This window comes from Lutra lutra, chromosome 7 (genome assembly GCF_902655055.1).
Source record: "Lutra lutra chromosome 7, mLutLut1.2, whole genome shotgun sequence".
Classification (NCBI taxonomy): Eukaryota; Metazoa; Chordata; class Mammalia; order Carnivora; family Mustelidae; genus Lutra; species Lutra lutra.
The window spans coordinates 132241757-132310657 of NC_062284.1; the positions used below are offsets into that span (position 1 = coordinate 132241757).

The 68901-nt window shown below is 52.0% G+C and overlaps 3 protein-coding genes across 6 annotated transcripts in view; 2 read left to right on the forward strand and 1 right to left on the reverse strand.

Moving 5' to 3' along the window:
• The first annotated feature begins 2659 nt into the window (after positions 1 to 2659).
• PGF (placental growth factor) lies at positions 2660 to 15292 on the forward strand. Of its 2 annotated transcripts, XM_047738943.1 has the most exons (7): positions 2660 to 3055; positions 4286 to 4328; positions 8393 to 8589; positions 9188 to 9264; positions 11412 to 11441; positions 11549 to 11611; positions 14631 to 15292. In XM_047738943.1, exons 1-7 carry the CDS (start codon positions 2981 to 2983, stop codon positions 14656 to 14658), a joined length of 513 nt encoding a protein of 170 aa, XP_047594899.1. In that variant the 5' UTR covers positions 2660 to 2980; the 3' UTR covers positions 14659 to 15292. The 2 variants fall into 2 exon arrangements, with proteins under 2 accessions (XP_047594899.1, XP_047594900.1); XM_047738944.1 differs by lacking the exon at positions 11549 to 11611 and having other exon boundaries at positions 2664 to 3055.
• A 16067-nt stretch (positions 15293 to 31359) lies between these two features.
• Positions 31360 to 46691, forward strand: RPS6KL1 (ribosomal protein S6 kinase like 1). 3 transcript variants are annotated; one of them, XM_047737019.1, is made up of 11 exons: positions 31360 to 31471; positions 32819 to 33106; positions 33938 to 34062; positions 34874 to 34966; positions 41610 to 41657; positions 42025 to 42157; positions 43135 to 43743; positions 44118 to 44207; positions 44372 to 44454; positions 45598 to 45693; positions 45974 to 46691. In XM_047737019.1, exons 2-11 carry the CDS (start codon positions 32842 to 32844, stop codon positions 46082 to 46084), a joined length of 1653 nt encoding a protein of 550 aa, XP_047592975.1. In that variant the 5' UTR covers positions 31360 to 31471; positions 32819 to 32841; the 3' UTR covers positions 46085 to 46691. The 3 variants fall into 3 exon arrangements, with proteins under 3 accessions (XP_047592975.1, XP_047592976.1, XP_047592977.1); XM_047737021.1 differs by having other exon boundaries at positions 31362 to 31471; positions 32938 to 33106; XM_047737020.1 differs by lacking the exon at positions 41610 to 41657.
• A 2025-nt stretch (positions 46692 to 48716) lies between these two features.
• Positions 48717 to 68901, reverse strand: part of DLST (dihydrolipoamide S-succinyltransferase) — a 20628-nt gene continuing 443 nt past the window's right edge. Inside the window, exons 2-15 of the mRNA XM_047737022.1 lie at positions 68607 to 68640; positions 65894 to 65942; positions 62789 to 62844; positions 62582 to 62656; positions 62301 to 62356; positions 61673 to 61784; positions 59144 to 59299; positions 58588 to 58664; positions 57629 to 57726; positions 54030 to 54160; positions 52618 to 52691; positions 52242 to 52325; positions 51624 to 51791; positions 48717 to 50246 (exon numbers count right to left, since the gene is read on the reverse strand). Coding sequence (XP_047592978.1) covers positions 50112 to 50246; positions 51624 to 51791; positions 52242 to 52325; positions 52618 to 52691; positions 54030 to 54160; positions 57629 to 57726; positions 58588 to 58664; positions 59144 to 59299; positions 61673 to 61784; positions 62301 to 62356; positions 62582 to 62656; positions 62789 to 62844; positions 65894 to 65942; positions 68607 to 68640 — 1305 coding nt within the window. The 3' untranslated portion in view covers positions 48717 to 50111. The remainder of the gene's footprint in view (positions 50247 to 51623; positions 51792 to 52241; positions 52326 to 52617; positions 52692 to 54029; positions 54161 to 57628; positions 57727 to 58587; positions 58665 to 59143; positions 59300 to 61672; positions 61785 to 62300; positions 62357 to 62581; positions 62657 to 62788; positions 62845 to 65893; positions 65943 to 68606; positions 68641 to 68901) is intronic.

The window sequence follows — 68901 nt, forward strand, 5'->3', positions numbered from 1 at the left end:
CAGCATTGACTTTGCTAGTGGATCTACTCAGAAGCCCCTGATGACAGCTGCGACCTGATCGCCTGGATGGTGATGGCGAGACTGTGCGGGGTGGGAGGCGGAGGACCGTTCGCACATACGCAAATCCCTCCATCGCTTTGCTCCCTGCAATTAGCAGAAGCATACAATTCTTTATTTTTCTATCTGTCTCATGTCCATGATGGCAAGGACCCTGTTTTTGTATGTCTAATAAGAATCAAAAGTTGAATCAGAAGTCAGGCTATCAATGAGAGGAGTGTTAGTAGTCCCACTCTGGATGGCTCTGACAAGTCGAGGAAGTTACTTTAGGTTATACAGCCAGTAGGACTGGGCTCGCAGCTCAGGAGAGCAGAGGACAGGAGGTGAGCAAGGGTAGACTTCTATCAACCCCATGGAAATGCTGGGTCTCATTGCTTGCGGCCCCTCGCCTACCCTAGCTAATTCATCTCACAACCTAAGAAGCCAGGTTTAGAAGCATATGGTCCCAGGTTAGTGACAGAACAAGCTCATTTGTGGGAACCGCAGACATCGGCTGGGTATGGAGCTCGCTCAGGGGTGTAGAAAGAGAGGAGACGCCTCAGCCATCTGTGGCAGCTCCCCGCGGACGGACGGAAACTTTGAGGGAAACTCTGCACCGCAATCCCGGCCCCCGGGGCGGTGCCTGAGGCACAGCAGGACTGAAACAGTTTTTGACGGATGAAAGCATGAGTGAATACAAACACACACGCAAAAACAGCATATGCACGCCTCGACACACACAGTCACGGGCAAACATGCCCAGTGCGGAGGTGCTCAAAACCTTCAGTTACAGACCGGCAGATACAACACAGATATTTCAATACACACACTCACGCACAACACACACCTGTGCCCACATACACAGATCCAAATCCAAAAGAAAGACACACCTCAACGCATGTCCTACACATACACAGATGTTACGGGCAAACATACGCAATCTGATATGCACAGACACACATCTACTCACCCCCATCCACATCCACAGTGATGCCTAGACCACCCTCCACCATGACCCCGGGCCCAGGGAGGAGTCTGTCTGCTCCACGAGCCCTAGCATGTGGGAGCTTGTCGGAAGGTTCTTTGCAGCCCCCGCTTAGCTGGCGGAAGACTGGCCCCTGGCTCTTGGACCTCCGGGCTTGGCCAGGCAGGGAGGCAGTGTCTCTGACAGGCCCGCGTGGGTGGGCAGGCAGGTCACTGGGGTGAGAGCTGGGGCTGGCCTGGCCTCTTTGGTCCCGGCTGGAATGTGAGAGGTAGGGGCTGCCTCTGAGCTCCTTGCCTCCCCTCCGCCCCCGTCTCCCACAGCACCCACCGGCCCCAGGCCCAGGCCAATCCCTGATTCCTGCAGGGCTCTTGCAGCCAGGGGACTGTGCGTGCAGGGCAGTGGGGCTGACGTGTGCTCAAGGACCGTGGGAGGGCACACAGGAACGCCCAGAGATGCACAGTCTTACAGGGAAGCCAGTCCAAATGCTCACCCACACAGAAAAACACACACACAAAGACACAGACAGGCATACAAATTCACAATCCCACTCAAATGCACATTCAGGCACACTTGCAAACACACCTAGAGATACAGCACACACACACACACACACACACACATAATCACACAAACATACAGAGATATGTGGCCAGATCCACACACAAGCCTCGCTTGAACATACAGCAGACACACACAGACGTCCACAGCACAGAGACTCCTGGCACATGTGGACCTCCACAGTCACACACAAATGCCCATACACAGACTCCTAGAGGCAGACCCCTGCCCAGTTAGAGCATTTCCTCCTTCTCCTGGGACAGGGAGGAAATGCTGCACTAGGCCACTCTCCAAACCACACGTGGCAGCCTGAGAAAACTGCTTCCCACGGGAGGAAATAGTGCTAGATCCTCAGCCAGGTGCCCACTATGGGGGTGCCCTGCTGTCTGAGTGCTTGGCCAGAAGCATGGTGCCTGGGGTGGAGAGACAGCTCTGGCGTCCCACACTTGTGTGTTGTCTCTGTCAGTTCCTGAAAAACACAAAGACACATGCACACACTTCTCAAGAGGGCATATGTATGTTCAACATACACGGGCAGGGGCACTCTGGGAACCTCGGTTTCTTCATCTATAAAATGGGTTTACTAATCCTTTCACCCCTGAGCCCTGTGGAGATGGCACAGGTGGCACCCTAAAGGGCCAGACCAAACGGCTGCCCTCCTAGGGATCCGGAGCTGCGGTTTCTTCCAGACCGGTCAAGTCTGGAGCCTCGTGGCGAACACTGGGCTCCACCACCTGGCTGCCCGCACCCACGCCGGCCTAGAGGAGCGGGAGCGTCCTCGCCCTAGGTCACGGGCGCCCCGCGGGGCACCAGGCTCCGAGCGGCCCCGGGGGCAGCTGCGGGCTGGGGTGGCGGCGGCGGCGGGGCGAGAGCTGCCGGGGCTGGGGGGAGGGGGGCGTCCCTTCCCGCTGCAGGCCGAGAGCGCTCCGGTCCGCGCCGCCGCCGCCGCCGCCGCCACCCCAGCCCCGCGAGGCGCTCGGCCGCTCCCAGGCCTCGTCGACGGTGGGCGGGGCGGGTCTCCGGCCCCGCCCCACTCACGGCCCTTGAAACCCGGTCGCCAACGGGCTGCAGTCCCAGAAGGGAGCCGCAGTGTGCGAGGAGACTGCGTCTCCACTGGCCAGCCAAGAGAGGCCCTGGGGTCGCGCTGGGCGCCCGACGGGCCCTCCCCAGGGACCCGCCTGCCCTATACCGCCCCGCCCCGCCGGGCGCTCCGCATCAGGTGCCCCGGCCCCAGCCCTACCTGCGGGCTCCAGGCTCCTGGGGCTTCCAGAGGATGCTCGGGCCACCTGCGGGGACCTCGGGGCAGCAGTGAGGTCCTCTCCTCCTGTGCCGGGGGCTCCCCCAGGGGGCCGAGCATGGTGGTTTTCCCTTGGAACCTCCTGGCTTGGGACGTCTGAGAAGATGCCTGCCGTGAGGCTGTTCACTTGCTTCCTGCAGCTGCTGGCTGGGCTGGCACTGCCCGCTGTGCCCCCCCAGGTAAGACCTATCCCAACCCCAGCCTGCCCCCTCCCCCAATCTTCCCAGCCCCAGCAGCCCTCGGGGCTGGGGTTCTGAAATCACAGACCCACTCGGGGGAGTGGCATCTCCATGGATGCCCACACTCTTCCCAGGAGCCAGGCTGGACCACGTCTTCTGGGAGGAGACCTCGGTCAGGCTGGGCTGTCCCAGACTCCAGCTCCAGGCTCTGTCTTGGCGGGGGCAGGGAAGCCACAGGGAAGGAGGGAGGGTTCCTCTCTGGCCCCTGGAGCCCTGGTGGCTTTGCTAAAAGCATCTTTCCACTAATCCCAGGCGGGTTCCTGGCCTTGTGGTCAGGGTCGAGGCCCCATGACCAGGCAGGCGCCCCCGGGACCTCTGACCTGGCCTGGTGGAGGGGAAGCCAGCTGAAGAGGCCATTGGTGGGGAGGCTGGGCCCTGCCCCCACCAGGGCTCTGGGTGAACCCAGGGCTTCTGGTGGGCTAGGGGTGAGACAAGAGGTCCTGCTGTGCCCTCTTTCCTGGGTGGGCAGTCGGAGTTCCTGCGTGCAGGGCCTGGGGAAGTGATCAGGGCCCTTTTCCCAGGAGCCGGGTGAATCTGGCTGGGAGCCAGCTTGGGCAGTGAGATCCTGACAAAGCCAATGAGATCCCTTCCCACTGCACTGTCCTGCTGCCCCAGGAGTCTCCAGCTCCAACCGAGGAGCGGGTGGGCTGGGCAGCCCTGCAGGGCGGAAGAGCCTCACTGCCTTCCACTGCCTGTCTGCTGCGGGGCTGGCCAGAGGTGTAACCTTACGGCAGCACCAGCTCATGGCGCCACCGGCTCCAGCCCCTCAGCTCCCACCAGCTGATCACCTCCCCCCACCCCCCAACCCCGGGCTCTGGCGCCCAGCCAAGGCTGCTGCATAGGGCCCAGCTGGGCTGGCCTGGGGCTGGGGAGAAGGGAGACCCCGAAGGACTGCAAGATCTTTGAGACCCAGAAGGCAAAGGGTCTCCCAAATCCTCTAGCCTCCCACCCTTTCCAATTGAGGAAACAGAGGCCAGAGAGAGGGGTGAGATCCATCCAGGGTCCAGTGAAGTTTTAGTTGCATTCGGAAAGGGGCAGATCTGAGACAGAGCAGAGTGTGTGCAGCGGGTGACAAGGAGCTCAGAGGGGCCCCTACGCTCTTGCCAACTTGGCCACGGAGTGTAGAGGCCCGAGGTGGACCCCCTCATCTTTGACCCTTTCTGTCCACAGCAGTGGGCCTTGTCTGCTGGGAATGGCTCATCGGAGGTGGAAGGTAAGCACACTGGGCTGGGCGTGCACGTGCTCACCGAGACCGCTCCGCCCCGTCCTCTGCAGGGGATAAGAAGGGATCGGCATCAAGGATGGGCACAGGCTGATAGGAAGTTCGGGAGAGTCTGCAAGCCGGCTGACATCCTGGCTGACAAAGTTGGCAGGACCTGAGAGATCCTTCTTTTGGGACCTAGAGGCCTAGCGAGGTGTACTCCTGGGTCGGGATCACCCCTCACACAGAGAGTGAGGCTGGGGCCCGTATACCCGGGGTTCGTCCGGTTGGCTCAGAGCCCCTTCCCAATATGATGTAAGGAGACAGGCAGGGTCTCAGAGGGCAGCGCAGGCAGGGAGAGCCAGGGGCCGCACTAGGGGTCCAGGAGCTGGTTGCGGCGGCCAGCAATCAAGAGGGAGGCGTGAGGAGACCTTCCTAGAGGCCCAGCCCTGGTGGGGCTGTGGGGATCTGACCAGACCTTTCCATTGATTACAAACAGACAGAACATGAGCTGTGCCCTCCCAGGCCCCTCCACTCCCCACCCTGGGTTGCATCAAGAGGGAATCTTCAAAGGGTGTGTCGTTTGCCAAAGAGACATACGTGCAGAAGACAGGAGTCGCATGCCAGGCCCCCTGCCTCGCCCCTCCCTCCCTGCCTCTCTGGGACGTGCAGCAAAGCCACACACCATTACCGAGGCTTCCTATCGTGCTGTGGGAGAGGGAGCGTGTAGGGGCGTGTGCACGCACACTAGTGATAGCCTCGGAGGACGGGCACACCCTCCCTCTGCTGCACAGCCCGCCTGGTGGCCATCCTCTCGTGGGCCTGGCTGTGCTTCTGGGCCCCTCAGGCACTGAGAAGGTAGGGGAGGTAGCAGCCCTGAACTTCATGGACACTCTCTCCCTCTCCCTGCTGTGCCCCCTGGGACTGGCACAGTGTCGTGCTCTTGGGATTTGGGGATGGGCCCAGCAGCCATCTCCACCCCGTGGCCCCTTTGATGCTTTTTAGCGTATTTCAGGCAACAGTTACGGAAGAAGTCTGAGCCACTGTTTCCTCATCTGTAAGATGGGAACATTAGATTACATGATATCCAAGGTTCTTTTTCTAAGACAGTGGGCTTCTCTGACTCCGTGGAGGAGACACAGGAGTACATATCTCCCAGGGACAGGGGCGAGGAGGCTCAGACGTGTCAGTTCGTTAGGGCAGCTCACCTGTCATCCCCATCAGTCAGGGAGGCTGTACTGTGGTCAGCGGCAGTACCGTGAGTTTTGGAGCCCAGTCGCCACAATCTGAAAATACCATCATCCCCTCTTGCTAACACCAGACAAGAGACAGCATGTTCTGTACTTTGCAGCCGTGGACATTGATTTTTACTCTTACTCTTCGTGGTACTAGGATTGGGCATTTCCTGTGATTCTGCCTGCCCGCAGGCTGTGAACTGGGAAGGCATTCACAGTCTCTACATTTTGAGGAACCTGAGGCTCAGAGGAGCCCTCGGGGTCTCCTAAAGCCTCAGACGCGACTCAGTGTATGTGGTGAAGTCAGCATGCCTAGCCCCAGGCCCCCTGGAGCTGGCGAGAGGTTTCGGTGAGCCCGTCTGAGGCCCTGCAGCAGCCCCATGGGACTGTCCAGCCCTGGGCAGGTGCCTGAAGGAGCCACGGCCTCCAGTTCCTCTTACCCCTCTGCCTCCGGAGCAGGTCCGGGGCCAGAGGAAGCGCTCTCAGGAGCCTCTGAGCAAGATTCTCTCCTGAGGGGCTCAGCCCCCATTTGAGGGCTGTCCCCATGCTCCTGGAGCCAGCCCCTCACACGGCCCCCCTCTGCTTCTCCCACTGTCTCCCAGACAGTGGCCTCCAAGGGTGAATGGCCCTCTTTCCTGGTGGCTGCCAGGTAAACTGGGCCCAGCCCGCCTCCTGCTTAGCCCTCGAGCCCTCCTCCTTCGCACACGCTCTGGCCATGTGGCCCAGAAAGGGGCAGATTTCGGGGCTCTGGGGCATGGCGGGGTGTGGGGTGAGGGAAGGAGAGCCCTTCTGCCTCCGAACCCAGGCAGCTCTACTTAATCTGGCCGTGGGCCTGTCCGTCCAGCCGGGTGGGGTTCCGTGTGGAGAATGGGAGGGAGTTGAGTCGTGCCTTCTCTGCTGCTGACCCTGCCCCCCCACCATGGCTGGTCCCAGAACAGGAGCCTGGGCTGTCTCTGGCGCTTTGGCAACTGGCTGTTCCTCTGCTGTTATTGACGTTGTCCGTGGCGGAGGTTAAACACTCAGAGTTATGGAGCGCTTATGGGTTTCAGACTAAACAGGTGCTCATGGAGTTCCACGAGGGTGGCGGTTCTCTGGCCTCACACCGCACAGGCCAGCTTCCCTGGGGCATGACGGCTGCTTACAGGGAGAGGGGCTTGTTTCCCCCTTGGGTCCTGGGAGAGTATCCCTGTGGCCTGGAGAGGTGGGATCAGGGGAGGCATCTGGTCCTCTGCCTGTCCCCAGGCCCAGCCCCTAGGACACCCTAAGCAGACAGGACGGAGTGGAGCTTCAGACACCCAGATAAGCATGGCTTATTGCCTCTGTGGCCGCCTTGGCCAGCTCCACAGGGACACACGGCCTCTTGGGTATTTTCCTCCAGCTTGCGGCCCTTTCCAGAAGGCCTCTGCTAGGGCTGAAGTTTATTTTTCCTCTGAGATTACCCTGAGACCAGGCCTCGCAGGCTCAGTGGAATGGACTTTGGCCCCTTCTGCCTCCAAAGAAAGGCCACAGGGAAGAAGTGAGGGGCTGTTGGGAGAGGCCACAGCTCCAGGGCAGAGGCTGCGGGGTCCCCAGGGGATCCAGCTGTCCTAGCCTCCTCCCTCAGCTATGGATAACTGTCAGGTATAGGGCAGGATGACCCAGAGTGGGAGAGGTCTCTCTGCCCACAGTCTCAAGGCTGGGCTGGGTTGCACGCACTGAATCCCAGACCGTCTGCCAGAGCCGAGGGAGACCTTAGCAACCATCTAGCCCCAACCTTTTTGTTTTCCCCTGGGGGAGGAAACTGATACACCCAGAAAGGTTAAGTGACCTCCCCAAGGTCACACAGCCTGGACAGGGCCAGGACTAGAAGCCAGGTCTCCTAGCCCTAGCTGCTCACTTCCTTTGAGCTTCTTTTAGGGACCAGGCCCCAGGCCTTTCCCCGAAGGAGCAGCATCTTTTGAGAGATTCTAGATCAGCCCACACAGGCTCCTTGTCATGACCACACCAGGACCTGGAAGGGGTCAGGGATGTCCCTGATAATTCTCAGTGAACCATCATCTAACCAATCAGTCATTACTCAGCCTGTGTTTCCCAGGTGTTTCCTGTCCTCACAGAGCCTTGACTTGGTTGTGAAGGAGATAAGATCTACTAGTGGCCGAGACAGGGCAAGGCCTAGTGGCCAAATTCTGCTCCAAGGAGGAGCATCTGGTCAGACTGGAGAAGCTGGAGAAGGCTTCAGAGAGGAGGTTGGGTGGTGGGATTTATTTGATTAGAAACACGAAGGGGACGTGGAGCATATCCCCCAAGGTGGGAGTTACAGTGACGCAGCTGGCCATGGTGTGAGGGCTAGTCTGATGGTTGCAGAGAGTAGGTTCTGGGCACATTGTTGGCCGTGGCCTTGGCTGCCAGGTGGAGGAGCTGGCTCAGAGCGGGGCGGGAAATAAGGACTAAGGGGAAGGCTAACCCTCCCTGTGGGGCTCTACAAGCCAGTCATGCAGAACGGACTGCTTTCTGCAAATTCCCCATGATCGAGAAAGCACTCGATTGGGCCTGAGAAAGACCCAGAGGACATGAGGAGCTGCCAAGATACGCTCCTCTAAGCTCCAAGGGCACCGAAGCCGATGTGCTTGCCTGCGTTGAGAACAGAGCATAGAGCCCAGCCACTGAGAAACTCCCATCGCACTAGGATTTCTGTCTGGCAGATGGGCTGCGGGTCCAGCCATCACCCCAGAGGCCTCATGTCAGGGATTCAGAGCCCAGGGAGCTCACAGAGGCTGGGGGCTTCCTGGAGGAGCCTGCAGGGCCGGGGAGCAGGGAAGGGGGCTGGGCCTGACCCGGCCGGCCGTGTGTGTCTCCTCCTAGTGGTGCCCTTCCAGGAAGTGTGGGGCCGCAGCTACTGCCGGGCACTGGAGAAGCTGGTGGACATTGTGTCGGAGTACCCCAGCGAGGTGGAGTACATCTTCAGCCCGTCCTGCGTCTCCCTGATGCGCTGCACGGGCTGCTGCGGCGACGAGAACCTGCACTGTGTGCCCATAGAGACCGTCAATGTCACCATGCAGGTGGGCGCCCGGGAGGGAGGAGAGCGGGCCGGGGTCGCAGTCGTGGGAACTGGAACTGACTCCCAGGCACGAGCTCTCCCCACCCACCCCTGCGCCAGCTTGGAGCCCACTCGCTTCCTCCATTACCAGTGCTCTGGGCCTCGAGCTTCGTCCTACCCCAAGATCTCAGGGTATCTGGTTGCGCTTGGAAGAGAAGTGTGTTCAGATTCAGGAAGTCCCTGTGTACACCGGGAGCATTTGGCACTCTGAGCTTTACGCTCATGTACACACACACACACACACACACACCCATACACACACTGGTTTATTGAGCACTTGCTAGTGAGGCCCAGCCCTGTGCAAGGCACCTCATAAATGCAACTTCTGTTACCTCAACATTCAGTCCCTCGAGACAAGGCTGAGGAGGGCCAGGGTCTCCCTCCACCCACACACAGGTGCGGGGCTGTTTGCCTCCCACTCAGAGCAGAACGAGAGTACATCACGCAAAGGCTGGTGGGAAGCAAGGAGTCTGGCCCTCCTCATGAGGAGAGGGTGGAGAGGATATTGCAAGCCCACAGCCACCTCCCAATCCAGGCATCCAACCCTTCTCTCCCCGAAGGTCCTGAAGATCCGCGCTAAGGCCCGGCCCTCCTACGTAGAGCTGACATTCTCACAGCACATCCGCTGCGAGTGCAGGTAGGTCCTCAGGAGCGGCTGGGACAGGCCCTTCGTACTCGCCAGCCTCAGCCAAGTGGCTGCCCAGCCCCCCTGCACCTTCCTCATGGCTGAGGGAGGCCAAGGAAATTGGGGGCCAGTGGCAGCTTTTTATCCCCCTTTTATCCCTCTCATCAGCCTGGTTGGCCTGGGAAGGGGTCCCATCCGCTGGAGCACAGCGGCCCGAGACACCGTGGGGGCAACGGAAGCCTCGGTCCCTCCTAGACGTGCAGGGCAGGGGGCACGCTGTCCTGCTCCCTGAGATGGGAGGAAGCTGCCACAGCCCTGGAAGAGAAGTGTGGGGCAAAGACATTGCTGGCCTAGACATTGTCCCGGGTCTGGCTGGTTCGCTGGGGAAGGGGACACTGGACTGAGGGGCAGAGGGGGATGAGCTTGGCAGGAGAAAGGCAGCAGAAAGTAGGAGTGGTGGGCTTTCTTTAAAGTCATGCCTCCACCTGGCGGACACTCTGCCCAGCACCTGTCTTGCTGCCTTTGCCCAGGGCACCTTGACACGAGTGACCAGGAGCAGCAGGCCCGGCACGTCCACCAGGCTCGGGAGGAGAGAGACGGGCTGCAACCTGGTACTCTCCTGGTATCCCTGAGCCGTGGATGGAGGCGCCGGACTGGAGGTCCTGAGCCCTGTCTGGGGGCCAGGAGGTAGAGGGGACCACCATTTCTCATGTGCACCTCTTCTGTGCCTAGCCCCACACTAGGCCCTTGAATGTTTTCTCAGTTATTCAACAAACATTTATTGACTGCCTACTGTATGCCAGGCACTGTCCTAGATGCTTGGGATACAGTAGTGAGCAAGGCAGACAAGGTCCCTCCTCTCGTGACAACCCTGGGAGGTAGTAGGTACTGTTGTCGTCCCCTTTTATAGAGGAGGAAACTGAGGCTTGGAACAGTTACGTTATTTGCCACGACTAGTGAGTGAACCCTCGCCCGTCTAACACCTGAGCTTGCCCTTTCTCGTGCTACCTCGCCTGGCCATGACCACATTCTTCAGGAGCCCCAGCACTGCCCTAGGCTTGCCCTGCCTACTGCTCAGGGCTCTGGCCACCCCTTTTGGACCCAAGCCCAGGCTCCAGGCCCTCTTCTCTGTACCTCTGTTGGAGGCCCTGTTTCAGTCCGTTTCCTCCCTTCCGTCCTGGCCTGGGCTTAGCCACATAACAATAGTTGAGTAGTGAGCCCTCCCGGGCACAGTGCCACCGATGACCTTTACCTTCTATGTCACCTTTGCCCTCACAGCTACTTTTTGGGGGCAGGCAGACTGGGAGACTGAGGCCCCAAGAGTGTCTCCTATGGGCCCAAGATGGCAGAGACGTGACCAGGCTGTCCAAGAGGCCCCGACTGGCTCAGGCAGGGCCCGGCGCTGGCTCCCAGGGGAGGTAGCTCCCCTAGGGCAGCATTCTGTGGAGCCAAAGTGGATGGTTACCACACTGCCCACACCCCCACCCCTGTTCCCAGGGGAGACTGAAGCCCTCTCCCCTTCCAGAGGTCTGGGCAACAGGGACACCTTTCTTCTCACTTCTGGGCCACCAGCCACAGCCCCGCCAGGGTGAGCCAGACCATGCCTGGTGACTGTGGGGCTCGGGCTCCCCTCCCTCCATTCCACCACCTCCTGCACTCCCCCTGCTGTTGCCTGCTGTGGCATGTGTCCCCAGGGTGGAGGTGGCAGTTGTGCCCTGACAGACAGAGCCTCAGCTGGGGGCAGCCATCCTCCCGTCCAGGGCCCTGCCCCTCATTCACTGTCCTTGCAGAAACTCCCTCAATGCACTCTGGGAGGAAGGGCAGGTACAAGGGAAGGAAGTGAACAGAGAAAGTCAGAAGAGAACAAGTCCACACGAGTCCACAGCTTGATACCAAGAGGCTGAGGAGTGCAGAAGGGTGTGGAAAGGGGCCCCGAGGAGGAGATTCCTATTTCTCTTCCTGGGGTCACAAGAGCCTAGAGTGGAAGCTGAAGTCCAGAGGCCTCTTCCCATCCCTCTCTCACCGGCTCATCCTGCCCCCTAGTGGCGCCAGTACTAACTGCAGGACCCAGGCTCTGGAGGTCTGAGAGATGTGGGGGTGGCGGGGAGCCCCACTTCTTGGTTTCCTGACTCTCCCCTGGTCTCTGTCTGTTTTCCTAGGCCTCTGTGGGAGAAGATGAAGCCAGAAAGGTAAGTGGCCTGGCCGGGGCTCTGGGCTATTCTCGGGCCTGCCAGTCCCTGTCCTAGCATGGGGGCCCCCCCAGCCACTTGGTCTTGACGCTTTTGGCTTATTGCAGGAGGAGACCCAAGGGCAGGGGGAAGAGGAAGAGAGAGAAGCAGAGACCCACAGACTGCCGCCTGTGAGTGTGCGGAGGCGGGGAGCAGGGATGGCAAGGAGGCCTGGCCAAAGGGGAGCCCCAGCCCTGCCGGCAGGGATCAGCGGTTGGGAAGGGGAAAAGCAAGGCCCAGGGCAGTCTTGTGGCAGAACAGGGAGCCAGCATCTCCTAGAGAACCTAGGCCCAGGAAGCATCAGGGGACCTTGATCCTCGATCCGGCTTAGCCCCGCGTCTCCTCATGGCCCTGGGCAAGTCATGTCATCGCTCTGAGCCCTGTTTGTCTCTGTGTGTAGAAGGAGGGGAGCCTAGCGGCACTGGGGAGGTGCAACCCCCCATCAGCTCCCAGGCCCGTGTTTTTGCCAGCCTTCTGCTTCCCACCCAAGCAGGGGACCTTGAGGGGCCACTAGCTTCCTCTTTCCCTCTCAGTGTTACCTGCCCATCTTGGCTTCACACCTGGAGGCCCAGGCTGCAGCCCAGGCCTGCATGTGGCTGGGAGAGGATTAGAGTGGGGGTTGGGGGGGCCCAAATCTGTGAGAGTAAATAGTAAAACAGTAAAAGTATAGTAATAGTAAAATAGTAAAAGTATTTTGCCTGCACAGAAATTCACATGGTGGTTCTGCTAGAGCCTGCCTCTTCCCAGTGCCAGATTCCAGGAAATCATTCATACCATGGGACTGGAGCTGACCCATGTCCTACCCCATGAACCCTCCCCTCCAAGACTTCCACCCCATTCCATCAAGACAGGGATTCTGGGGAGTTTGGTCCCCTGAAAGTGTGTGGCCCTCATTTGTTCCTTGGGCCCAGGCATGGACTGGAAGGAGAAGCTGGCAGTGTAGACAACGTGGGGTTCCCCCAACCCCACGGACCAACAGTGAGAGAGCCCTGGACCAACAGTGTCTCATTGCTCTGTCTTCCGGGACAGCAGTGCTCCAACACCTCATTTGGGGAATCTCCTGAAGGAAATTTTTTTTTTAAGATTATGTATTTATTTAGTTAACAGACAGAGATCACAAGTAGGCAGAGAGGCAGGCAGAGAGAGACAGAGAGGTGGAAGCAGGCTCCCCGCTGAGCAGAGAGCCTGATGTGGGGCTCCATCCCAGGACCATGAGATCATGACCTGAGCTGAAGGCAGAGGTTTTAACCCACTGAGCCACCCAGGCGCCCCTCCTGAAGGAATTTTAAAAACTCATGTACTCCCTCACTTATTTTTAAGTTGACATTGAACTTTTTCACCAAAATTATAAATAGTTGCAAAGGGTATCGTTTCTGGTGTGTTATAGATGTTAGTATTTTAGCAAAGTCATTATATGTCCTCCAGGTTACCCCACAGGATCAGCTATCCTGATAGTCACCATCATTCACTTTTTTCACAAAAAGATTTTATTTATTTACTTGATAGAGAGAGCACACAAGCGTGGGGAACAGCAGAGGGAGAGGGAGAAGCAGGCTCCCTGCTGGGCGAGGAGCCCGATGTGGGGCTTGGGACTCGATCCCACGACTCTGGGATCATGATCTGAGCCAAAGGCAGATGCTTAACCAGCTGAGCCACCCAGGCACCCCTGCCCATCATTTCACTTTAAAAATGAGATGTGAACACTCTGCTTTAGTGGTCGTGTGTTTACATTGCTTCTTTTCCCCTTGGCCTTGTATATCCTTCCACTTCCCCCACAGAGTGGCCTAACTTAATATGCTTTAATGTTCAAAGTCCTTGATGTAGCGCCTTGTCTTATTTATCGGCCATGACAATGGTATATACATCGAAATGATTTTCATTTTCCTATGAACAGAAAACTCTAAATTAAGTTCTCCCCTGGAATAAGTCATTGCAATAATTATTAGTAGTACCACTTGATCAAAACAGCACAAATACATCATTATTTTAATAAATGCAAAACACAGAATTATCATCAATGTTACCAGGAGTGCATCTCAGTGAGATGGCAGTGGCTACCTCTTTTTAATTAGTTAATGAATCCATTAATGAATGTTACCTCCGGCCAGACCGAGGCAGGATTCAGAATTAATTCCATTCTCATTTTTTAATAGATGGAAAGGTTGAGAAACCACACTCACATAAATAAATGGGACTAGATGTAATGCAGTCATTTGAACTCCTTCCAAGTTATTTGCCAAGGCCTCAAGGTGATCTCACAAAAATCACTCCTCTTGACATAGTAGCTGACAATTCGGTTAAACCATTCTTCAATTTTGTTGAAAGAGGAAGACGGAAACCACTTGACTTGCAAAAGGCTTGGTGGCCCGGTTGTAGGCCCTTTCTCCTTTCCTAACACTCACCTCAACATCTCAAGTTCTCTTTTTGTTCACCGTCCCCACCCCAGTACTTTTACCCTGGGGCAAAGGACTGACCCAGTTTAGGAAGGGACAAGATGCTCCTTTCTTTCCCAGAGGGAGCGGGACAGTTGTGGGCAAGGCCATGGGGAAGCAGACCTCGGGTACTTCTCATGCAGATGGCTTTCAGGCAGAGGATATGGGCAGGCTGAAAACCCAGTCTCTGAGCACCATCAGTACTCACACACCCCTCAGACAACCTCCATGCACGTCTGGGGTTGCCTGTCCCCCTCCTAGGGGACTGCTGTCCGAGAATAACCAGAGGCATTATTGTGTGGAGCCAGACTGGGTTCAGAGTTGGCTCTGTCACTGAGTAGCTGTGTGACTTCCAGCAAGTTTCTTAACCTCTCTGAGCCTTAAGTTAGTCTGCGGATTTTTGTTTCTGTTTTCATTTTTGTTTTGTTTTGTCTTGGAAAGGGAAGTGGCAACAGGGCCTTCCTCACAGGAAGTTGTTAAAGGGCAATGAAAAAGTGCTTCGCACCGGGCTGGGCACCGGGCTGGGCACCGGGCTAAGTGCTTGGTGCAAAGTAACTCCCAGCTTCTCGGCCCCGGTGCGAGCAGAGACCCAGGAAGGCTGAAATCTCCCTGTGCTCCCTGTCCAAACTTTCCCTCCAGGTTTGCCCCCCCTCCCGTAGGAGGGCCCCCCATCCTCCCAGGGTGCTGATACCCGCTTTCTGTGTTTGGTCTCTGGCAGGTGCGGCCATACTGTTCCCCGGAGGTAACCGGCCCCTCGGAGGAGAGTCGCCTCCGCCCGGCTCCTGTATTTATTATTACGGCCACACTCAGTCCCCTCCCTGCTGACGCCTCTATTTATTAGCCAGTTGTATCCCTGCTGAATGACTTGCTCCCTCCGCGATGAGGGGCAGGGAGGGACAGGACCCTCAGGAATTCAGTGCCTTAAACAGAACGTGAGAGAAAGAAGGCAGCCCCGGAGCCACGTGTGCTGCAGCTGGAGAAGAAACAAGACCTGAGCCCGGTGAGGGGCCGGCCAGGACCCAGCGGGCTTCCTTGGAGCGGGAAAGAGAGCAGGGACGGCGGCAGGGCCCGGCCCGGGGCTCCGAGTGGACAAGCAGCCCCGACTTCTGGGAGGAGGCAGGCAGCGGCCGGAGCAGCAGCAGCTCCGGAGACAGGCCATGGCCTGGGGGCCTCTGCCACGGCTTGTCCCCTAGGTCTCTCCTTACATCTTGTCACTGCTCGCGCTGGGATGTTGTTCTTTACGGTCATGGCGTCCCCCCACGCACCGCCCCTCTCAGGGACACAGGCAAAGAGGGGGCCCTAGGCTGGCCGTGGAGCTAGCTGCCCCTGAGTGGCTGTGTGACTGCCAAGCCAGATTCTCTTGAATAAAGTATTCTAGTCTGGAAACAGCTTTTCCAGGGGTGTGTGTCTGTGGAGCCGGGGACCACAGCAGCAGAACGCGGAAGTGGGACAGGAAGAGGGACGATGGGCTCAGGGCCACCCCCCACCCCCACCCCCGGTGGCCCTAGCCACTCCCGCAGCACCCCACGGTGCTACCTTCCCAGTTGCTTCAGGCAAAAACCTGGGGTCCGCTTCTCCCGTGCTGAGGTGTTCCCAAGATGTAGTCTTGGCCTCAAAGTGGGGGCCCCTGGCTCCAGCCGCCCTGAATAACCTCAAATTCAAGAGCACATTCCTCTTCCCCTCCCCCCCGCCCCGGGGCCCGGCCACACTCAACTCCAGTGCCTGGCCCTCGGGGCCCTGAAAGAAGGGGGCCTCCAGGGTTTCTCCCAGCCTTTGGAGGAGATGTCCCAGCTGCCATACCCCCAGCCTGCTCAGGCTGCTGAATGCATGGATCTGCAGATGCCTGATTTCTTCTTCTTCTTACCTCCCATCTTCCTCTGCCTTCCTCCTGAACCCCTTGGCATGACATGAGAGAAAGTTCTCTTTTCTCAGTCCAAACCACATACTGTCACATTCCCACCTGCCTGTGACCTGCCAGGCACACATGTGGGTTTATGTTGTCTGAGTGGTGAGGGTGGGGGGAATGCCCCATTTCTGTCATCTGAGGCTGCTCAGGACAAACCCGCAGGGACGCAGGGGGCAGGGGCTGGCCTTGGGCTCTGGAGGGAAGCCAGGGCTGATGGGGCACCGTGGGGTGGGATGGGGTGGGGTGGAGAAGCCCTGCCGAGGCAGCTGCCCTTGGCAGTGTGTTCACGGAGGCCCGGGCTCCCCAGACAGAGGACGCTCTCATCAGAATGTGCTTCTGGCGTGGTCGCAGAGGAGGTGTGGGCCAGCCTCAGGGAACATGTTTGCAGGAGAATGCACTTCTCTCTTACATCTCCATGTTGCAGCTGCAGCCATCCTGAGCCACTGCCTTTGACAGACCGAAAGCTGAGAAGAGCGCCCCTTCCCCTTGGTCAGGCCTCTGGCTTGGCTCCGGGGACCCCAGCCCAGCCCCTGTAGCGTGTCCAAGGCCCTCAGCCTCCCAGGGCCGCTCACTTGGACATCAGCAAGCCCTCTAGGATGCTAAACCGAGACCAGAGAAGCTTCTGGAGGCCCGAAGTGAAAATCGGCATTGGTGGCTGGGAGCCTCATGGCAGGAACGAGCAGGAAGGGAACTGACTGGCCCATTTGACTGTGTTGGGTGTCCTTTAGGTCTCAGAGGGCCCTCTTCCTTTGCTCATGATATGTTTGCGGAGCAAAAGTCACTGCACCTGACACCGTCCAAGCACCACGGACTCAGTGGGGGAATAGAGCACGCAAAGCCCCATTCCCACGGATCTTAGATTTGAGGAGAGAGACAGACCATGACCATATGTTGCCGGATACTGGGTGGACTTTTCCATTGTTCAGACTGATGACTGGACTCAGGGCTAAGGAAAAGGGTCTTGAGCATCTCACACTCTAAAACAGAGGGAAATAATTTGGGGTGGGACACCTCTGCCTACAGGATTTGTCACAAGATGGCTGGTGTTTACGAGCCCCAGACACCACCCCCCACCACCTTCCTCAGTCTTCGCAGTCTTTACAAGCAGAACTCCGGGAGGGGGAAGGGAGAGGGGGAGAGGCGAGGTTAGCAGAGACCCGGGTTGCTGGCCCTTCCCCTCCTCTCCCCAGGGCTGGATGTGCTGTACCGATGAGCCCATGTGCTAGCTGGACTGCAGCTGTGGGGAGTGGAGAGCTGAAGCAGGATGGAACGGAGAGAGGCGCAGCCAGCAGGAGCTTCCCTGGGGTCAGGGTGTGTAGGGTGGAAGGTGGACAGCCCTAGGCAGCCCTCCCCTTCTCCCAAGAGGAAAACCTGTGAGGAGGCTGTGGGCTCTGGGTGGAGGGTTGGAGCAACCGCTGAGTGGGGCTGGCGGACCTAGAGCTGGGAGGGGAACAGTGTTGTGGGGGCCTGGCACTGTTGCCCCACAACGGAGCTGGCCTCCAGAGGCCCATCCGACAGCTGCCTTCACAGACAGAGAAGACATGGCCACAGCTAAGTAGTCCTTTCCCCTAGCCACTCCTTCTCGACCCTGTGCGAAGGAACAGAAGGGAGCCATAGAGAACACAAGACGGGGAACAAGGGGAAACTGTGCCCACTCTGCTCCCTTGGGCCCAATCCAGGCCAGTCCAGGAAAAGGGGTGGGTCTTCGGTTGGACAGACCAGCCTAGATGGTGCTGGACTTTTCCTAAATTAAAGTGACAGGAACATTAGAAAGTCTCCCCAAAATGCTATTAAGAGACAGGAAAAGGACAATGAACACAGTTCATCTAGAAACCTTGATGACAGAAAAAAACTAGTTTGTTTTAAACCCACTGTTTGCTCAACAAGCAAGTTTCCCATGTAAACAAAGAAATTAATAAGAAAATGTCTTTTCACCAAAATGTGGCTCTGGCACATTTAGAGATGGCCTTGAATTCTTTGACCTTATAGTCCTTGAGAGGTCAGGTCTCTGTTCCCTCCCTCTGAATCTGAGTTGACCTGGGTCTTCTCCTTAAGGTGGAAGAGACCCAGAATGGTTCCTTCTGAGCGGCCTGGCAGCTTCTGTCTTGGTCTCTTGGGAGACGGAGCTGCCACATAAGGAGGTCCATTATCGTGAGGCCACCATGCTGGAAGGAAGCCCAAGCTGCCACAGAAAGGTGGAGAGAGAGAGCCTGTGTGAGCAGGAGCAAGTGAGCTCAGCCGGCCTCCAGCTTTTCCAGCTCCCAGCCTCACCTCCCCTCCCCTCTCACCTCAGCTGAGGCCCCAGACCCCATAGAGCAGAGGAGCTCGTACCTGTAATGCCCTGTTGGGTTTCCTGGCCCACAGAACTGTGAGATTCATTAATAATAAATTGTGTGGGGCCAGTTTGTCGTGCGGCAGTAGAGGCTGAATGGAATATAAGGAAAATAAGGAAAGGGGATGAGATGGTGTTTGGAGGAAGGTGCTCCAGACCAGGAGGCCATGGGGGGGCCTCAGAGGAGGTGACATGTATGGGAAGTTTTAAAGGACAGGAAGGAGTTGGTCCTGTCAAGATCATGAGGAAAAGCACTCAGCCAGAGGACACAGCAGTGTCACGGCACGGGAGGAATTCCAGACCACAGGAGCATGACGAGAAAGGGGGAAAGGGCACAGGATGGGATGTCAGGGGGAGGCAGGGGTCGGGTCATGGGGTCACGAAGGGCTTTACAAGACAGCGTGAGGGGCAGGAATTCGGTTATAACGTGGAGGGAAACCATTGGAGGATTGCAAGCAGGGGAGTGAAGTGATATTAAGTACATTTTTGAAAGATCTAGAGATTCTAGGGACACCAGCCTAGAGGTACAAGAACCACTTCAAAGACTGTAGCAAATCCAGGCAACAAATTACCACAGCTTGGCCTAGGAGAAACTGGGAAGCAAGAGAAGTAAGTTTCGCCTTAATTATGCATGCGAGCTGGTTGTCTCCATCATTCCTTCACTCAGGAGCACTCTCTGAGGCTCCTAGAAGCAGGCATTTTGTAGTAGATACACGTGTGAGGGGCCAACTTTATCACCACATGAAAGCCTTCCCAGTTTCCCGCTTAATAAAGAAAATCCCAGTCTGCGAGGCGGAAGAAGGCTAAGGAGAGAGGTCTTGGCTGGAGAGGCTAAGCTGATCTACCTAAGAACTAGGAGAGAGCACTCAGGGAAGCTGGGGAAGGGAGTAAAAGGCCCCGGGGACTAGATCTAGAAAAGAGCTTAGGGTTTTGTCATAGAGCTCTTGAGGCTTCGGGTCATTTGGGAAGTGAGGCAAGTGTTTGTAGGAGTGTCCCTCCTGTTGAAGACCGTAATGTTCTTTGAGAGAGGCTCGCTCAGAGAGACACCCGGCGAAGACCAAGCCCAGTGGAATACCAGACTCGCCAGGGTTGCACAGAGAGGGGGTAAGACCTTGCTTCTGATCTTACCAAGTTGGTCAAAGGAATCAGATGTGAGCAGGTGATTATAATAGAAGGAAAGAAGGCCACGTGGCTTGAGCAAATGCAGGTAAAGAAAGGGCTACTAGAGAAATCCAAGATGCCAGGGCCAGCTTCGCAAAGCCAGTGGTGCTTGAACTACTTGAGGAAAGGCAAGCCAGTGAGGGGAGATGACTGGGGAAGGCGTCTACTGGGAGGCAACCCGTTAACAAAGGACCCGTCGTGCTTTGGGATTTTCGAGTGGTGCGGTTTGGCTGATGGTTAAAGTTTGTGAAAAGGAAGAGTCATGGAGAAGGCCAGAAGGTAGCCCGGGGCCCTGGATGCTATCCTAGGGAATTAGGGCTTTGCTAGGCAGTGGGAAGCACTGAGGTTTTTTTCATCAGGAGAGTGACACAATTTTGGAATTCAGGGCTGAAAGAAAATTTGCAAAAAATCTATTTCCACACAAACGAAGAACTTGAGGCCCACACTTGTCCAAAGCCCTGAAAGTGAGGTGAGCCCGAATTTTAAAATTTATCAGTGAGTGAGATGAAGGAGAGGGAAAGGGGAGGAGAACCGTGTCTGCTCCAAGCCTGAGAAGCAGGCCAGACATCTGCAAGGCGGGTCCGGTGGGTGGACAGAATAGGCCCCTCCACAAACTCTGGTGGGAAATCAAGGCTCCAGACAGGGCAGCGGCGGACAGAGCCTTGGTGGGGAAAGATGGCTGTCTGTCAGCACCAGAGCCCAGCAGCTGTTTTCCCAGAGAAAGTAGACCCTTCCCTTTCCTGAGGGAAGCCTGGAGCATTCCCCCTCCCCGTGACATTGGCTGCGACTGAGGCAGATGAGGGCCTGGCCCCCGCTAGCCATCTGCGGGCCCCACCTCAGAGGCCACGGGGCTCCAGGCCAAAAAGATGGTGTGTTTCTAGTCCCTGAGGTATAACTTCGTTACCATAGAGACCACCAGGCAGGAAGGTCAGGCAGGGAGGAGGTCGGCGTTGGGCCCCCTCCCTGTTCCTCCCACCAAGAGGGTATTAGCTGGGTGATGGGGACAGGGTCCCCTACTGGCCTCTCATGGAGGCACTCTGGAGAACCGGCCCTGACCTAGGTTGGACTCCCCGACCCCCATGCTGCAAGTGTTCCCCCCTCTCCTGTCCCCTCTAGGGCCCCTGCCCCGCCGTCAGCCAGGCCACCCATGTGGGCAACACGGTAACGGGAGCCTCTGTACTCACACAGCGCGGGCTGTTTATAGCCTTGTGACCGCCTGCCGCCAGGCTGGGGTCTGGAGTTTAGACTGTAATGGTGATATCCTCCCCTCGTTGAGCTCTTTATCCCGTTCCAAGCAGTCTCTGCCACAGTCCTCTTCCGAAGACTGTGAAGTCTTCTCACTTACCAGACAAGCTGGAAGGAAGTACGGAGAGGGCGAGAAATCTGCCCAGAGGATTTCAGCGCTGGCGTCTCTGGAGGGTCAGGGGAGCTGACAGCTGGCCACGGCTGCCTCGAGGCCAGCCAGGCAGGAAAGGCAGAAGCTGAGGCCTCCCAGGATCTGATTCCCGCGTGGACCCAGGGTGTGGACCCAGGGCCAGCCACGTGCGGTCGTGGAAGCCATCACCCGAAGGGAGGGCCCAGTCCGAACCTGGGGGTGCATCCTGGAGCTGTCCCCAGGCTGGCTGGAAATACAACTTTCAGCAGCCGTGGGGAGCATACAGGGCCTGGGGATTCTTCTCTCAGAGCCAAGTTCCAAGTCCAAATCCAGGAGACTCCAGGTGCCTTTGGGATCTGTGAGAATCCAGTCCTAGCCAGTCAAGATTAGCTCCAGCAACCAAGGCTCTGCATCTTTGTGTAGGTGTAGACTTCCCTGCCATCTGCCACCCTCTACCCTGCCCCTTTCCCCTGGGAATAAAATGTTCCCATCCTCTTGGGCAAAGACTAATTGTTCTGTGGCTATAACAAGCAACTCTCAGAACCAGTTATAAACCTGGTTTATTTGACCACTTGTTCCAGTAACTGTGTTCCCTAACCCGTGTGCTTCGTAATAGCACACCATGAAAATAACCAGTCAGCGACAGGCTTCCTCCAGGCTTCCGGGGCCAAGGTCAACCCTCTGAAAGCCGACCCACCCCTGTGCTTCCCGAAGCGGAGGTTAGCCTCAGACACAGCTCTCCCTTGGTTCCACAAGCAGTAAATTCGGTCTCTTGTTTCAGATACTGACTAGTGACTTCTTCCTTCCACACTTACCCCCGCCAAAGTCTTTCTTGTGATAAAGCACAGACTGAAATGAAGAACTTCAATGAAATGAAATTCTTCCAAAATCCAGAGAATGGGGAATACATTTTCTTTTTCAGCTTTGATATGAAGTTGGTCTAAGCTGGGGCCAGAAGCCCCTTCCTTCTCATCCCACTGCCCTCCTCCAACAGCCCAGCTCCATGCTGGGCCCGCGGGGAGCATCCACAAGAGAAATAAACCTCTCTTTTGATAAAGGGGATCGCTTCCTTTGGTGTCATTTGTATTGTGTTGCCGGAGGGCCCGAAGACCCCTTTTTCTACCATTAGACATGAAGGCAGGGAGAAAGAAAGTGATAAAGGAATCATCTCACTACATATACTCAATTTTTGATATCAAAATGAGATTGTGGGGATCCTGGGTGGCTCAGTCAGTTAAGCACCTGCCTTCAGCTCAGGTCATGATGATCCCAGAGTCCCAGGATCCAGCCCAAGTCAGGCTCCCTGCTCAGTGGGGAATCTGCTTCTCCCTCTCCCTCTGCCCCTTCCCCTGCTCCTCTGTCTCTCTCTCTCTCTCTCTCTCACTCACTCTCTGTTTCAGATAAATAAATGAAATTGTAATATACTCATTATTTTATAACTTGCTTTTTAAACTTAGTATATCCTAGACATTTCCCCATGACCGTAGATATTCTTCAACAATATGATTTTTTAAGGGCTGAATTGTACTCCATCATCTGGATATCCCATGATTTGATTAACTGATCTATTACTAGATTTTTGTGTTCTCTTTTTTGTTGTCCTATTAAACCGTGCTACAGTGAACATCTTTGTGGGTTTGTCTTTGTGTATAGAAGTCGTTCTCAACCTAAAACTAAAAACAGCAGCAAAAATCAAGTCCGTCAAAAAAAAAAAAAAAATCAAGTCTGTCCTTCAACTGCACGTTCTCCTTGCAGGTGTCTCCCCATGCCTGTCTTGTCTTCATGGCCACGTGCTTTGACAGTGGTCTACGCTTTCGCTCTCTATCTTGGCATTTCCGCTCACTTCCATAGCTCAGCCCTGAGAAAGTGACTCCAGGGATTTCCAGGGTGTCAGTCAGCGTTTCCAGTTCGTATCTAACTCAACAGCACACGCTGGTCTTAGAATTAAGCTCCCAGCCCTTTCCCTTGGCCTGGAAGCTTCCATGAGATCTGAGCTCTACCCACCTCTAGCTTCATCCCATGTTAGACTTGTCTCTAAGGTCCAACACACTTGTCTTTTTCCAGTTTCTGGAACTTGTGGTGCCCCCTCAGGGCCTTTGCTCATGTTGTTTCCTCTGCCAGGAAATCCCTCCCCCTCACCCCCACACCCAACGTTGCTGACTAATAAATGCATCAGCCATAGCTCAGCTCAAAGGCACTTCCTCAGGAAAGTCTCCCAAACACGCCTGCCCATCAGCTGGGTCCTATTCCACCATTAGAGGCTATGAAGCACTGTCTACTTCCTTGTAGCACTGATCACTATATCCTGAAAATTAATTCTGTAATTTCATGGTTATGTATTCAATATATCATATTTCAATATTAATCTTAACATCACAAATAATGTACCAATTACCTTTGTCCCCTAAAAACGGAATTTTCTTTTAAAGATTTTATTTATTTATTTGACCAACAGAGATCACAAGTAGGCAGAGAGACAGGCAGAGAGAGAGGAGGAAGCAGGCTCCCGGCTGAGCAGACAGCCCCATGCGGGGCTCCATCCCAGGACCCTGAGATCATGACCTGAGCCTGAAGGTAGAGGCTTAACCCGCTGAGCCACTCAGACACCCCTAAAAACAGAACATTAACGGTATTGTAATGCCCACCTGCTCCCTTCCCCCATCAGTCCCTCGCCTCCCCTCCCAGAACAGCGCTGTGAGGAGCTCAGCATGATTGGCCCAGGGGGCCAGGGCTCAGGTTCTGGAACCAAACTGCCAAGGTTTGCTTCCTAGTGCTCCTGCTTCCTACCTGTGTAAGCTTAAGCAAATTACTTAACCGCTTACTGAATTATTGAATTACTTAACTAAACCTGCCTCAGTTTTTTCATCTGTAAAGTAAGGATAAACAATAGTAACAGAATGTGTTTTGTTTTGTTTTGTTTTAGTAGTGTTGTTTTAAGATTCATGTAAGATGTTCTACGTTAGGTGGTTAGGATGAGTGCCAGGCTCACAGTACATGCCGAGTGGATGTTAGCTATTACTATCTGTAATCGTTACTTTCATGTGTCAAGTTTGTTGGGTCATGTGGTGCCCAGATATTTGGTTAAACATTATTTCTGGAGAAATAATGTTAGGGCACCCGGGTGGTGCAGTCGGTTGGGCATCCGACTCTTGGTTTCGGCTCAGGTCATGATCTCAGGGTCATGGGATCAAGCCCCATGTTGGGAGAGAGTGGGGGAAGTAGGCTCCCTGTTGAGCAGAGAGCCAGATGTGGGGCTCGATCCCAGGAACCTGAGATCATGACCTGAGCTGAAGGCAGAGGCTTTAACCCACTGAGTCACCCAGGTGCTCTCTAGTTCATTCTTCTAAAATGCTGAATACTAGGGCTGCCTGTGTGGGCTCAGTTGGTTAAGCGTCCAGCTCTTGATTTCGGCTCAGGTCATGATCTCAGGGTCATGAGACCAAGCCCTATATTGGGCTCCATGCTCAGGAAGGAGTCCGTCTGAGATTCTCTCCCTCTCCCTCTGCTTCTCCTCATGCATTCTCTCTAAAATGAATACATGTTTTTAAAAATATTTATTTATTTGACAGAGAGAGAGACAGCGAGAGAGAGAATGCAAGCAGGGGGAGTAGGAGAGGGAGAAGCAGGCTTCCCACTGAGCAGGGAGCCCGATGTGGGGCTGGATCCCAGGACCCTGGATCATGCCCTGAGCCAACGGCAGATGCTTAACTACTGAGCCACCCAGGCGCCCCTAAATAAGTCTTTCTTAAAATGCTGAATAATAATAATTCAATATATGAAATGCCACATTTCATTAATTCATTTCTATATTGATGGTCCAAAATATATTGAATTTTAAATTTTTTCCCAATTTTTTGATATGGCAGGCAATGCTGCCATGAATCTCCATATACATCTTTATGTATATGGGCAAGTGTTTTCCTGGATTAAATATCTAAAATTAGAACTGATAGGTCATAGATTAGGTGTATTTCTATTTCAAATGGTCAAAACCAACCTCCAAAATGTATAATCACATACCCCTCCGCACCAGGGATATTTAAAAGGCACTTTCTACCCAAAGATCGTGCTGACATTCTTCGATGCTTTCTTCTAAAAATTTGAGGTTGTTCTGGTTCTTTTTCATCTAGAATTTTAAACTTGGATTTATTTTTTATTTATGAGTAGGAATTAATCTTTTCCCACAAGTTAATTTAATTGTGCCAATCCCTCTCATGAAGAATCCATCCTGTCCTACTGGTGTGAAATGGGTTCTTTATCCTCAGGCAAATCCCCCTAGATGCACGAGTTTCGTTTTGGGTTCTATTCTGTTCTTATCCTCTATTGATGTGTACCCATCACTATTCTTAAAATTGCAGCTTTGTGATATATCTTTCGATCTGGTAAGTCGACCTCCCAACCCTCACTATTTGTTCTTTTTCAAGGGGTTATTGTTGCCCATTTATAAATACTGTGTATAATCACCATGAGATATTATGTACCTATACCTCTATGTCTTATCACTGGTTTTCTCCCATAGGAATGAAGGGCTTTTTTGTTTGTTTCATTCACCTCTGTATCCTCAGTACCTAGAACAGAGTTGGACCCATAGTAAGCCTTCCACAAGGTTTTGTGATGAGAATGAATAAACATAGGAATTTTAGAAGCATCTGCTCAAGTTCTAAGAAGTCCTTTTGGGATTTTGCCTGGAATCACATTGGAGTTTTAAATTAATTGGGGGAGGGGGAGAACCGACATCTTTACAAAGGTAGTCATCCTATTACAAAACACAACACATCTCTCCATTTATTTGGGTCTTTTTTGTGTCTTTCAATTACAATTTTATTATTTTCACCATGAAGGTCTTATCTATTTCTAATTAGTTCATTCATAAGTATTTCACAGTTTTTGTTACTACAGTGAATGGGATTTAAAAATTATTATTAAATTTTCAAATTGTTATTGCTGATATATGGAAAAGCTCTTGATTTGTAAATATTGATCTGGCCTCCAACCATTCTGCTGAACTCATCAATTTTTGCTCTGGGTTTTCCAGGTAGACAATCACATCACCACCAATAACGCGCACTTTGGCCTCTTCCTTCCCAGTCATTAAACCTCTTGTTTGTTGTTGGTTTCTTACGGCATCGGTTGTAACCTCCAGTATATTTTTGAAGAGCGGAGGCATTGATTCACTTCTAACCGCATTGGGTGTATCATTCCAGATAGGTCAGGGTAGGTCGTGATAACAAACAATCCAAATCCTGTGGCTTTACACAATAATTCTCTTTCTTGTTCAAATTCACTTCTCACTCACACCTCTCGTGCAACACAAGTCATGGAGCAGGGAGACGTTCCTTGTTTCTCAGAGACTCAGGCTGATGGAGTCCTCGTACCGCCACGGACCCGTGCTTTCATGATCACCGAGGTGGGAGGGAAGGGCTGGCATGAATTATGCACTGTTTGAAGCTTCACCCCGGTCACTCTTGTTCTGTCCATTAACGTTTCAGAGCAAGTCCCTTGGCCGAGCCCCTTCCAAAGGGGCAGAGAAGTGTGATCCTACCATATGCCAGAGGATGTCTGGACCGTGGGAAACCTTCCAATGCTCTCCCATTATACATGCTGTTTGCCCTGAGTTTCCGGCAGATAACCCCTTATCAAGCTAAGAAGTAGGTTCGTAAGTTTGTTTAGAGTTGTTATGGAAGGGGTTTGCTCTTATCATGAATGAGAATTAAATTTTATCAAACGGTTTTATGCCAGGCCATTCGTTTGATGTGCAAATGTTATTTTTCTCCCTTAATTTGTGAAGACTTTTATGCGCACCATTTCTCTGCCCAGAACACTCCCTGCACTTTTCTTGATTAATGCTTTCTCATCTTTCGGAGCTCATTCATTCATTCAGCAAATATTTATGGAGCAAGACTATGTCCAGAATGCAGTTCTGGCTGCTTGGGGTAAGTCAGGGAACAAAGCAGATAAAGGCCCTTGCCCATGTGGATCTTACCTGGAGGCAAGGAAAGAAAATAAACATAGAGAAAGAAGATAAACATAGAGTAAATGACATTATATGCTACTGGGGTTGAGTACAGTGGGAAAGAAGTAGGGCAGGGTAAGGGAGATGGGGTGTTGGGAGTGTATAATCAGAGTGGTCTCTCAAGAAAGTGACAGCAGGGCAATGACTTGAAGCAAGGCTAGGGTTGACCAGGCAGAGGTCCAAGAGTATTCCAGACTATTCCAGGCAGAGGGCAGCTGCAAGGCAAAGGCTCTGGGGTGGGAGCTGTCAGGTATGTTCCAGAAGTAGCAAGGAAGCTCGAGCGGCTGGTGTTGAGTCAGTGAGGTTGGAAGGAGATGAAGCTGCAGAAATAATGGAGAAGGGTGACCTTGAGAGCCTTGGAGGTCATAGTAGAGACTTTGAGTTTTTCATAGTAGAGGGATGGGAGCCCTGGCAGATTTGGAGCGGAAGAGGGACAGGATCTGACTTGTGCTTTGAAAGGATCCCCTGACACAGTGTTGAGAACGGCCTCAAGGGTGGCAAAGGTAGAAACAGGAAGCTTGGAGGAATCTCCAACAGTAAATCAGGTATGTGAGGAAGGGGCCTGTCCCAAAGTCACACCAGCTGAGGAGGAGGTGAGAAGTGGAAGGGGAGAGAAGTACTCAGAGTCTGGATATATTTTGCAGGAAAAACCTGTATGATATTCTAAAGGACTGGCTATAGAGTGTGAGAAAATAGATGCTAGGAAGGCTCCAACATTTTTGGCCTGAGCATTTGGAAGGATGGAGCTGGAAGAGGCTTTAGATAGAGTTTCAGGTCAGGAAGGATCAAGAATTCAGTGTTTTTCTTTTTCATTTTGATAATTTTTAAATTGAGATATAATCCACATACCATTCACCTCTTTAAAATGTGAATTTGGGGGACACTTGCGTGGCTCAGTCGGTTAAGTGGCTGCCTTCAGTTCTGGTTGTGATCCCAGGGTGCTGGGATCGAGTCCCACATTGGACTCCTGCTCAGCGGGGAGCCTGCTTCTCCCTCTGCCTGCCGCTCCCCTTGCTTGTTCTCGCATTCTCTCTCTCTGTAACAAATGAATAAAATCTTTTTCAAAAATGTGAATTTGGTGGTTCTTAGTATATTTACAAGTGTTGCAACCATCACACTAATTCCAGAACATTTGTTGAACTGGAAAAGGAATCCATATTCTTTAGCCACTCCCCCATTCCCTTGTCCCTGAAATCTATTTTCTGTCCCTATGGACTTGCCTGTTCTAGAAATTTTATATAAATGAACTCCTACAATATGCGGTCTTTTGTGTCTACTTTCTTTTACTCAGCATAATGTTTTCAACATTCACCCACACATCTGTACTTCATTATTTTTTTAAAGATTTATTTATTTATTTATTTGAGAGAGAGACAGAGAGAGACAGAGATCATAAGTAGGCAGAGAGGCAGGCAGAGAGAGAGGGGGAAGCAGGCTCCCCTCTGAGCAGAGAACCCGATGCAGGCTCGATTCCAGGACCCTGGGATCATGCCCTGAGCTGAAGGCAGAGGCTTAACCCACTGAGTCACCCAGGCGCCCTGTACTTCATTATTTTTATGGTCAAATAACATTCCATTATATGGATATGCTAATTTTATTTATCTATTCATCAGTTGATGGATGTTTATATTATTTCCACTTTCTAACTATTATGAATAATGTCATTATAAACATTCATGTGTAAGTTTTCATGTGGACATATGTATTTAGCTTTCTGGAGCTTATTTTTTTTTAAAGATTTTATTTATTTGACAGACAGAGATCACAAGTAGGCAGGGAGGCAGGCAGAGAGAGAGGGGGAAGCAGGCTCCCCGCTGAGCAGAGAACCTGATGCAGGCTCGATTCCAGGACCCTGAGACCATGACCTGAGCCAAAGGCAGAGGCTTAACCCACTGAGCCACCCGGGTGCCCCAGTTTTCTGGAGTTTAGAGAAAGCCACGAGTGGATTGCTTGGTCATATGGGCATATAACCCTTTTTGAAGAACTTTCAAATTGCTTTCCAAAGCAGCTGCACCATTTTACACTCTGACCAGCAATGTGTCATAGTTCCAACTTCCCCAGGTCCTTGTCAACACTTGCTATTGTCTATCTTTTTTAATCATAGCCATCCTAGTGGATGTGAAGTCATATCGCATTGTGGTTTTAATTTGTATTTATTTAATTTGTATTCCCCTAATGACTAACCATACTGAATATCTTCTCAAGGGCTTATTGGCCATTTGAATATCTTCTCTGAAGAAGTGTTTACTCAAATCCTTTGCCTATTCTAAATTGGGTTATTTGTCATTTTATTGAATAGTATGAGTTCTTGTTATGTTCTGGATGCTAGACCCTTATCAGATAAATGATTTACAAATGTTTTCTCCAATTTTATAGGCTGTTTTAAACCTTTAGTTCTGGACTTGTTGAATTAGAGATGTTTTATTAGGATATTAAGTATTTAAGTCTGGTAGACAGGGGAAAGCTAAGAGATACAGAAGATAGAAGATATCTGTAAATAGATATACAGAACCATCAGCATATAGAAGAATGCTGTTTAAAGTCATAAGACTACATGCAATCTTCATTAAGAGAGGAGGAATAGAGGGAAGAAAAACACCAAGGACTGAACCCTGGGCCACTCTAACATTCAGAAACTGGAGAGGAGGAGAGGAGCCATCAAAGGAGATGGAGAAGGGGCTGCCAGTGAGACAGGGGGCAACCATGAGAGTATGGGGTCCAGAAGCTTGGAGAGAAAGGCATGATCACCTGGGTTGGATGCTTCTGAGAGGAAAGAGAGGACCAAGAAATGACCATTGGGTTTGGCAACCGGGAGGTCATTGGTAACTTAACCAAGAGCAATTTCATTTTATAAAATATTTTACTTATTTATTTATCTGAGAGAGAGAAAGAGTGTGCATGCATGAGAGCAGGGGAGGGGCAGAGGGAAAGGGAGAGAATCTCAAGCTGACTCCCCACTGAATGTGGAGCCTGATGTGGGGCTCCATCCTACATCCCATGAGATCATGACCTGAGCTGAAGCCAAGAGTCTAGTGCTCAAAAGACTGAGCCACCCAGGCATTCCCCCCGCCCATTTTTTTTTTTTTTTTGAGAGAGAGAGTAAGTGGCAGGGGAGGGGGGAAGCAGAGGGAGAGAATTTTAAGCAGACTCCATGACCGGCTTAGAGCCCACTTGGAGCCCCACACAGAGCTCAATCTCATGACCCTGAGATCATGGCGGGAGCCCAAATCAAGAGTCAGCCACTTAACTGACTGAGGCTCCCCAGTGCCTGGACCAAGAGCAGTTTCAGAGGAATGCTGAAGAAGAAAGCCTCATCAGAGCAGGTTCAAGAAAGAAGAGGAGAAGAGAAATTGAAGACGGTGAGCATAGACCTCTCTTTCAAGGAGCTTTGCTACAAACCTAGGGTGGTAGATAGTGGGAGAAGGGAGGCCAAGAGTGATTTTGTTTTGTTTTGTTTTCTTGCTCTGCTTTTAAAATGGGAGAATCAGCATTATGCTTGTATCAGATGAGAACAATCCAGTGGGAGTCAAAAAGTAATGATGCAGGACAGAGAGGGGAGAATTGCTGGAGAAGTTTCCTTGAGCAGGTGATGGGATAGGGCTGATCCCAAGTGGAAGTCTGGCCTTTGATAGGTCACAGAGAGGTCATTTGTGGGAAGAGGTGGGCAGGCATTGTGTGGGTGCAGACCTGGCTGGCAGACAGATAGCAAACAGAAGAAGAGAGCTCCCGTGTTTTCAAGGGAAGAAGAAAGCATGTCTCTGGCTGGGAGTGAGGATAGTGGAGGGGGCATTGGGTTTTAGGAAATGTATGTTATGTTAATGTATCTAGGGAAGACGCAGTGCACTAAGGACAGCATGAGTGCAGCACTGGGGTGCTAGTGAGGGTTGTATGCCCACTTCAGTTATCGCTTCCTCTGGAAAGCCTTCTGACCCCCAGACCAGGACATTCCCCTTGTTGTGAGTCTCATAGGCCCTGTGGTGCTCCTCTCACACAGATCTGATCACAACTGGAATGAAATATCAACTGTATTCTGTAGTTCTTTAATCCCTAGATCCCTCCCTAGACTGTAAACACCTGAAGACGTGAGCAGAGGCTGTCAGTTCCTGCGCTGGGTCTCAGCATCTCCTTCCTCCTGCATAGTCATGTCTCAGTATGAAAGTATTAAATAGCTGAATGAACGAATGAAATAATGAGAAAAGTCCCGAAAGTGGCATGCATGTTTTCTAGTCGGCCTAGATTTCTTTCTTTCTTTCTTTTTAAAATTTATTTATTTTGAGAGAGAGACAGAGAGAATGGGGAGGAGGAGAGGGAGAGAGAGAATCTCAAGCAGACTCCTCGCTGAGCGTAGGGCCCTCCCAGAGCTCGATCAGGACCACGAGAGCATGACCTGAGCTGAAACCAAGAGTCCCAGCTCACCTGACTGAACCACCCCTGCTCCCCTAGTTGGCTTAGATTTCTGAAGCAGGCTCTCCCGGGTGATTACAGACACCAACCCCCTCCCGCCCACCCTGCTCCCTCTCCCACGGGCGGCTTCGCGGATGCTGGGACTTTAAGAGCCGCAGAAGCGAAGCCGGGTGCTGATTGGCGGTTTATTCTAACGCCGGAGAATGAGCTCATCCGCAGCCAATGGGCAGGCCGCACCCGGCCAGACCCCCGCACCCGGCCGGAGGGCGCAAGGCGGCGCGGGTGCCGCACGGTCTCCCGCACGAGTGAAGGGGCAGTGGCGGCAGGGGTAGGTTCGGCCGCGCGGACCGAGCTCCTGGCTTGGGCAGGTACGGGGTTTGCCCGGCCCCTCCTCCGGGCCCGGTCCTCCTGGCGAGGGCATCCCATCCTCTCACGCCCCCAGCACGCTTTCCTCCGTCTCGCCCGCGCTGGGTGGTGCACCTTGCGTGCCGGGACTCGCGGGCTGGGCGCTCCGCTTTCCGTGTCCAGGCACCGCCCCGCAGCCCTGTCCCGCGAGAGCCAGCCCCGCGGGATGGCCCGGGGGCCTGACTGGAGCAGCCCAGCCCCTCAGCCTTGGCACTCCCACCCCCACCCCACCCCTACACAGGCCTCAGAGTTGCTGGTCCCCGGGGGGCTGGGCGGAGCAAGAAGGGTGCGGCATCCCTCCCTCCATCCCCTAGCCGCATCCTGGCCAGGGTTCAGCTCCCCGCTTGGAGATGTGGGTTTCCCTCCCCGCCCCATCCTGCTCTATCGAGTCCCTTACTCCGCAGAGCCAGAGGTGGCCTAGTCTTGGAAGTTCAGGCCCTGCCTTTCTCAATGGGGCCTTAGAGAGCACAGGTGCCACTGAGGCTGGGGTGGGGTGGAGGAGGCAGCTCTGCTGGCCGCTCTCAGAGTCCCTTCCTTTCCTGAAGGCACTGCTCTTCTCAAAGGGAGCCACTTGTGTCACACTGCTCCGGGAGCAGCTGCTGTCAGGCCCTTGGAGGCCATGTGGCCTCCTCGTTTACTCGGCCAGCCAAGAGGATAGTGCCGCTGCCTCCCTGGGGCAGGGTTGGCCCTGCCCTCCTTCCTCCACCTCCATCCAGAATCTGTCCCTCCATCAGTTCATCTGCCCACAGGTTTAAGGCCAGGCCTTGTGCCTAATGCTCTGCGAGGGTCTCTGGGGGGTCCTCACTTGCTGACCTCGGCACCAAAGGAAATAGAAATAAAGCAGGGCAACTCTCCTGTTCAGGGAGGTGCCACTGAACTGAACCCTGAAGGATAAATGAGATTGCTATAGGAGGAGTATGACCAGGAGAACAGGCAGGATGGAGGGAACAGTATGAGGAACAGCCTTGGCATGTAGTCAACATATGTTTACCATGTGCGAGACACCAGTTTGTCTGTGAGACCCCAGGAAGGACGTTCTGGATCACAGATCTCCTCAGCTCTCTCCAGTGCTCACGAAATACCTGTTGATCTGAATTTGAATTGAAAGGAGGAGCCCCGAGCATGTTATTATTCTATTATCACCATGTAGAAAAGGTCTGCCCAGTAAAGGGATGTTCCCTGCACCAGCTCTGATCCCTCCAGCCCCTGGAGGTGAACATTAGTCTCCCAGTCTCCAGTGGAGGAAAGCAGGGTACAGATGAGGGTGTTGTTCCCAGCCGTGGCCTCCTTGGGGCATCTGTTTATTTCAGGTCACCAGCACAGGGCTGCAACCATGAGCCTGGTGGCCTGCGAGTGCCCTCCGGGACCTGGCCTGGAGCCTGAGCCTTGCTCTCGAGCTCGGTCTCAGGCCCGCGTATACCTGGAGCAGATTCGCAACCTGGTGGCTCCTGGGCCCCCTGACATGACCAAGCGTGACTACCTGGTGGACGCCGCCACGCAGATCCGGCTGGCCTTGGAACGTGATGTCAGTGAGGACTACGAGGCCGCCTTCAACCACTACCAGAATGGCGTGGACGTGCTGCTGCGCGGCGTGCACGGTGAGGGCCAGACCGGCCAGGGGTGGGAGCCACTGCAGAAGGGTCGGCTTGGGGCTTAGCCTGTCCTCCGTCTGTCTGTGCTGAGTGGGCGAGCGGGGCCTCTGGGAAGGACGCCTGTGCGAGCCGGTTCCTATATGCCAGACCCTGGTCTAAGGGCTTCCCTCCCAGTAATGGGAATAACTCTATGCGTTGTCGATGTCGTATAGAGGAATTACTTTTATTCCTATTTTCCAGATGTGAAAACTGAGGCACCAGGCAGTTAAATTACTTGCTTCAGTTTCCATAGCTCTCATTGGCAGAGCTGAGGTTTGAACCGTTGGGGCTCCTGAGAAAGAGAGAGCAGCCTGTTCAGGGCAAAGTGAGGCACTGTCTCTCCAGGGAAGAGGCTGGTCCTGAGGCCAGGTGCCCCTGAGGGCAGTGGGGGTCGGGGGTAGGTGTCAGTAGGAGTCAGGCCCTGCTTCACAGGTCCCACCCCCCTGCCACAGAGCCCCCCTACCACCGGGGCTTCCGACTGCCCAGTGAATTCGTTCCTCTTCCAGTCCCCACTCTGGCCGTTTCACACTGGGTGTCAGAGATGGCAGAGGGGTGTTTTCTGGGAGCTTCTGTCTCCTTCTCTGTAAACGGACACGGAAATCCCCACTTTGCTCCTTTCCCCAGGGTGTGTCTCCCACCCGGAGGAGGGCTGGGGCGCCGAGTCAGGGCACGGTCTGCAGACCGGCCTCGGAAGCAGGCGCCCTCTCTGGGGGAGAGCAGAGGGCAGGAGGCGGGAGTGGGAACCCTAGCCCTCCGGGGCCAGGGTGGATCTTGGTGACCCCCTTATCCCACCCACAGTCGACCCCAACAAGGAGCGATGTGAGGCTGTGAAGCTGAAAATTACCAAGTACCTGCGGCGGGCCGAGGAGATCTTCACTTGCCACCTGCAGAAGACCCTGGGTGGGGGAGCCAGCCCTGGCACGGTGAGGAGACCGGCTCCCCAAAGGCCTGGGGACTCTGGGGGGAGAGAGCTGAGCCCCGCCTCCCCACAGGCCAGAAGGCTGTCACCTCCTGTCTTGGGCTGCGTGCCAGGGACAGGGCTGTCCCCCTGCTATCCCACTGGCTCCTCCCATCTCCCACACCCAGCTAGTTCCTTCATCTTCAGACACTTAGTGAATCATCTCCTGGCCAGTCTCACCCCCGCACAGGGCGCACACACACACACACACACACACCCCTCCAGACTCTCACACATGGCTCGTACACAAGCTCCATGTGTACACACTCGAAGTTTCCCCTGTCTGGTGAAGTTTGAATGGCCTCAGGGAGCACAGCTGACCCTTGAATGGGTTTGAACCACGTGGGTCCGCTTACACTCGGAGTTTTTCGAGAAATGCACCACAGTGTTGGAAATGTGTTTTCTCTTCTGCATCTTATTAGGCTGCTTTCCCCCAAAGCAGGTGCCTGGGCCACACCCCAACCCTGGGAGCGGCTGCCTCCTTTGGGTGGGGCTTTCAAGACGGGATCTGAAGCCTGAGGACTCCCTGGGTCCTGGAGGGGGGTTGGTGGGGGGCGGGGGTGAGTGTAGAGGGCGCTGTGGCCACCCGGGGCTGGGGAGGGCCCGTTGCCAGTCAGGGACAGCTTCTCCCTCCCTATGAGGCCTGGGCTCCAGGGACCTCAGGTCTGCCCCCTAGTGCCTCCTACTGTCCTGACAGCTGGAGGAGGGCCTGGCGAGGAAGCGGTGCCTGAGGAAGGCTGGGCCCTGAGTCTGGGGTCTGTCTCCCACCTCTGCAGGGCTTCAGCACGCTGAGGCTCCGGCCCATCCGCACACTGAGCTCTGCCCTGGAGCAGCTGAGGGGCTGCAGGGTGGTCGGGGTCATCGAGAAGGTGAGTGAGCTGACGGCCCCGCTTCTGGTGCTGAAGGAGATGGGGTAGGCAGACGGGGGTGGTGGGTGGGGAGAAGGGGCTGGCAAGGGGTCAGCGGGGCCCAGGGGAGGAGAGCAGCTGTGTCCAGGGCTCCCCACCCTTCTCTCCCCCCAGCACACATCAGTCGGGTCCTGGAGAGGAAAAGGGGAGCAGAAGAGGCAACAGCCCCTTTTCCATGGCCTGGAGCTCAGAGAGCCACTCCCTCAGAGATTCAAGACAGAAGCCAGCAAGGCAGTGCCCAGGGCCCCCGCCAGCACATACTGCCCCGCTCACTCCCCTTCTGCTTCCCCACAGGCCCCCACCCACTCTCCCTCTGCACCCCACGCCTGCAGGCCTGCTGGAGATCCCCCCACTCCCCGAGTATGGTTGAGGAGTTCCTGTGGTGGAATTTTACATTCCTCTCCTAAAGCCTGTCCTGTAGAGGGTCCCGGCGCCCAGAAGGGCCTCCACAGTTCTGCCCATCCCCTGCCCTTCCCCTGCCCACCCTCATCCTGACGCCGCCTGAGGCCCTTTTCCCTCCTGTGGGGCAGGCAGGGGGATAGGAGCCAACATTCCAACCTGAACGTGGGACACTCATCAGAGCGGGAGAACCAGAAGGCCAGACAGTTGGGTCAGATGAGATCTGAGCCAGTATTCGGTTGCCCTCTGCCCCAACCCAGGCCACACCTGAGCAGTTGCTACTCAGTTGCTACGTGGTTCTCAAACTGCTGTTCATCGGAATCACCTGGGGGAGCTTCCTAAAAAGAGATGCCTGGGCCCCACCCCGGGCCCGTGAAGTCAGAATTTCCAGGGCTGAGCTCAGGCAGTCTGTAATTTAAACACATCTTGGGGGATTTTCCGGGCCTGGGAGCCCATAGAGGACGCCTGCTGCATGCCCAGTGTGGCCACAGCAAACCCCTTCACCTCCCCGTTGGTTTCCTCATCTGTAAGCCGGGTAAGAATCCTCCCCCACAAGGGGGCATGTGGGAACTAAAATGAAATAATTTTTGGGAAAGGCCTGGCACACGCTGAAACATTTGATACGTGTTTGATGGTTCTAAATGCTAGCGACAAGGGCGGGCGGGGAGGCGTGCAGGCTTCCCGTCCCCCAGCCGCGCTCCAGCTGCTTCCCTGGGTCTCTGGAACGGGCCCCAGTCTGTCAGCCAAGGGCCGGCCGGCTTCCATCTGCCTTCCCTCCAACGGCACTCACTGGGCTGTGCGGGCCCCGGCCAAACACAGCGGCTCCCGCAGACCCGCCAGGAGGAGACAGCGCCACCTTTTCCTCACGTGGGATCCCACTGAACCGATAGGCGGTGTGGACAGGGGGCTTCCAGGTCCAACTGGTGTGGGTTACAGGGAGTTACAGTGACCCGACTTTGTTTTTTTAATTATCGGAGTTTGCCGAGCTTTGGGGATGCAAATGTATACCGTGCTGTTTCCGAGAAGGAGGCCTGTGATAGAATTTCCCGAATCTGTCTGACCCCAGGACACGTATATGCAAAGCATTTTCAGAATCCAATATTCTGAGGCCTGTGCGTATGGAAAGCACACATTAAGGCCAAGCCCAACCATTCTGTTTTGAGATTGTCTTTCTTTCCTTACCCTTACCCTTTCTGGAGCACCGGGCTCACCTACTCCACCTCCCTCCTGAGGTCCTGCTTCCCTTTCCAGTGTCATTTCCAAGTCCGGAACACCATGGTCCCCAAATCAGGAGAGAAGTTAGCCTTGTCCCCCCCACCCCCGCGCCCCCGCCCCCGCCCCAGATCCCTGCAGCTAGGCCTGAATGTGCTGCAGGGGCAGATCCTGGCAGGAGTGGGCAGCACAGGCCAGCAGCCCCTTGGGGGGGGGGGGTGCAGGGCGGGGCCAAGGGCCTGCTCAGAAAGCCTGGAGTTCCCCCCTCACCCATGCCCAGTTGTTAGGTGAACTGGCTGGAGAGGGATGCCTAGGGGCTAAGGAGGTACTAGCAGGGAGAGGGGGTTGCTGGGAACTGTGAGGGGTGGGGAGGGGCAGGGACTGGATAGGTCCCTGGCTAGAAGAATACCCAGGGGTTTGCTCTCAGGGAGCATGGGGGGCCTGAGAGATATCACCACGTGTTTGCTGAGCCTCATGTAGGTCCCAGGCATGGGGAAGAAAAAGGCCATCCAAGTCACTTCTTGTTATTTTGGCTCAAACACAGGGGTGTTTTTTAAAATTATCGTTCCTTACCAACATTTGAAAATTGGCAGGTTTCACATAGAAGTCCAGATAGCCTGCTTCTCCTGCAAAATTGGAAGATCTGGAAATGCTGGCTCACATTCTCGCGTGGCAGCAAGGGGTCGGGGTGAGGGGGGTTGCTGGTTTTAATGGGACACTGGTCCTTGGGTTTGCTCCTGTCCCTGCCCTGCCCCCTTGGTTCCCGTCCCAGGCGCCTGTAGGCCTTGGAGTCAGAGAATCTGTTTGGAACTTCTGGACTTGGTTGCTCCATGAGAGAGAAACCTCCTGGGATTTTGATACTTTGGCCATTTTCAAAGAAAGGGTTGCTGTGTTTCACTGAAGTTTTCATTGTTCCGCGTCCCAAGATCTCAGTGGGTATCTTAAAGAAAATCCCTTTATGAAAAGGTGAAAAAGGGGTGCCCAGAACTACCTTCTACCTTCCAAAAAGCAACACTCATCTGACATGAGTAAGGCACATTCTCATTTGCAAAACTGTTGCATTAAACCCTCCAGTTGCCCCAGGGAGAGAGCACTAGACTGTGCAGCCCCATCCACTAGTCATTAGCCACATAAGACTATTGAAGTGAAAATTAGTTAAAATTGAATATTCTGCTTCTCATTCACACCAACCACGTTTCAAGGGCTTGAAAGCTTTTCGTACAGTTAGTGGTTTCTCTGTTGGACAGTGCAGATCCATGTTTCTTTCATGCTCTATTGGACAATGCTGCATTTTTTTTTTTTCAAGATTTATTTATTTATTTGAGAGAGAGAGCGAGCACATGCAGGGATGGGAGGAGGGACCCAAGCACACTCCCCACTGAGCAGGAAACCCAATGCGGGGCTCAATTCCAGGATCCCATGTTATGACCTGAGCTGAAGGCAGATGCTTAACTCACTAAGCCCCCCAGGTGCCCTTGGGCAGTGCTGCATTTTAATAATTGTCCATATTATAGAGAATGAAATGGAGGTTCATACGGTAAAGTGAATAGCTAGTGCTCTGTCCCCCATAGCACTGAGCAAAAGAGAAGGATTTTTTTGTTTGCTTACTTAAAGGGGAAAATGCCCCTCTGCTCTTCATATACGAAAGAGGGAGGAGTTTAAAACAGTATATATATTCCACACCATCCTACCTAGCTCTAAGATAATTGCTATTAATGTTTTGGTCTAATTCTTTCTAAATAGGGGTCTGTGTGTATGCATGCATGTGTGTATTTAAAATCCATTTATAGATATATATGTATACATATGTATATTTGTGTGTATATATTATATATAATTAAACACACTTGTTCCAGTATACTGATCAAGTTTTAAATCTGGTTTCCCCAGCCTTCACCGCTGGTTTTTTGGACTCTCTCTGAGAGGACCTTGGCCAGGGCAAGGTGGTAGGGAATCCCATTTGGCAAGGGATAGCGGGGAATTATCCAGGGTCTCAGTATTTGTGGGAAACTCGATTCTCCTAAATGACCCCAGAATTTTCTTTCTTGCTTTTTCAAACGTTGCCCAAATTTGGTCAAGGAGCTGGGACCAGGCTGGGTTCCGTCTCTGGCTGTTAGAGGAGAGCCCTCTAGTGGTCAGAAGGCAGGCGTCACTGCTGCCTCAGGAAGGACACTGACTGGGGAGCGCGCTGAGGCCCAGGGGGGAGGGCAGGTGCCCTGGTCACCCGGCTGTGCCCCCCTTGCAGTTAGGTCTCCAGGGCTCTGGGATCAGCCCTGTCTGCATTCAGACCCTACTTCTACCTCCTTTTTAGCAGTAGGACTGTAGGTAACATAATCTCTCTGAACCTGAACTTCATCAATAAAATGGGTCACTAATGACACCTTGTAGGGCTGTGGGGTTAAAATTAAGTAATTAAGTAAAATTAAGTTAAAATAAAGCATTTAGTGCAGGGTAAGTGCTCTGTAACCAGTTTGGGGCTTCCCTACGACAATGTTAGGAACAGTCACTACAGATTATTGAGGGAGGGCATGTGGCAAGGCAGGGACAGGCCACCGTTAGACTTGTCTGCTGGAAGAGGTTCCCCCTACTGACCTAAGGGAGGCATGGCCGTGACCCCATTTTGCAGTTGAACAAGGTTCAGAGAGGCAGTTTGTGTGGCCAATGTGGTAACTGGTCTTCTCCTGGCCTTTATAGGAACAAAGGGACTTTATTATTTTTTTTTAGATTTTATTTATTTATTTGACAGAAAGAGAATGAGAGAGAACATAAGCAGGGGGAGTAGCAGGCTGAGGGAGAGGGAGAAGCAGGGGGAGCCTGACGCGGGACTCAACCCCAGGACCCTGGGATCATGACCTGAGCTAAAGGCAGACACTTAACTGATTGAGCCACCCAGGTGCCCACAAAGGGCCTTTTTTTTTTTTAATTGTGTTGTTAGTCCCCACACAGTACATCATTAGTTCGTGATGCAGTGTTTCAGGATTCATTGTTTATGCACCACACCCAGTGCTCCATGCAATCCGTGCCCTCCTTAATACCCACCACCAGGCTCACCCATCCCTCCACCCTCCTCACCTCCAAAGCCCTCAGTTTGTTTCTCAGAGTCCACAGTCTCTCATGGTTCGTCTGCCCCTCCCATTTCCCCCAATTCATTTTTCCTTTCCTTCTAATGTCCTCTGTGTTATTCCTTATGCTGCACAAGCAAGTGAAACCATATGATAATTGACTTTCTCTGCTTGACTTATTTCTCTCAGCATAATCTCCTCCAGTCCCATTCCTGTTGATATAAAAGTTGGGTATTCATCCTTTCTGATGGCTGCATAATACTCCATTGTATATATGGACCACATCTTCCTTATCCATTCATGTGTTGAAGGGCATCTTGGCTCATTCCACAGTTTGGTGATTGTGGACATTGCTGCTATGAACATTGGGGTACAGATGGCCCTTCTTTTCACTGCATCTGTATCTTTGGGGTAAATACCCAGTAGTGCAATTGCCGGGTCATAGGGAAGCTCTATTTTTAATATCTTGAGGAATCGTCACATTGTTTTCTGAAGTGGCTGCACCAACTTGCATTCCTACCAACAGTGTAAGAGGCTTCCCCTTTCTCCACATCCTCTCCCACACACGTTGTTTCCTGCCTTGTTAATCTTTGCCAGTCTGACTGGTGTAAGGTGGTATCTCAATGTGGTTTTGATTGGAATCTCCCTGATGGCTAAGGATGATGAACATTTTTTCATGTGTCTGTTTAGCCATTTGTATGTCTTCTTTGGAGAAGTGTCTGTTCGTGTCTTCGGCCCATTTTTTAACGTGATTATCTGTTTTGTGTGTGCTGAGTTTGAGGAGTTCTTCATAGATCTTAGGTATCAGCCCTTTGTCTATAGTGTCATTTGCAAATATCTTCTCCCGTTCTGTGGGTTGACAAAGGGCCTTTCTATTTACGGCTTCAACAAACCAGTAATGAGGGAAGGTGGGCATTTGTAATTCCTGTTTGGTAGATGAGAAAATCAATTCACTTGCCCAGGTTTTAAACACAGTGCCCCTTTCCCACCCCAATCCTAGGATGCAGCCTTTGTGACTGCCCAGTGGCCTGGCTTCGGGGGACAGCGGGGCCCATCTGCCACCAAGGGGGGGTGCCTCTAGGGCAGGCAGCCAGCCAAGGAGGCAAGCATCAGGGTGCTGGGCTTGCCCCCACATGCCCCTCACCCAGCCAGATCTTCAGCTTTCCTGTCCCAGCACGCTTCTGCTCCCTCCTGTGGCTGGGGTCCACCCCTGCCCACCACAGAGATGAGTCAAGGGCCCCACTCCAGACAAGACCTAGACCCAGCCATTGGCATATTGCTGCCTCAGACCAAAAGCAACGGGAGAAGGGGGCTGTTCTCCAAAGACGCCTCCAGAGAGAAAGACTATTTTAAAAAAGAGGGGCAGACAGGGGAAGGGACCCAAATGAGCGTGCCAAGCCTGTGTGTGCCCAGGCACGACCCAGCCCATGAGTGACCTTGGGCCACACTCTCAGAGCCTTAGCTGCTTCACCTGTCAGAGATCAGAACAGGTGACTGGCTCTGAGGTCCTGCCCAGTCAGGACACCCTCAAACCCCGCAGGAGGGATGATGCACCACACCCGGGTGAGGGGTCTCCCTGCTTCGTGCAGGACTCTGGGACTATGGAGCTGGACAGGGGAGTCACTGCTCTCACATTGCTCCTAGCCGAGTGGAGAGACAGGAAGTTAGACCCTGTGGTCGGAGGGCTGGCACCCTCACCAGAGGGCTGGCACCAGAGCTAATGCCACAGGTCTAACGAAGGGGGCTGAGCAGGGCAGGGTTGGCGTCAGCTCAGTGGGGGGCCAGGAGCACACTCTACCCTACTACAGCCTGCCCTCCTCCCTGCCTGGGAGTGAGGTGGCCTCGGTGGAGGAAATGGGGGGCTGGGGCTTGGGCCCTGGAGCCCCAGGAACTAGCCTGTGCCTTGACTGGTGCCTCCTGGACCTTGGCAGGTGCAGCTGGTCCAGGACCCAGTGACCGGAGGGACCTTCGTGGTAAAGGCAGGTGCCATATTTGTCCCCTGCCATCCTGCATTTCCCCGGGGCTTCTCACCGCTCTTGGAAACGCCTACCCCTCTGAGGAGCCTCCTGCCCAGAACCAGTATCTGGAGACCAGGCTCCCTCCAATCTAGAAGCTGAGCATGTCCCCTGCCTCCCAGACAGACACACGTACTGTCTCTTCCTTGTTCCGGAGGGTGGAGGGCCTGGATTCTGAGGTGGGAGCAGGGGTGAGGGCCCGGTCAGGAAATGGAGGGAGGCGGTTGCTCCCCGGGGTGGCTTCTAACCTCCATCACCTGTTTGCCCCTAAAGCCAGGCTAGGACATCCCGTCTGGTCTGGGCCGCGCTGACCTGCCTGCCCTCTCCCCAGAGCCTGTCCAGGTGTCCTGTGGCGAACCGGGAGCGACTGACCATCATCCCGCACGGTGTCCCCTACATGACCAAGCTGCTTCGCTACTTCGTGAGTGAGGACTCCATCTTCCTGCAGCTGGAGCATGTGCCAGGTGAGGGGACCTCGGGGCTGTGTCATGGCCTCTTTCATCTCCATGAAACACCAAGCATGGGAGGGGGTAATGCGCTAGAGGCATGGTGCTGAGCAGTGGACCCAGGTTTCCTGGGGGAGGACAGCGGGACCCGGCTGGGGCAGGGGACATCTTGAGGAGGAATTTCATGTCCTGGGCTGGGAGAGAGCATTGATGCAGATGTCCCTGTGCCACCATTTCCTCCAGTTTGGGCTCTTTTCATTTTTCTTTCTTTCTTTTTTTTTTTTTTTTAAGATTTTATTTATTTATTTGACAGAGAGAGATCACAAGTAGGCAGAGAGGCAGGCGGAGAGAGGAGGAAGCAGGCTCCCTGCTAAGCAGAGAGCCTGATGCAGGGCTTGATCCCAGGACCCTGAGATCATGACCTGAGCCGAAGGCAGAGGCTTTAACCCACTGAGCCACCCAGGCGCCCCTCTTTTCATTTTTCTAGTCAATGCCCATTCTCTGGAGTGGCCACATGGGACGGTGGTGCCTGAGGTAGTGAGGACAGCAGTGGGGCCATGGAACCCATCACCCCTAGTACAGTGGTTTTTGTTTTGTCTTGTTTTTTTAAATGAGGGACATGTCCTTAGGCCATGACATAGAGTCACTGCATGGCCATGCCTGGCCTTTTTTACTTGGTTAAATTTCATCCTACTATTCTCCCTAAAAAGTAAAAAAATTATAATATTTTGAGCACGGGTGAACCTACCACACAAACCAAGGGTAGGAATAATAACTCACAATTCCCTTGGGGTTATGCGCCAATTTTGCACCAGCTTGTGACGCCGGGTCCCCTCTGGGTGAGTCAGAGGGAGAACAGAGGGCATTCCGGGCTGGTGAGGGAGGGGCACAGGTGAAGACCATGGTGGATAGTGGGGTGGCAGGAGTTGGGGACCTGGGGTCCATGCTCTTCTTCTCCCCTGTCCCCATGCTCACTGCTCCTCTGCACGGCCCAGGAGGCACTCTCTGGTCACACCTGCTCTCCCAGGAGCAGCCCCAACAGTCTGGGGGCAGATCTGGCTCCAGCCCAGAGAGGATGAAGGCTCCACTCACCCCGCCCCTCGGCCTCCAGACCCCAGCACTGCTCCCCCAGGAACGCACCCGCCTGCAGGACAGAATCCTTCTGGAGCCTCCGCGGACTTCCCAGAGACTTCCCCCCGCCAGGGAGGCCCCGCCCGTCACGCCCCAGAGGGAGGCTGAAGGTGACCCCTCCGCCAGGACCCATACTTCCTGCCCCTCGGACTTTCCGAAGGCCCCAGGTGGCCACCTGCACCTCCAAGCCAGGCGTCGACCAGGCCAGAGCTCGGACGTGAGGCCCTCTTGGGGGCTCCCTTGGGTTCATCAGGGGGCCGTCCGGGTGCTGGGGGCCTGTGGCCGAGGCAGGAGTCCGAGCTGCCCCTTAGTGGCTAGGGCCCGCCCGGGGTCCGGCTGGGGCGCCTGGAGAGTTAAGGAGGAGCAGGTGAAGCAGTGGGCGGCGGAGACCCTGCTGGCCCTGGAGGCACTGCACCAGCAAGGGGTGCTGTGCCGAGACCTCAACCCCCGGAACCTGCTCTTGGACCAGGCAGGTAGGCGCCCAGGCCAGGGAGGTGGGATCAGGTTGTCCTCAACCCACCCCCAGACTGAGGAGGACAGGTCCTCAAAGTCCCAGGGACCTCTGAGGCCGTCTGCTTCCCCTGCCTCCCCCGGCCTCTTCATGCGGGACCCCGCCGAGTCTAGTCGGCCAAGGTTGAGCCTGAGTCCCGGGCAGCGGCTCCTAGGAATATCGGTTGTCCCTGGGCCTTAGGGGACCTAGGGAGGCTCTGCCCAGTGCAGCCACTGGCTCCTGCTTTGGGCCTGTGGGGGAAGCCCTGGAGTCCCCTTCCCCATGCCACCTGCTCCAGGACGACTAAACACAAGTTTTCTTCCCCTTTTGTCCTCCCTACGCACGCTGGCTGAGAAGGTCACATCCGGCTCACGTATTTTGGCCAGTGGTCCGAGGTGGAGCCCCACTACTGCAGGGAGGCCGTGGACAATCTCTACAGTGCCCCAGGCAAGAGGGGAGGAGGGGCTCTGGGGCCTGAGGTCTTGGCTGCCTCTGTGGGTGGAGCCATGGGGCTTAGCGCGGCAGAAGGAAGGAGCCGTGTCTGGGGAGGAGGGGTAGAGAGACCAGCCCTGTTGGGTGAGGCTGGGACACGTGTGTTCTTATTGCCACAGAGGTGGGGGGGCTTTCTGAGCTGACGGAAGCCTGTGACTGGTGGAGCTTCGGGTCTCTGCTCTATGAAATGCTGACGGGAACCGTGAGTAGCTGGGCAGGGAGTGGGGCCCTGGGGGTGTCCCAGACTGCAGGATGGGCTCAGCTTTGTCCAGCCAGCCAGGGTCGGGGCTGAGGCTACCTGGTTTTCCAAGACCTGGCTGTTCCCCCTCCCTGTCCCCCATAGCTGCCCCCACAGGCCCTGAGAGCCCTGGGAAGCCGCTCCCGCCCGGGTCATGGGCACATTGAGCGCACCTGCCACCCTAGCAGCTAGAGCTAGTGAGACTGTCCTCAACTTAGGTAAATGAGAGTTGAGTTGGGATAGTCAGGGAAGGTTTCCAGAGAACATCTGGGTGTTCCGGAGGGAGGCTGGGATTGGACACAACCCTTCATCCCTGGAAGGCCACGGCATCTTCCCCCTCACCCCCACCCGTCTGGGCTGTAAGGTCCAGTTTTGGCCGAAGGACAGCGGGCTCTGCCTCTGTCCTCCTCCGTGAGCACAGCATCACACGGGGGCTGGTTAGGCCAAGCAGCAAAGGAAAGGCCAGACTACAACTGAGCAGGAAATGACGGGAGCCGATGAAGTGTGTCTGCTAGAGAGTCTCTGAGAGCCCCAAGGGTGGGGTTCTCTCCCCTCCGCCTCCCACCGTCTCTCTAGCCCAGGGCTCCTGGCCTTCCTCCTGGTTGCGTCTTGCAGCTCTGCCTGACCCCCGACAGTCCTCTCCGTGCTCCAGCACTGCAGGGTTCCGGGGCACAGGTTGCTCCTGCCTTGGCCCTGACAGTGGCATTCCATGGCCTGCTGTGGAGATTTTCTTTCCATAAGGAGACAAGTTCCGGTATTGTTCCTGACAGAGTGCCTGCCCTGAATGCAACCCAAGATTGATGCTTCTGGCAGGCGTGGAGCCAGGGAGCCCTGGGTTCAAACCCTGAACTCAGCATAAGTCCCTTTACCTCCCTGAGCCTGCTTCTTGACTTTAAAATGAAGGTCCTAGAACTTATTTTGAGGGTTGTGGTGGAAATTACGGACAAGGGATGTCAGGCATCTTCTGCCACGTGGCAGGTAGTAGCTCCAAAGCAGAACACCACTCTCCTCCTCATCCCCATGGGCCGAGACTCAAGGGGAGTAAAGCCTGGCTGCCACTGCACAGACAGACATTGCTGGGGTTGACCCCCTCCCTGTCTCTCCCAGGCCCTGTCGCAGAGCCACCCCTCAGGAATCCAGCCCCACACACAGCTCCAGCTGCCTGAGTGGCTCAGCCGCCCCGCAGCCTCCCTCCTGACCGAGGTGAGCTACGCTGGCCTAGAGGCAGCAGCCTCTAGGGTGGGAGGGCAGGAGCTGGGAGGGCACAGCCCTGGCACCACCAGCAGCCCCACAGCTGCGGTCTGCAGGTGCAGGGGGGGAATGGGGACAACAAATCTGCATATGCTGGTATCCCAACAACACTGGGGTTTCGTGGGCCGGGAGTGGCGGCTAGGACCCCCACCCAGCCTCCCACCCCAGGTCAGCCCAGGCCTCAGCGAAGGGGCTGGGAAGGCCCGTCAAGCCCACTGGGCTTTTTCCACAGCTGCTGCAGTTCGATCCTGCCCGACGCCTGGGCGCCGGAGGTGGCGGTGTAGACAAGCTCAAGGCACACCCCTTTTTCAGCAGTACCCAGTGGAGCAAACTGGGGGGGTAAGAGGGGCCAGAGTGGGTCATGGAAGCTGCTGGACTAGTCTGGATTTTCTCTCCCCTCTGCCTGTCACCCAGAGCAGGCCCATCTCATCAGTGACCCTTGGGCGAAGAAGGCAGGGCAGCTGCCTCCCACCACTGCTCAGCACCACTCTTGGGTGTTGTTATAACCATCACCACTGCCCAGAAGGGCCTGGGCGGCCTCCAGCCAGCTCTGGAGACCCTTTCTGGTCACTGCTAAGGGGGAGGGACAAGGAGAGCTCACCCGGCTGGGCAGCTCGCACCCCTCCGCCCATCTGCTCTCCACCCACCAGCCAACAGCTCTCTGTCCCTTGACCGCAGACCTGCCAGGCTACAGGTGCCTTCCGCAGCCTGAGCTCTGAGCTCCTGACCGCCTGCTGAGTGGACTGCAAGCTCTCGTGACTCAGCAGCTGCTCTGTGCCCCATGTGGGACATCTCTGGAGACTCATCTGAGGATACGGGTCCACTGGCTCACTGGACACAGACCAGGGCTGCCCAGCCTGCTCATGTTAGCCGTGCACCTAGGGGGCCTCTTCCCGCTCCCAGGCTCTGCCTGCACGGGGTGGGGGACTGGGAAAGCGGGGAGGCGGCTGCAGTGGACAGGAGGCGAGGTGGGGGGGATAGGATGATCCATTCCCCACCCTGACCATGCCCCCTACCTTCGTGTTTTCAGATGGGAAAACAAAGGCAGGCAGGAGAGGGAAATCAGGATAAGTATAAGGGGAGAGGGAGTCACTTAGTGCCACTTAGTCATTTTGAAAACAGAGTAAAGGGCTCCCTTCCCCAGCTAGCCCACCAGAGTGGAAAGGGGAGCCTGCCCCATGGGCCTCCAGGCTGGAGCCACTACCACACTTTGTACCCATTACAATTCCCCTCTCAGGCATTTGTCCTATTTACCATTTTGCATTTTCGTCTTGAGGGTCCATTCAATTCACCCGTCCACTGTGACTTCACAAAACACATGGAATGATTGCCTAAGCTTTTAGCCAGAACCAAAAATGTTTCTGGTCCCTGAGGAACTGGGGTAAGTAGTTACCTCAAAGACAGTCCCCTCCCAGGTTTGGGGGCCCTCTGATTCCCCTGGGGGCTCACCGTGTCACCAGGGTGTGCTACCTAAGAAGGAAATTTCACCAGACCTCTGCCCCCAACCTCTTCCTTCCAGTGTCTCACCACCACCACCACCAGGGGGCGCCTGACACTTCATCAGTCTGGCTGTGAAGGCCCAACTCTAGGGGTAGGGACCACTCCTGCAAAGGGCAGGCTGGGGGAAACAGACTGCGCGTGCTTTCCCTGGGGCTTGCCCATACCTCCCCACCCCGTCCCCTAATAAAGCCTGCCATTGCCTATGGTGTTCTTGCCTCCTGAATGCGACCAGAGCAGTCCTGCTGGAAGGAGAGTGGAAGGCTCCCTCAGAGAAGCTCTGTGATAGTCATGAGCTTGGGGTCCACTAGAAGGTACGAAGCAGGGCTGATAGTGAAGGGCATGCCAGCCTGTGCCCTGCACAGCTTTGAGCTGAGAGGAATGGATGGCATACAGGGGGCCCTGGAATCTGTGGGAAATAGAGGTCTTAGAAGGGGGGCATGGTACCTGGGGGGAGGGAGGAGAAAGGACAGTAGTCTAATCCTCCTCACAGTGAGCCCAAAGATGGGTGGTGGCTCCCATTAAAGACATTAAGGGTAGGGCTGGTCAGAGCTGGGGGAGCCTGTTAAGTCTGTCCTTTGCTATGCTATCAGACCGGACTGCTTCCAACCACCACCACATGAAGTGTGAGTTGCTTCTGAACTGGGCCTCATCCGTGCAACACACACTTGCACACCTGATACCTTGCTGGCCCCTGAATACGGAATAGTGGTGTCCCAGCCCTTATGGGGCTTACAGTCTACCTCGTTTTGACAAAATGGGGTGAATAATACCTCCTTTGTAAGTTTACAAGAGAAAGCGTCTGGCACCAAGCCCAGGACAGATTAATACTAAAGTTCTGCCTTTTGTTGAACCCATTTCTGTCCCCCCCCACCTATTAACTCTGGTTCTGTCCTGAGGCCACTTCGTTCCCATGACAGCCCACATAGACATGACATCACTGCAGGCCCAGCAGGTGGGGATGTTGCTTAAGCTCAGACACCACATGTCTGTCCCCCGCAGTCTGGCTAGGTCTCCCAACCCTGACTGCTTACACTCCCAGACCACTGTTCCCAGGAGGTGACCTACTGTCATCTGTGCTCACTGACCGCGAGCACCCTTGTATATGTGGCAATCAAGTCCAAAATGCAGAATTGTCTCAGTTGCGCCCACCTCCTCAATCCATCCCAGAAATGCTGCGAGCCCCCACAAAAATGCTTGTCTGTTGATGTCTGGTTCACACCTTTGTGAAGCCACTGTGAAGTCTCTCCAAGAGTGTGGCCTGTCGGGCCAGAGGGGCTCACCGGAAGGAAGCCAGGCACGTTCCTGGCACACGGACGGCTAGGGTTCCACCTGCTGTCAGATTAGCACGGTAGTAACCAGAAGCCTGGCATCTCATGGACTAACCCCGGGGACCTGCTGTGGCTTCCAAGGCTCGGGACAGTCACAGTGCTGGGGCCGTGCACCGTGGGAACTAAAAGGAACACAGAAGCGGGAAACTTTTGAGAACATTTGCCCTTTAATTTGCATTTAAAATCAATTTCTTTAAATATTTTAGGTACAAGTTCTGAATAGTGAAGACAGAGTAGATGCTGCAGGCACTCAGTATCGGCTCCCGACCCTTCCCCCCACCCCACCCTCCAGGACTTGCTTCTCTGCTCAAGATCCAAACGGGCACGTGCACTAAGTCAGTGGCTCCCGGTGTCAGGCGCAGCAGCCTCAGGCCTGGATGCAGCTGGATACGAAGCAATGAAGCCCAGCAGCTTTCAGGACAAGATGTGTGTATTTAAACTTGCTCCAAGCAATTCCAATGATTGTGTCCAGACCCAAGGGGCAACACTACCTTGAGCGACACTGCCCGTTCTCCCCGCTGTGTGGTAGCATCTTGGGACTGGTTTCCACCACAGTCCGTCCTCCCCGAGACCCCGCTCCCCCAAGGGCCACGATGCACAGAGAAACAGAGCTCCCCCTTCAGTCCAAGTGCTGATGCCAATGGCAAGTAAAAGCTCAAATCAATCTGAGCCAGTCCGCAGGAAGCCCCCTTACCCAATCTCACCAGGTGCCAGCCCTTGTGACCATGCCCTGTCCCACTGCCATGACATGCTAGAAGCTGCTCTGACAGCGATGTGCTAGAATGGTTCCAAGCAGCCCACAAAGGTCGGGACAACCACGGCTGTGTGTTTCTGTGCCGAAACGGAGCCTGACGGAGAGGGTGGGCTCTGCTCCTGTCTTGTCTACAACATGCCACCTCAGGGAGGGGACTCTGGCCCCCTCCCCCAGACCACCTACCCCCCTCCTCCCCAGATCCCCTGGCCTGTGCTTCCTGGACGAGGTAGAAGAGGCATCCTGAAGTCCATGGCAGCAGAGAATGAACGTGTCACTTAAGCAGCAAGCAGCACCTCTTGGTCTGTGGCCAATACCTCCACACAGGTGGGATCACGTGAGAACGTGCACAGCCAGGCCAGAGGCTGCTGTGAGCTCAGGAGACACCACACCCTCTGAGGCGGCTCTGGAGAACAGACTTTTAAGATACAAACTTGATCACATGGTCCCCAGTGGTTTCCCTATAGAATACTGGCCCAGGGGAGAAGCAAAATCATCTCTGGGAAAGACGAATGGGAGAAAGGCAGGAATATTAATGAGCATCCACTAAGGCTCTCCCTCCCTTAAGCCTCAAGAAGATACTCGAATGTAAGAGAAGGGTGCAGAGAGGGGAGAGCCTGGCAGAATACCAAGAAAAGACCTGTGGCTGCTGGTTACGTAGTGCCCTGGTTTCCTGCTGGAGGCCAACAACATGTGCCTGGCACCAGGCTAGCCTGGGACCCTTGAGGGGACAGGGAGAAGACTGGTGCTCAGTTCCTGCATCATTGGTGTGTAGGGTACGTGGCTTCCTCCTAAAGGTCCAGTAGCAGGACTCTGGGATCCTCTACCGCTGCTTTGATTTTGCGAAGAAAAGTTACCGCCTCTCTGCCATCAATCAGCCGGTGATCGTAGGTCAGTGCTACGTACATCATGGGCCGCACCTCCACCTATGGAGAGAAGTCGACAGGTCTGTCTGCGGCAGAGAAAGCCCCATTAGAAGTGCAGACATGAGAAAGCACAGCACATAGAAAAGTTTCCAATTTCAGAGCTTTTCCTACTGATGCTGCTTCTGGAGGCTTCCTATTTTCAAAGACTAAGGCTTACCCTTAGTGCAAAGCTCTCCCACTCAAGAAAACATAACCAAGAAAATAAGTCTCTTCACAAATGCCTTTTAAAAGCATTCCCGGGCACCTGCGTGCTGAGTCGGTTAAGCATCCAACTCTTAATTTCGGCTCAGGTCGTGATCTGAGAGTCCTGGGGTCGAGCTCCAGAGAATCAGGCTCCACATTCAGCAGCCCCCCCACCCCAACGCGGGTACATGCTCGTGTGTGTGCTCACTCAAATAAATCTCAAAAGAAACAAAGACATTCTCTGCCCTTTCCTTCATCTGCGGTCTAAAGGAAAAGTTTTCCCTTCAATTCTGCAGACTGAAGTTTCTTCTTTAGGGTTAGAATTTTTTATTTTTATTTTTATTTTTATTTTTTTAAAGATTTTATTTATTTACTTGACAGACAGAGATCACAAGTAGGCAGAGAGGCAGGCAGAGAGAGAGGAAGGGAAGCAGGCTCCCTGCTGAGCAGAGAGCCCGATGCGGGACTCGATCCCAGGACCCTGAGATCATGACCCGAGCCAAAGGCAGCGGCTTAACCCACTGAGCCACCCAGGTGCCCCTTTAGGGTTAGAATTTTAAAAAGCAACCGGAGATCCTCAAATTCTCTGAAATAGTATGCAAAGTTAGGTGTGTGAGCATTTTCAAAGGAGAAGACCTAGGATTTTTGGATTCACAAGCCCTAGTGACCCAAAAAGATTCAAAACACAGGAGTCCAAGAAAATAATTTCCTACCAACATATCTTCTATGGCCAGCTGAAGACTTCATTGCCCAAACTCCCAAGGGAACACCTAAACCTTCATACAACCTGGGAGCTCAGAGATCTTCACTGCTGTGCTCTGTTTCCCAGGGGCAAGGACCATGTTTCCAACTGTGTCCCTACTCCCAACAGCACCTCGAGATTGGAGCTTGAGGACCCCTCCTAAAGAAGGAGCAAGTCACCTCAACTCCATGGTCTCCCACTTTAACTTGTATCAGAATTACCTGCAGCTTCTGCTTCATCAGGTCTGGGAAAGGATCCAAGAGTTTGTCTTTCTAAGAAGTTCCCAAATGATACAGAACCACACATCACATGGAGATCAGTGCCTTAGCTATTAAGTAGAAACTAAGAGATGCAACTTATGCCTGAAATTACAGTGGATTGTCGTAATTATTAGTTAGCTTTCCCTCTCCTCCTCATCTAGCTGCTAGGACATTAGCAGTGATGGTTCCTACCTTGCCTCCCAAAGCCACTGGCCTATCAACGATGGCGTGCATGCCCAGGATGGCCGACTGTGGGGGGTTGATGATGGGTGTTCCAAAGAGCGAGCCGAAAACACCTCCATTGCTAATGGTGAAAGTACCACCATCCATGTCTTCAATGGCAAGTTCATTCTTTCGGGCCTAAGAATGGAGATTAAATCATTGAAATAGAAGTAAAACCCAGCTTTCTTCACTTACAGAAGCCCAGAAGGCTCCTATCTGAGATCAATAGTCCAACTTCTAGCTACTGTTCAGCTGAGACACCTGTGGCCAGGCTTCTACCCGAGGACAGGCACGATGCCTTGAGGACCTTTGCTTTCCCCAGCAGGCCTTCTCTAATAAGGTCTTCTAGGACAAGAGCACGTGACTTCTGTGACAAGAGCACGTGACTTCCGTGACTGAGCACTGCCAGATAGCTAGACTTTGGCTCCTGTGGGTGACTGCCAGTCTCAGGTTCTGCACACCTTTCCCAGCACGGTGAGGCTCTGGTTCCCTGAGCACTGACCCCTGGTGAACCCAGCTTTCCCTGGCCGCCCCCGCCCTCCTCCCTGACCTGCTGGCAGCTGACACACACGCTGCTTTCCACTTTACCTTCTCTCCCAGTTCACTGATGGTTCGCTCGATATCTGCGTAATTCATAGATTCCACGTTCCTGATGACAGGAACCACCAGACCCTGATGAGAGTGAGAAGCTGTTTTCAGTTCAGATGAACAGTACCCTTTATAACTCCCTTGATTCCAGCGGATGCTCTCCCCACCCCACTGAGTATCTTAATGACAATGTGATTAACAGAGTCTAAAATATTTAGGTCTGACATTAAGATAGGTGGGCCAAAAGCAGGTTACTCTTTATTAACACCCTTCTGAAAAAGACAGGATTGCAGAAATGCTCTCTCCCCAGGGGTCTGCTTTTTCATGCAAAGGGAGAGTCTAAGACCAGAGCTCCCCACCTCCTTCCCCAACGTACCCGTGGGGTGGCCACCGCAACACTGATGTCAATGTAATCCCTATACACCACCTCTTTGGTTGTGTCGTCAATCACTGTTGAAAGAAAACACACATTACATGTAACGCCCCAAGCCTGGGCGAATGCGGAAATACTTGGTCAACAGAGTAAAAATCCCCCGTGCCTGGTACAGTGCGGGCTGAGCGGCCAGCAGGAAAAGTGCCGCATCACCTGTGGCACGCTCCTCTTACTCCCGGGCCAACCAATCCTAGCATCTCCCAAAGACCCTGACGGAGGCCGAGCACAGGAGCATCCATTTCTCACAGAAAGGCTCAGGACACCGCCTCACACAGGACAGGTACAAACGGGGTTCCCTTTAACTAGCTCGCCCAAACCCTCCCTTAACGAAGAATGGCTAGTTTTGAAAAGTGCTCCCAAAAAGGCAGATTAGCAAAGGGAGGAGGGGTAGTGCTGCCCATTCCGCGGCCTCCTCTCCACAAGAGGTGAGGGAAGTCTCTTTCTCGGAGACTCCGGAGGAAGCAGGGTGGTGTAAGCCAGCAAACCAGTGGAAAGTCTGGGTCTGGCGCTCAGGAGAAAATATCAGCTTGGCAATCTTGTCCACAGAAAGACTCTTGTATTGTCAGATAACCCACTGAGGTAAAGCAGATTAGTGAGAAAGAGGCCAAAATAACTCAAAAATGCCTACATGTACAGGCAGGCAGAAGAAAGGGATGGAGAGCCAGTCAGGATGCACGAGAAAAACGGAAGAAACCAAGAGGTACACATTTGGGCAAAGCAAAGACAGCTCTCTACCTACCTAGAGCACACCACTCAATGAAAGGGACTAGAGCTTCCATTTCTAGATCTTTAGGGACCCTGGCACTGCTCAGGATTGCAAAAGTGCCACTGTCCCCTCTCCAACCTTCCAGGGAACAGAGAAGTGTCTCAATAGGAAAGAGAACGGCTTGTAAGGTCAACATTTCAATGACGTAGGTGAGCAAAAAGTAAGGAAAATGAGCACCAAGTCCATGAAAGAGGGCCAAGCCCAAGGTCTCCCAACTGAAGTCCATCGACCAGAAATCAAAGGTCACCCTGGAGCCTATGCCAAATGGGGAAGTCAGGCCCCAAGATCCCGGGGCCCATGGGAAAGCAGGTGCTAGACAGAACAGGAGAAGCCCTGAGAGCTGGGCTGGCTCAGGAGTGCTTGCCGGCAGAGCAGCTGCCCAGCTAGGAACTGGACGAGAAACTATTCTGTCCCGCTAGTGGGGAAAAAATAATCATGGCACCATTTCAGGAAGGTGAATCAAGAAATACCTGAACAAAGACACAAAAACACTCAGGTTTTCACGGGTATGAAATAAAGCCTTGGTCTCTGTGTGTGTGGGAGCACACACCTCCCAGGACCTCTTCGGGTCCGGCCACCACAAACTCACCTGCATTGACCACAGGCTGCTCCTGCAAGGCAAAGGCTGAGGCCTTCACGAACGCTGACATGAAGCCTAGTTTGAGGTTATGTTTCTTCAGAAAAGCATCTTTGTGCCGAGCCCTCATCTCCTGGATGTTACTATAAAAACACATTACAAAACAAGTGACCACAAAGCCTTTATTTTGCCTTTCATACCAGTTTCTAACTCCATGTACACAATTGGGTAAGCATTTTTCCCTTACTCTGGACCATCTACCTAAGTTCAAGTTTTGAAATAGTCCAGGAGAGGTCAATACCATAACCTCGCTTCTTTACAAAACCTGGAATCAAAGGAATTGGGTCCAGTCAGTTTTCAGGGTAGGCTGAGCCCCTACAGGGCTCCCTCCTGTTCCAGAAGTCACAGAACTCAGTGACCGGGAACGTGAACAAGAGCTCGCGCAGCACACTAACACCCTGACCTGGACGAGAAAGTGATTTCCAGCATCCCTAAAATCATGAGCTCTCTACTTTGAGGAAAAATTATTTTCAGTATAAACAAAGTCTAAAAGATAAACAATATTCTTTATATTTCTCGTTAGAACTGCCCAAAAAACCCACCAAACTTGATCAGGACTTCCTTGTGACATTCTTCCTATTTCCTAAGTAATGAAAACAAAAACCTGACAAAACTCCAAGGTGTTCGGGCTCCACGTGGTCAGGTACAGACCACATACGGAACCAGCGTTCTTTTAGGCTCATGGCAAAGTCAACAGACTCCCTCCTATTTCCGCAGAGTCCGCAATTCCATATACTTGCTCCTTCAAACAGGTGCTAACACCTACCACACATAACAGGCCAGGCCGGGCATCAAGGTAATAAAGACACAGCCCTTGCCCCTCGTATCAGTTTACTGGATGTGGTTGCCTTGGTGTTTAGGAAGTGGACATGTGTGGACCTGAGCTTTTAAAGTACAAGCAGCTGGGCCTTCTGGGAAGCCTCTGCGATGTCAACAGCCTTTGTTCATTTAGGACTGGTTTTCCATAGATGTGCCACATATGTACTGCAGTTAGTGGGAGATGGCTTTCCCATCATTTTGCTGCAGAAACTTCAGTATTTATCGGAATACCATTCTGTGATGGAAATTGAATTTAACTTTATCTCAGGCCCAAACACTCCGTTTTCCCTTTCTCCCCATAATGGCCTAATTCGATATTAGCATGAAAGAGAAGATGGTATAACTTTAACTCCCCCTCAGACTGTTTGCCTTTGAAAAAGGAAGTTTGGGGGGCGGGGCACCGATCAGGTTTAAATGTTTGTTTTCCGGAGTGTAACCTTATTTAGTGCTAGGGTTACCACCCTAAAGACATTACTGGTTCCCAAGACACAAGAGCTGCAGAGGAGGGAAAGAGACGTGATAAACATCTCTGCTCGCAAACCTGCCCAAATGCTATTGTCTGGTCATTAAGTAGTTTCTATTTCAGAGCTCTGCCCTTGGAGGCAAGGCCTGGGACAACAGGGCAGAGGAGGAGGTCTCAGGAAGGCCCCTTATGGGTAGCCGATCAGCACAAGACCCAAGGGCACTCGATGTAAACCACATTACCGACTGCAGTGAGACCCCAGGCCACCGTTACGTGACACCTCGATTAGCTGCTGAAACGAGATCCTGCTACTGCACTTACCTTCCGATCAAAGCTGTTGGGCCAACTGCATCTTCCAAGGCCACAAATATTTACATGTTTTGTCTTAAGGAATTAGGTAGAATTTCAAAGCCCAATTCAATTTGTGTACAATTTGGCCCTAATGCACTGAAACATAAGCTGCAGCCTTTGTGATTCATTAGCCGAGGTCCTTCCCTACGCCCTACAAACGGCAAGGACAGAAACCTTTAGCTTGCGTGACATCCAGTCTCTTTAGGAAGCTTCGCAACAGTGTGGATGACGGCCAGTGAGCCAGGCTGCAGAGCCCTACTCTGTGAACAATGCCACAGCACACTGTCCGTAAACCACTCCCTTCTCTAGGCTTTTCCGATCCCTTCTAAAAGAAAACAAATTTCCCTAATGAGAAGTAGGTGAGTAGACTAAACACTGAGAAAAAGCAGCAAAAGGATGACCTGAAGACTTCATGATTTATCTCCCAAATTACATAGAAACTCTTATTACTGGCGTTCAAAACATTCTGAAGTATGGATCCAACTTCATTCCCGTTCTTTCCCACATACTCCTCATAGCAGATAGCTTCCAGATGTGTCCTGTACTTTCCTGGGTCAGCTCCGTATTATTAACATCATCTGGAATGACCCTTCCCCACATTGCCACCTGTGTCAGAATGCTAGTCCATCTTAAGGTCTATTAAAAATCTCTTTCGGGGCGCTTGGGTGGCTCAGTGGGTTAAAGCCTCTGCCTTCCGCTCAGGTCATGATCCCAGGGTCCTGGGATCGAGCCCCAGATCGGGCTCTCTGCTCAGCGGGAAGCCTGCTTCCTTGTCTCTCTCTGCCTGCTTCTCTGCCTACTTGTGCTCTCTGTCAAATAAGTGAATAAAATCTTAAAAAAAAAAAAAAAAAAAAAAAAAAACTCTTTCCTCCACGAAGCACAGCAGAAACTTCCCCTCCCCACTTCTGCTCTCCATCTCTAAAACAAATGATCTCATTTTCTCCACTTCATACTTTGTACCCTTCTGAAACTTCTTTTTCTAGATTTTACTTCATCTGTTTTTTAAAAGATTTATTTTAGAGAGAGAGAGTGCGGGGGGAGCTGGAGAGGGAGAGAGAGAATCCCAAGCAGACTCCCTGCTGAGCCTGACACGGGCCAATCCCGGAGATCCTGACCTCAGCCAAATCAAGAGTCACTCAACCGAATGAACCACCCAAATGCCCCTTACTCTGTGTGCACCCAATCAGATGGTGAGCTCTAGATGGGTGATGTTCTTTTCACTTATCTCTGCACTCCCCTCAAAGACAGTAGAGCATCCTGTATACAGTACGCGCTCCAACACGCGAGCCAAATTTAACTACATTCTCTTCCCCCCAGTGCTGGCACTTGTACACACCAAACCCTGAAGAAAATGGGTGAGTCGACAGCTCACCCTAGAAACAGGTACACTAAATTTGCCCCTTCGGTTATCCACCCTGGGATTCTTAGTGAAAAACACAACTTGCTTCGCATTTCATTATCGCAGCTGTGAAAGGCGAAAGCTACGACAAGCTGCTGCTTATTCACCCCCCGAATCTGAGTGGCTAAGGAACACAAATCAGGAGCAGTCGCTGTGAGAAGCAGCAGGGTACTGGGCTCTGGCTCTGAGTTTGAGGTCATGGGGTTCTCCATCCCAAGGGTAGGCCCCACTGCGCCATCTCTACTTGGCAACTCGACACTAGTCATCAGAGTTTACCACCATTACCAGCTTCACTTATCAGACATCACAAGATTCAGGTATAAACGGCTAAGTTTTTTAAGTCACAGAGGCAGGCAATTAGAGAATGAACCCAACGGGTCACTGGGTTTTAATCAACAAGCAGTGCAAAGAAATACGTCTTCTCGCTGTTAGTTTTGGAATCAGAACTAGGTAGGGGCTGGGGCAAGTTCAAGTGTTCAAGAAAAAAGGTGCGGGGAGTAAGAGACGCAGAGCTCTCACCTCATGTCGATCTCATTGAAAGTCGTCAGCATGGCACACGTGTTCTGGGCCTCCTTCAGACGCTGGGCGATGCGCTGCCGCATCCTGTTCATTTTCTCCTGGAAGCAGGATGGGGATTGACGGTCTGGGATCTCCAGATCAAGCCCCCCACTCAGTCCAAGGGGGCACTCAGCTTGCAAGGACCGATTTGTCAAGGACTAGGATACCTAAGTACAACAAGAGCTCCAGGCTCTCTTTCCCGTGGTGGCCTTGGCGCCTCTGAGCAAGGACAAGGAAAGCCAGACAAAAACTACTCGCTCAGAGGTGCCTGAGTTTGACCAAGAATGGAAATTCAGGAAATGGTTTGATTTAAAAATCAGAATCAATTTTTGAAAAGGAATAGTGTGGTGTAGGGCTAGTCAGCTCAAGAAGCACTACAGATTTCTGGTGATAAAGACTTGCATGAGAACAGCTACTTGTGCAATGGAAACTCCTCAGCAACAAACTCTGAGGCCGTAGTATTTTTAGGAGGTCTTCTTAGGCAGAGGAACCCACACTCTTGACCATATATTTCCTTAAGGTTTTACAGGTGCCCCTACCAGCTACTGCTACCACGGAGCCCTCAGTGAAGTGTCCCGGGAGGACAGGAACAGGGCTCAGTAAGACCACTTCCCTGCAGTGTGTGTTACTGTGTGAGGGAGGGGCACACTACTAAGCTCCCACCCCTTGTGGACAGCTCAGTCAGCCAAGGCAGGCCAGTGGGAGCACAGCACCATGGGAAAAGCCACTGGACAGGTGTTCTGAAGACTTCAGGTTCTAGGCTTCTCATATGACAAGTAGAGGACTACGAACAAGCCACTTCCTAAACTCGGTTGCCATGAGCTGCCAGCAATTCAAAGGGAGACACCACAATGCCACACTCCACTAATCTCAACACGGTCCCCTCTTTCTCTTCCTGGAAGTGGTCCCCAGAGGCTTACCCGATGTTCTGAACGCAGACCCTTGCCAGCTCCTGGCTCAGCTACTGGAGGGGCAGTAGTGGGTTTCACTGCAGACACTGAAAATGAAGAGAAGGACCGCTCCATCAGCAAAATCAGACACATACCAGCTCTCTCAGCCCACAGGTCCCATCCCCGTGCTTTAATAAAATCATCTTTTTGCACAAAAAAAAAAAAAAAAAAAGAAAGAAAGAAAGAAAGAAAAAAGGAAATCAGAGAAACATTTACTAAGTGCCAGTGCTTCCAGACTGAACTGTCACTTAATCCTTAAGATACTGTGAGGTGTACTAGTACCATTCCCACTTCACAAATGAACGATCTGCCGAGAAGTAACGTAACTAGCCTAAGTCACAGAGCTGTAAACAGAAAGCTGGGCTCCAAACCCGTCCTCAGGTCTACAGTCTAGAGTTCCTTCTACAGCAGCCAATGGAGCTTGTTTGGAGCCGTGATTCGTCTCCGATTCCGCCCAGTGAGGGAACACGGCACCGGAGGAGATGATGTTCTCCCACACGGAGACATGCGGGAGGTGGAGGCATACCAGGTTTGCTAGCTAGAGGCTGTGAGGGCGAGGGCATTGGCGGCATCTGAGTGGGTATGGAGGCTGCGGGGGGAGGAGGAGCTGCCGATGCTGGAGGCTCTGCTTTGGGGGCTGTGGCAGCAGGAGCTTCGGCTGGCTTGGCCTTCGCAGGAGCAGCTAGAAAAGAAGAAAAACAGAGGCCATTGGCACTGTCTGGAACAAAAAGTGACCAAATCACAGATACTTAGCAAGACTAGCCGCAAAAGCTCCATCTCCAATCACCTGACAAATGCTAACTGGCTATATACAAGGCACTATGAAATGCACACAATGACAGAAGGCGCTATCCTTGCACTCCCCAGGCCTCCTCGACGTCCTACATTACATAACCGACTCCATTCAGCCGCCTTCCTGATCCACAAGCACCGACTAGTGATCAAATCTAGCAAGTACTTTCAAAGCACCTACTAAGCCCGTGACAATGTAAACTTCCACGCAAAAGAAACCCAGGCAACGAAGATGTTGATACACATACATGAAAGCAACACATTTCTAGTAATGCGAGTGTCTTGTCTTCCATTTTAACATCACATATGGAAGAATGCTCTTAACTATTAAAAAATAAAAGTTTAAATAATTAAAGGCTCACTCAGACTTAAGAGTTCAAAGCATTTCATCTAGCATAATGCTCATAAACCACAACTTTAAATCGGATATTTTTATTTTATCCATCTGCACATACCTGGTTTCATATTTAAATTACAAGAACATTCTTTTTAAGGAATGAACAGAAGATGAAAGAATTTATCTCATTCCCTAGCCTTCTACTGCACACTATTTCCATTCTGGGCTTCTGGTCTTACCCTGATTAATCTCAAGGATGCAATCTACTCTCTCTCTCTCAACTATTTTGATAAAGAAAGAAAAATAGACGTTAGTAGTTACAGCATTTAACCAAGAATCAGAAAAAGTTATTTTCTTTTCTAATCTCTCATAATGACTGTAAGGTGCCATACAAATTCATCTCCTTATTTCCCACTTCTTCCCAAGAGAAAGAGCAACCTCCCTCAGAAATGTTATGAGAAAAACAAACACAAAAATATTGAATTCTCCAGAATAGACACCATGAAATACCACTTCTCCTTTTAGAATAGTGGCTCTTGGGGGCTTGGGTGGCTCAGTCAGTTGAGCGTCTGCCAGGTCCTGGGATGAAGCCCCACGTGGGGCGCCCTGCTCAGCGGGCAGTCTGCTTCTCCCTTTGCCTCTGCCCTTTCCCCTGACTGTACTCTGTCTCTCTTGCAAATGAACAAATAAAATCTTAAAACAAACAAACAAACAAAAAAAACAACCAAGAATAGTGGCTCTCAGCCCTGTGTATCAGTATCACCTAGAGAGCATTTAAAAAAACAAAACAAAACAAAACAAACTTTAATAGATAACTAGGATGATAACCCCAGATTTAATATGTCAGAATCCTTGGGCCATGGGGTCTAGGCATTTGCAGGGTTTTGCTTTTTTTTTAAATTTGAGACAGAGATGCACGTGCGGGGGTTGGTGGGGGGTGGGGTGCGGGGGTTGGTGGGGGGTGGGGTGCAGAGAGAATCTTAAACAGGCTCCATGTCCAGGGCAGGGCTTGATTTCAGGACCTTGGAATCAGGACCTGAGAGAAATCAAGAGTTGGTCACATAACAATGGAGCCACCTGGTGCCCTGCATGTTATTTTTAGAGCTCCCATCTGATTCTGATGCCAGGGCTGAGGAGGGGAGGGAAGAAAGGAAAAAAAAAAAAAATCACTAACTCTAAAATCTTCACTCTATTATACTTTAAAGAAAACGTCTAGCATAAGAAATATATGTGGAAATAACAGTTACTATGAGGTTTTGTTTTTTAAATACCATCTTCTTTTAGAACTTAGCGCTTAAAAGTACCCACTACGGTATATATACACAATGGAATACTATGCAGCCATCAAAAGAAATGAAATCTTGCCATTTGCGACGACGTGGATGGAACTAGAGGGTATCATGCTTAGCGAAATAAGTCAATCGGAGAAAGACAACTATCATATGATCTCCCTGATATGAGGGAGAGGAGATGCAACATGGGGGGTTAAGGGGGTAGGAGAAGAGTAAATGAAACAAGATGGGATTGGGAGGGAGACAAACCATAAGTGACTCTTAATCTCACAAAACAAACTGAGGGTTGATGGGGGGAGGGGGGCTGGGAGGGGGGGTGGGATTATGGATATTGGGGAGGGTATGTGCTATGGTGAGTGCTGTGAAGTGTGTAAACCTGGCGATTCACAGACCTGTACCCCTGGGGATAAAAATATATGTTTATAAAAAATAAAATTAAAAAAAAATCAAAAGGCTTTGAGACCAAAAAAAAAAAAAAAAAGTACCCACTACACAAATATCACCTTAGTCCCTCAACTAACAGCAACTGGAAAGCCAAACAGTCTTGGAGGTATCATGGAATTAGTACATTATGCTCAGCCCCAATTCCAAGGGGGAACACTGGAGACCTTGACAACCAGGAGAACTTCTTTACCGCCAGTTTTCCTGAGTGTGAAAAGAGGAGTGCCTCCTTCTACTTTTCCCCCATCAGGTACCAAAAGAGCTTCAATCACGCCATTTGCTGGTGATGGAACCTGCACAGATGTCTGGAAAACAAGGACCAAGGGAGAAAGAGTCCAAATATTTACTCAGCATTAGAAAATTGTCTAGAATCTCAAATATGAGTCACAACAGTCACAACACAGATATACTAGACTCTGCTTATGGAAACACCAAGGCCACGATCTCAGAGTAATAAGGAGTCAACGCTATTGTGAAGATTCACCATTTGTCCTTCCTCAGAAACCTTAAAAGCAATGTTCAGATAATGTATTTCCAAGTGAGACACAAAAACCCAATTGAAGCAGTTCACACACATGTAAGCACACACGCAAACACAAGCTACAAAATTAATGCTACTGAAGTACATAATACATACACTAAGAACAATCTAAAATTAAAATTTTAAAGCTTTTTCTTTTTAATGAGCTATTCCAACACTTTTACAACTGAGGTTAGAGCAAGTTAAAAATTATCATAACAGTTAAGTCCCCTTTTTAAAAATTAGGTTAAAAAACCAAAGGGAGACCACGAAAAATTACACTAATATAGGACAAGCCTACCTTGTCAGTTTCAATCTCACAAACCACTTCATCTTCTGCAACAGTGTCTCCAACAGCTGAAAAGACAAAGGCTACCTGTTAAGGGGGGGGGCAGTGGACCCTAGTAGCTACAAAATCCCTTTAGATAGTTGTTATAAGACCCTTTCCCTACAGGGCCAGGAAAAATTACATTTCGTGTAGAAAAGGGAGGAACCTGATTTATTGGGACAGGGAGAGGGGGAGGTCAGTGATGACAACTTCATCAAATATTTCAACTTAAGAAGTAGGCCCTGAAATTTTACCTTTCTCCCACCTGACGTCTCCCTCTGTGACAGATTCTGCAAATGCTGGAGTTTTGACTGTAATCACATCATCCTCTGGGAAAAAAGCAAAAGAGGAAACCACATGTAGTCCGTATTTTTCCTTTTTAATTAAACTCTTGTCAGTTGTTGCTCTTGCCATTAAAACACCATTCCCAAAAAGGCAGGAAACTGAAGGCAGGTACTTACTGCACACAGCTGTAGTTCTGAAGAAGCGAACACTGAAGACACTACTGTTGTTAATACTACAAAAAAAAAAAACCATAAAAAAAGTAAACTCCTTCAGCAGGTGAACCACTGGCAATCTAGTCTAGAACCACACACATAGACCACTTTCTCTTTAAATCAGTGATTCTCAGCCAAGGGTGCCCAGGAGTGTCACCTGGAGGGACTTTTTAAAACATTCATGTCCAGGCCCCATCCCCAGAGATGGACTCAGCAGGTCTACAGCAGAGCCTGGACGACACGGGTACTCTACATAGTAAACGCCTTCGGTTGAGTCCAGAACCCTGTGCTCAGTGAAATGTCAGCTCCCACAAAATACAGACTTTCATTTGGTTCAGTGAAGAAAAAGATAAGCATCCTTTGCACATCCACCATAAGGAATTAGTCTCCCAATTAAGTTTTTTCCTAGACAAAATCCAAGGACAATAAACGGGGCGCCCTCGCAGTACCTGCCACTGTGCCATAAACAATGAGGTTTCTGTCTGCAGGATTACAAACTGAGATCAGGTAAGGCAGCAAGAGACAGTTAACTCAGAATTAAAACGAGATATTATGGCCCAGGGGTTGGGAGAGGGCAGAAGCACCAAAAAACCTCTATCTCCTAGTTTGGTTCTCTGGCTAGGAGACAATCATTGGTCCATTCTGGACTCATTCAAGAGGAACTTCAAAAGACCAAGGTATTTTCTGATAGGACACTAACTTCAAATAATGTAACTAGAGAATGATACTACTTTGTAAACACAAACCATTAATAGTGGTTAACTCTGGAGAGTGGGAGACGTAGATATATACAGTTCCTACGGTTATCTGTTACATACATACACATTTTGGGAGAGTGATCTGGACCAATGGGGACTTTTCACTTTCTACACTTCAGGATTCTGAATATTCTATAACAAGCACCTTTGTAATACAAAAGTAAATAGATTTAAGTTGTCACTTGATATTTTTACTTTTGTAATGTCAAAATAACTATAAGATCTATTTAAAAAATCAAGGGGAAAATACAATTTTTTTTTTTTTAAAGCACAGAACACAAGGTGATCTGCAAAAAGTTTATAACCATGTGTTAAGTGTTCATGGACAAGAACTCATGGGTAGTTTGCGATTGCAGAGACTCCTCTGTGAGGACGCTCAAGAACCTGCAGCTCTGGCTGACCCTAAGAGGAGGAACTTGGGGGGCACTGCAAGACAAGGGTAAAGTCTCGTTTCACTTTTGAATCATAAAAAACCAAAATGTTTTATAATAAAGAGTTTTTTAAAAATAAAGTGGGTACTGTATTAGATTAGGGTGATCTCACCCCACAAAGTTTAGTGGGGTGTTTTTTTTTTAAAACAAATAATTTACTGGGGCACCTCAGTGGCTCAGTAGGTTAAACATCTGACTCTGACTCAGGTCATGATCTCGGGATCCTGGGATCCAGCCCCGTGTCAGGTCCTGTGCTCAGAGGGGTTTGCTTGTCCCTCTCATACTCCTGCCCCTCACCCCGCTTGTGCTCTCTCTGATAAAAATCTTTAAAAAAGAGTAATTTACTTTTTAAAAAAAAATTTATTTATTTATTTGAGAGAGAGACAGTGAGAAAGAGTATGAGTGAGGAGAAGGTCAGAGAGAAGCAGACCCCCCATGGAGCTGGGAGCCAGGTGCGGGACTCCATCCCGGGACTCCAGGATTATGACCTGAGCCGAAGGCAGTCGCTTAACCAACTGAGCCACCCAGGCGCCCAAGAGTAATTTACTTTTAAACACTTCTTTGTTGTGTTTATTGCATCAAAATTTGTAGTTGTTCCAATTTTCCTTTAAGTTGCAGATGAGTAGCACATTTTAAATTGCTCTAAATAATTTTTTTTAACATTTTTAAAATCGATTTTATTTATTTCACAGACAGAAATCACAAGTAGGTGGAGAGGCAGGCAGAGAGAGGAGGAAGCAGGCTCCCTGCTGAGCAGAGAGCCCGATGTGGGGCTTGATTCCAGGACCCCGAGATTATGACCTGAGCTGAAAGCAGAGGCTTCAACCCACTGAGCCACCCAGGCGCCCCTGCTCTAAATAATCTTTAAGTTACAGAAGTATCAGATGTTCACTTGTAGAATATTTTGAAACAGCAAAAAACCCATGATTATACTGTATAGTAAAAAACAGAATTATTTTATAACCCATGTTTCCCCACTTATCATAGTGTGGACATGTTAACATGACATAGCTTAACCAATCCTGCTGTATTTGGCCATTTTGAGAGAAATCTGGGTATACCAGTTCTTCTGTAACGATTCTTAGAAATGGAATTGCTGGATCAAAAAATACACACAGTTCAAGACTCATGAATGCTAACTGCCCTCCAAAACCTAACTCAGAAATTCATGTTTCTAGTGCTGAGTGCATCATTTTCCTAACTGAAAGGTAAATCCCAGTGTGATGCACAGTGAAAGAACTGGTGGCCCTTCGTTCTGAGGCCCCTGCGGAACCCAGCTTGATGGCTGTTTCGCAGATAACTAGAAAGCATCCTTTTACTGCTACCTGAAAATACTTGGAATGCAAGCCCCATTAAGCAACACTCATAAGCAGAAGTTAATCTGAAACACACACACAGGTGGCCTTTCTCCAAACCCTGTTACGCAACAATAGCATTCCCTCCGATGTAGTCAAAGTCCCAGGACTCAACTGACTCTGTCTTTTGCTTTTACTGTTTCTAAAAACGAATAACTATGCTACCAAGACTTAATGCTCTAAATCACCACAGTCAATGTTAACCTCCGGCCCTTCAGCTGTACCTGTATCCAACCACAATACTTAAGAGCCACCTTCTATATCTATTCCCATAAAGAGAGAGTTCCAACTTCACTTTCATTACAATCTAAACACCTGAGGAGAAGCACACGCCACCTGACATGGGGCTGAAGCTCAAGGTATATCACATGTCATAAATCAACATCAAGGTTAGGCCTACAGACTCAACATAAGCACCTTGATTATCTAGGCCCGGAAGCCAGTGAAGAAAGCAGGTGGTCAAATTTAGAACTGGTGTCTTAAATACCCGGTGGCCACACATCTGTGCTCCCCAGTGATACTTACACAATCTTCCTGCTGTCAGGGTAACCTGGTCCCTGACATAAGGAGACCCCTGCAAGAAACAAAACAACTCGTAACCAACAACTCTTATACAGGATACCTGCTGGGAATGGGAAAAAAAAATCTGTCACCCCCTAACTCTGACATAGAGCAAGATCAAATGTAGACAACAATATAATCCTTATCACAGAGAGTCCTGCTTCTTAATGGCAGAGAGCAACAGGTATGTGGGATTGAGAGTGGGTATGTGTTTGGAAAAAAAGGGTGGGAAATTCTAAGGGCTTACCTTAAAATTCATAACCTGTCATTATCCCTACATGTTTTCATAATAAAACCTCCCTACTCCCTCGAGTGTTCAAATAGAATTGAAGCTAGAGAAAGACCTATCATGGCTTATCCTGTGACTACACAGAGCCTAATCTGAGAAGCAGTGGGCAAGTCTGGTCTGCGTTGCTGTTTCCCTGGTTACTTAAAATGCACTGAGCTGGAAGTCTCACTGCATACACCTTAGTAGCAAAGACGGGGCTACTCTCAGCCCAGGGTCTCCAGTCTGCCCCACCACTGAGCAAATCACTGTTCCTCCTTTCAGTTTATTGCGCTCCTGTGAGCTCTGAGGTCTTCTGCTCTGGTCAAACTCAGCAAGGTGGGAGCCGCTTTCTGCCCGACAAAATGTCGTTATGACAGATAACGGCATTCCCCCCACTGACAACTAATCACAACTAACAAGGGTTGCCACCTCACCTGAAATATTCTTTCAGGGGTCTTCTTTTTTTTCAGATTAACAACTCTTTCTAAATAAAGCATGGGCTCAGGAAACAAGAGAGGAGAAACAGCTCTCCCTTTGGCCTCCTCCTCCCCCAAATCTCCAGGGTTTCAGAGTCCAGGAAATCACCATGTCCAGCAGTCCGTGCCTCTGCAGTACAAATCCCAAGCAGAGTGTATCTTTGAGCTAGAACAGCCAGCAGCCCATCCTGAGTTTTGGAACCCTGAGTCCAATTTAGAGTTCATCCTACGGCAAGTCTCATTTGTATAGCTGCTTTAGGGTTTATAAAAAGCTTTCACATAATGACCTCATTTTGATTTTCATGTCTCACAACTCCCTAAAGTAGAACGACCATCTGCTATTATTCCCACTTTTTATATAGGTAGGGCCTCTGGAGGTTTAGGGGACTAGCCCAAGGTGAAGCCCTGAGCCACAATGCAAACCCCAAGTACAAGGTTCTTTCCATTGTCCTGCCGGACTATACATGGAGAAAATGTTTACTTTTAGGATTCCTAGTTTAAAAGAATATTTATTATTCAGAGTCCACTACGAGTTTACACTCTGCTAGGTGCCTATGTTCTCATGACTCTTAGAATAAAGTCCAAGAACTTTACACATTCCTGTACTGTCCAGCCCTATCTTTCCAGCCAGCCAGACTTCCTCTCCATTTCTATGACAGGTCAAGTCCCTTCCTGCCTGACAACCTTTGCACAAGCAATTCCCTTTGCCTGGAATATTGTTCTCTTGGCCAACTGCTATGTATTCTTAAAGACTTGGCTTAAATATAACTTTTTCAGACAGGCCTTTACTGACATTCTCACCACACTCTTGACCCTCCCAAGATGGGCTACATCCCACCCTTTCATTATACCCTGCACTCCTTGCTCACAGTCACCACAGTGTAACTGTGGCCTTATGTGTGCATAAGTGTTTATTTGCTATCTCTCCAGCTAGCCCTTATGATCCTGGAGGGTAGAGACCAACTGTATCCCTGTCACCCAGCACAGTGCCTGGCACATAGGAAGAACTCAAATGATCTGTTGAGCACATGAGTAAATGACAACATGGTGGGTTAAGAGCTTAGGTTGAGGAGTCAGGTAGAGCTGGCTTGACCAATAGGTGGCTGAGTGACCTTGGTCAAGGCACTTACCCTTTCTTGGCCTTGGGGCATGCATTTGTAAAACAGAGAATACCTTTTTTTTTTTTTTTTTTTTTAATATATAATGCATTATTTGTTTCAGGGGTACAGGTCTGTGAACACCTCTCTGTTTCTTGATGATTAACTGCAAATGCACAGAAAGCACTCAGAACCATACTTGGCCCACAGAAAGCTCACAATAGGATCGACTCATCCAATGAATATTTATGTCAGGCATATAAAAAAACTGGGATTAAAACCAAAATTCCTTCCAATAGTCTCTACACCATCTCCTATCTCATGCCATTTCTTCCTTTAACCAAAATTTTCTGGCTAAATCACCTTTTTTCCAGTTTCAAAACACCGTCAAGCTCTTCCCTTCTTCAGGGTCTCTGTATATGCTATTCTTTTTCCTTTTCCTGCTCTTCACTGAACTCACCTCTGTCACAAGCTCTGGGTTGCAGCTTTAACATCCCCTACGAAAGAGGGCCCTTCTGTCCACCTTCATTTATTTCCTTCTCGGCACTTAATCAAAATTCATGATCCCTCATTTGCTTAGCAAGTTACACATTCTCGCTAGACCTTAAGCTCCAGGAAGGTAAGAATTGTTAACGGCTGCATCCCTCGTGAGCGCCTAGCACAGTGCCTGACAGGCAGCAGAAACTCGGTAACTATGTGCCAAATGAGTAAGGGACAGCTGTTATTAAATAGCACTTTGTTTCGCTCCACATCGTGTGGAGAAACGAAGAGCACCCCGGTTTCACTCCTCTGCCCAGGAGGAGAGCATGTTAGGTGATGGCAAGGGCACAACTTACCAGGCAGCGAACGTCTCCCTAGAGGGCAGTTCCCCTGTTGAGAAAGAAGACATTATCGACGTCACCCATGATGAAAGGAGGGAAGAAACAGCTTTTTAAGAAGAGACTCAAAGCGGCCGAGGTGCTAGTGACAGGTGAATCTCGTGACTCCAAAAGGCAAATACAACAGCCAGGGTTCTCAGTCCCAGTCGGCACCCTGGGCCTGCCAAACTACCTCAACTTCCCATCCGGGCTGACGTCCACTAACGGGAGAATGGGGGCGGGCCCCGATCCCGCCGGGGGACTCGGCGGCGCC

Excerpts from the sequence above, each read along its gene's own strand:
- PGF (XM_047738943.1), top strand. The coding sequence starts at position 2,981 with ATGCCTGCCGTGAGGCTGTTCACTTGCTTCCTGCAGCTGCTGGCTGGG. Across the intron at positions 4,329-8,392 it reads TGGCTCATCGGAGGTGGAAG|TGGTGCCCTTCCAGGAAGTG; the intron begins GTAAGCACACTG and ends GTCTCCTCCTAG. Across the intron at positions 11,442-11,548 it reads GAGAAGATGAAGCCAGAAAG|GAGGAGACCCAAGGGCAGGG; the intron begins GTAAGTGGCCTG and ends GGCTTATTGCAG.
- RPS6KL1 (XM_047737019.1), top strand. The coding sequence starts at position 32,842 with ATGAGCCTGGTGGCCTGCGAGTGCCCTCCGGGACCTGGCCTGGAGCCT. Across the intron at positions 42,158-43,134 it reads GCAGCTGGAGCATGTGCCAG|GAGGCACTCTCTGGTCACAC; the intron begins GTGAGGGGACCT and ends TGCACGGCCCAG. Across the intron at positions 45,694-45,973 it reads CAGCCTCCCTCCTGACCGAG|CTGCTGCAGTTCGATCCTGC; the intron begins GTGAGCTACGCT and ends CTTTTTCCACAG.